Raw genomic sequence first — 72089 nt, forward strand, 5'->3', positions numbered from 1 at the left:
TGATTTCTCTCTCCAGTTATGATAAAATTTTGACTCCATTAAGTGAGGGCAAGGTGAGAAAAAAAAAAGAGCTGTCTCTTTCTTGTTCACTCCTTCCCTGGGGAATAAGCAGCATTCGGGCTCCAAAGCTGTGTTTTCCTTTGGGTTTTGCCTTTTAATAGGGGTTGCAGAAAGTGGTTATAGACATTTGAGGGGAAATAAAGCCTGTGGTTTATTAACAGGGCTGGTTTTAATCAGCAGCGATTTGACGAGGGTAACATTAGAGCTACAACACTGATAACTGATACTATGATTTTCTATGCTTTTAACCCCAAACTGAAGTCTTGTGGATTCACAGACAGAAATGCATTTGTTTCCCTGACCAGGCTGTGGGGAGTGTTTTGTGAGGACAGCAGGAGAGAAGGGCCCAAGAGACTGGGGGCTGGGGCAGCTGCCTCAGGGCATCTGATTCTCAGTCGGCATTCCAGCTTCTAAGAAGTGAGCCTTGCAGACTTGAAGCCTTCTCAGTAAGGCCGCTGGAAGTGACAGGAATGGGGGAAGGCAGGTCCCAGCTCCCCATGTGATGGGTAAGTATCCTGAACCCCTCTTGGCAGACCTGAGGTGATATCTCAGGTCATGGGACCCTCCGTTTCCCAGAGGCAATAAGTAATGTTGTTCCTTCCCTCTAATAAGAAAGTTGAAGAAGTCTAGGCCCGCTTCCAGGCAGAAGGCTGCTCTTTAGGGTAACCCAATCCTGTCCTACCCAGAACAAAATCTCCTGGATCTCTCCCACCCAGTCCATTAGCTAGCATGACCTCTGCCAAAAGCATTGCCAACATCCCAGCAAGCTTACAGTTTGACCTTAAAAACTAAGGTCAAACTCCTGCATTAGTCAGCAACTATAGTTTGCCATATTTGCAGCCAGTTGAAGTAACCGGGATTTCGGGAACATTCTCCACTGGAGTAAGGCACTTTTTTTTCAGTTTTGTTTTTTTTTTTTAAAGGGGAAAATGGAGACCCAGCATCTCTTTTTTTCCGACTGACTGCTTAGTAGACAAACAAGATGATGCACAAGACCCCTCAAGGCATCTGGGGGTGAGGGCGATGAGTGGACAGACTCATCCCCACCAGTCATCCCAAATTTTCTGCCACATTCTGCGTTCCTATGTTTTAATGGACACAAGCTACTCTTCCCAGGAGAGAGAGGGCTTTGGTTGTGTACAGATTCTTTCTTGTTCTCATGGCCAGAGGGGCACTGGGGAGTCCCCAGGCTCTCCCCTGTGTTCCTGGTGAAAGGGGTCACGTCACCAGGAGATGGCTGCCCGAGGTGACGGTGGCCTGCGAGGAATCTGTGAGTCTCTCCCCTGCAGGTGAGGGTTAGCTTTGCTCCTCCCACGTGCCCTTTCACCTCTGACCACACTGCCCTCCTGTTCCTCTGCAGTGGGCATCTCCTGGAGAAGCTGCCCAGCTCACAGCACCAACTCCTTCTTGGGACCCCTCCTCCTGACTCAGGGGGGTGCTCGAGGAAGCTATGTCTTACCACCCTTGGCTGAGAAGTGGACACACAGCTCTGGAGCCATAGAGTCTCTCTTCAGAACATTAAATCACTGGAGAATTGCAGAGACTAGGATTTGTTAGAGTTAAATCTCTTTAATGGCAATGTTCTACAGTGGTGGTCACTGAACATTTTTTGTTTTTTTTTTTCGTTTTGCGTGGGTTAAAAAAAAGTGGGACACGCATTCCCAGTATATATATATATGTTTTTACATTATACATATCTACTATTATTATTACCTAATATCTAAAAGCACACTACATAGTTTGGGTTTTTTTAAATGAAAAGTAAATATGACCCCAGTAGCAACAAACATGCCTAATGCCTGGATCTCAGTTTCTAATACCATTCTCCAATAAAAAGAAGCAGGACTCCTTGGATAAATGGTTGATTCTAGGACTGGTGTGGAAAATATAGAAGATTAGCCTGGGGCATCGTGTAATGACAGAAAGTAAGAAGGCACTCAACCAAGACAAAACAAAATAGCATAATAATAGGGGTCTGTCAAAGGAACACAGGAGCCAACTATAAGAGCTCCTAATGGCCAGAGCGATAAAAGCATAAGCAACAAAACAAACAAAATACTATAAAATAAATATCCATGTGTCCATACTGATATAAATAAATGATTGGATAAATAAGTAAATAAGGAAAAAGAGCAAATATCAGGTACAGAATCATTCTAAATAATTTATGTATCTCATAAACTGCATACTACCATTGTTGTTAGAATGTTATTCTTGTTGCTGATGTTATTATAATCTTTGTATCCTTTGTTAACCCAGTGGTCAAAAACCTATTACTTAAATAAAAAACTATTTTAACTAAGGTGAATATTACCTTTAATAAATTAGTATGTTCCCCTCTTATCCTGTTAGCACATGTGCATTTCAACAGGACCTTTCTGGAGAAACACCTATGGAACTTAGAAGACGTGAGACTGAACGTTTATGGTATGAAGCCGGGGTAGTCACTTTAGTTAGGGGCAGGCTTCATTTCTGACTCTAGTCCCCTCCTGTGGTGGAGACCTAATCTACTTTTGCCTGAGACTTTCTTTGCGTTTATTCTTAATACATGGAGACTGAGGTAGAGGACTTCAATGCCTATGGAATCCTATGGATTCCTTCTTTTAAATAATGTTTCTGTTAACCTTTTCTGTGTAACAAAACACCCCCAAACTTAGTGTTTTAAAACAGCAATGAATTACTATTTTTCAAGATACTATAGTTGACAAGGCAGTTCCTCTGCTGATTTTCCATAGGGCCACTCAGCTATATTCGTTTGAAGGGTCAGCTGGACTAGACTTCAATCACTCACATGACTAGCAGGTGATGCTGGTCCTTGGCCTGGGTACCTGGGTTCTCTTCCCTATGGTCACTCATCCTCCAGGAGGCTAAAGTTGCTTCCTTACGTGGCAGCCTCAAGGTAGCTCAAGACGGCAAGAACAGAAGTTTCAAGCTCTCTTTAAGGCTAGGGTTCCAGAATTCATGCATCATTTTAACAACATTCTATCAGTCAAAGCAGGTCACAAGGCCCGACCATGATGAAAAGATAGGGAAACAGATGCTACCTCTTAATGGGAGGAGCTGCAAAGACTTTGTGCCCTATGAAATCTGCCACAGACAGCTATGTAGCATCTCCATGATTCAGACCCCAGTGACTGAGATTACCACCCAGACCTTTGCAGAAACCCTCTATTTGTAGTACTCTCAAAGGGCCAGAGGAAGGAGGTACCAATAGTATGATATTCTTGAAGATTTCTTTCTTTGCCCAGAGGTAGAAGATTTTGAGCTGTCTCATTTGTGAGGAAGAACCCTACCTTGGCTAACCAGCATGCATTTCAGGGTACTTCCCACACTGCCAAACTGGTTCTTGAAGGTGGTGGTAATTTCCAAAAGGTTGAATTTTTAAGCCTAAGAGTATGAAATGACCTGAAGAGCATCACCATAAAACTGTATTTCTAAAATGCTCAGTTTGCCTGAGAGGAATTCAGAGTGGGAGAGAAAAGATCCTACCATCTGTATAAATTTGTAAGGTTCGCCAAAGATAGTCTTTTCTGTACCCTGACAGTTTGTAAAAAGAATTAGTAAGATGCAGTGAATTCCCTGGACCTGCCCCTCCACTCAAACATGAGGAACATTTTGAATAGTATCCCTTTGCACTGTGGGGGAAGGGGAAATGTGTAGTGAATCCATGCAACACCTCATTCAACCCTCACAACCACATTCAGAGGGAAGAATTAACTGAGGAAATGGTTTCTGAGAGGTTAAGAAATCGCCCAATGTCTCACAGCTAGTAAGAACTGAAAGTGGAATTTAAATATTCAGTTTTATCTGTACGATGCTAAGACCTACCTACCACCACGGCCATATCTCTCAGGAGTATGTACACAAAAGACTTGTCAGATCATGCCTGGATAAAGGGATACAAGAAACCAAGGAGTTGGAAGAAAAAAATCCCAGAGGGTTAAGTTTTGAAGGGGATATTTGAAATGGCCTAGAAGCACAATGTTATTCCATCCTTATCAAAGAAAGACTATTAAAGTAAAGGGGTAAAGAGAAAGAGTAGGAGAGAGAGGGGGAGATGAGGAAGGGGAGGAGGAGGAGAAGGGAAAAGAGAGAAGAGGAAAGAAGGAAGAGGAAAGGCAGAAGAGGTGGCCTCCAACAAGGTCTTGGTTACAAAGGGGCATTTTCCTTTAGCCAAAGGGAAGTTCAAGGCACTCTCTGGTATGTTGCCCAGGCCGTTTTGGGCTTTCCAACCAAGCATGTGATATGACCAAGATAGTTAAGGTGAGCCTGGGAAAAGTCATTAGTTAAATTCCATTCATTTCAACCTAGCATCGTGTAGGGAAATCTTCTGTCTTCTTAACTCTTAAGACTCTTTTGTAAGGTAGTGTCATTTTCTACCACATAAACATAAATCTCTGGGGACAAGCTATTGAGATACTAACTTTTGCCTTGTTTGCACATACAATTTTCTGCTTTGCTTCACTCTGACTGGGCATGTTGAAGACCCATGCCCACACCGCATAGCCGGGGAGGGAGCAGGGCTGTGGAAGGAGCGGGTAAGGGTCTTATTGTCCAGCCTGGAATTGGACCCCACATCTATCTCTCCTATGCTGGTGACTGCCTCACAATGAAAGTGGGTCCGCGCCTGACAGCAGGCTGAGAAGCAGAAGAGGTGAGAGAAGCCAGTAGATTATAGACTAAAGGCAGAATAACTAGAGATTCTTCTCTACTGTGATGGAGGAGGGAAGGGGGCCCACAAATACTGACATCAGATGTTCTGCTAATCACGTAGGTAGGAACCTGTAACCAGAATTTTCTGCTCTGGAAGAATAAGAATGTGGTACGTCCCTTGCACTCATGAGTTGTGGGGAAAATTTATAGTCATTACACATATATTTATATATACACTATTTTCTGGTAATGTCTAGCTATTTCATGTTCTTCAGTCTTACTTCTCCTGCTGAGTTCTTGGAGAGGCTGAGATAGCTTCTTACACTCACATATCCCTTGGTTCTAGGTTGACAGTCATAGCCTTAGAGGACCTGGGCTGCTTTTGAGGCTTGTAGCATATTGAAAGCTCATTGAAGATTTTTAAATGATTCTCAAATTTCCTAAGCATTTTAACAAGAGGATCCAACCTAATAACACAGCTGAGGGACACCGTGCTAGTCCCAGCAGCTGGCACAGGGGTCCTGACCCTGCCCTAAATTTGGGACAGCAGGTGTCTTGTTGCTCATCTGGGGAGCAGCGAGCCTATGCCCCCACAGACACCGGCTACCCTGCCTCTGTGACATTCACGATCACGTGGAAAGATTTGTCATCTTTGCCTTTAGAAGAACACTGGTCTGTTAGAAATGTTCTCAATCTTTTCTTTCATTGTAGCTCTATCTGATGGTCATAACCCTAGTTAACAAACTGCCACCAACTGTCTTGCAGTTTAGGATTTCGAGTAGAACTTCTTTTTCAATGTCAGGGTTCTATGCCCTAGATGATGTTTAGAGTTGGATTGATGCATCCTTGGGGTTTCAGCAAGACAGACTGGACTCTGCTGCTCATGTCATTTACATGCAGGGAAGATGAATGATCAGATGGGAGTGGGCAGATCAGGGCTTCCCTGGCCCTCAGAGGTCATATTTCCACAGAGGATTCAAGAAGTCATAGCTGCCAAACTGAGCCACTCAGGGGAGTACGGTATTTTTCTCATTTCCCAGTATGACTCTGTGTGTGTGTATGTGTGTGCATGTGTGCATGTGTGAATGTATAGGGGGGCTCACACACCATTCCTCCACCCATTCTGAAAGTATTTGATAAGTGGAGATAAAGAATTTTGATGACAAAGAGGTTGTTAACAAGTTCACATAGGATGAATGTCTCTTTGGCATAGCTGATGCTGTAGGATTTGAAAACTGGGCTTCTCTATTTGGGAAATAAAGAAGTAGGTTGATTTATTTATAGGCTGTGTCCTGAGAGAAATTATCATTGTGTTTTCTAAGCAATAAGCAGCATATTTTTATTGTGAAAGATTTGGAAGAACCAAAAAGGCAAAGACAAAATTTAAATTACCAATAATTCTGCTATTACTTGTGTGTAAGAGTAAAATAAATACTGCATGTATATACTAGGCATGGTATATAATGTGATGCAATGTATAACATAAAAATTATATATGTTATTATGCATTATATTCTATTTTCCCTACAAATTGGGAAAATTACACATACTGTGTTGCAACTTAAATGGTATGTAATTTCAGATTCTCTTAAATGTAAATAATACAAGTAAGAATTTTATGATAGAAGAATAACTGAATGAACAATTGCATTAACGAACAAATGCACAAACAGGTTCATTTTCCAGTTGGCAATGGAAGACTTACAACCATTCTGAAGGTTTCAAACTAGAGGAAATCTGAGAGATTTAGAATAACCTTGTCACAATGAAATGATACTGCATTCCATCCTAACTTCATTCCCAAAATACACACACACGTGCGTATTTAGTACTAGCTCTAGTTTATCTCACTGTGAACTTGCCTAGAACAACAAGTTTTATCCTATAGACTCAACTCTCAAAAATACAGAGAAAAATCCTCTCTCCCCGCTATCCCTCTGTTTCACACACACATCCCACACACCACCACCATCACCTTTTCTGAAGCATAAATAAATAAGTCATGTGGGAAGCCCTTATGTGATTCCAGAGATTTCAACACTGCTTATGTTGAGCTATTATGAGGTGTTATCTTTCTTTTTTTTTTTTTCTCCTTTTGGCATCATCTTCTTTCTCTTCAGAGATAAACTATGATTTAACACATACAGCTTCAAATAAAAACCTGCCCAGTTTTTCTGAGGTCAACTGCGTCTGACTCAACAAATGGTAAATTGCTTTGAGATTGGTTGTTCTTTACTGCCTTCCAAACATTGCAGAAAGATGAAAACGGGAAAACAAACATTACAGCAAAAAATATGGGATAAGAGTAAATCAAATCTCATTTCCCTCCCTTCCAACTTTGTTTTGAGAACAGGCTTCTGGTGTCAGACTGTCCTCACTTGAATCCTGACTTTGGCCACACTTAACAGTGTGACCATGGATCTTTACCTTGACCTCTCGAAGTTCTAGTTTCCTCATTAGTATAATGGAGATAATAGTAGTACTATTTTATAAAATTCTTGTGAGGTTTAAACTAGGGAGTATACGTATATCATGTATATGTATATCACCTGATTCAGGGGATACAGGGACTTTTAAATACAAAGTGCTAAATACTAAGCAACTGTAATTTTATTACCATTATTAGTCTTTTCTTAATACTATTAATAATATTATTGGGCTAGTATTAATTTGAAACCAAAGAATTGTAGAAGGAGCCACAGAGTTCACCATAAATTTCCTCCTCAAATACTGATTTAATTTTATTTTGGATCATTAAAATGAATATAAACATGGATAACATCTATGAACATCTATGAGGGGTTAATGGGAAGTATTCAGACAATTTCCTGCTTATATAAGGAATCTAATATGATAAAAACAAATGAATCCCCAGGGAGACCTTCCTAAAATTTCTAACTACAACTTGTCATGATCCATAATGCTATGTTGTCTCTTGTTTCAGTACAGTATCTAGATTATAAATTAATGGCCTTGATTGGCAAATTACCCCATGTAGTCAATATCTCTTCATGAGAGTGACTGTAAGAGGAACCTAACTCTGTTAAAGATTCAGTTACAAAGGAGCATGTCAAAGCCAATGAGGTATGATGCTGTCATGGGATTGGGGTTTAGCACCATGAAACTGACCATCCATGAGTCATTTTTTGGCTCAAACGCAGGGAGCCTCCAGGGAACACTAAGACGATTTGTGAGTATTCTGGCGGCCATCTCGGTGCCGTGTGTTCTGCCCAAACTGCACAAACGATGAGACCAGGGCAAGGGAGCCCAGGATGGATAATATTTCCTGGCTTCATTCTTTCTGGTATGTACAGAGCATCAGAACTTGGGAGAATGCTGTGTTGATCAGTATTTGGTGTTGAATGAGGTGGGGATGAGAAGACATATAATTTTTCCCTTCCCGTTTCTATGAAGATGTCTGGCTGGGCCCAGAGCTTACCAGCAGTTCACTGGAGAGGTGCAGGACTGGGAGTGGGAGGGAAGTAGGAGTTTTCCCAGGCCTCCTAATAGTTGATGGGGGCAAGTCTCTGAGGTGTGTCCATCCCCAGCACACACTTCATGGTTCCTCATGAAGGTCTTTGACATCCCCTTGTGCTAAAGTACTATAGGATTTCTCTACAGACTAAGCTGAAATTGAACCAAATGTGAGAGCATATTTTCTTTGCTCATTTTTCTCCTTCCTATATATGCCTGTTTTCATCTTGGACATCTTGGTCTGCTCTCTCCAGCCTGCCAGAAAAAGCAGTCTTTATCAAAGGGCCACACTTTATAAAAGTACCTTTGTGTCAGTGTGACTGTTCTCACAGTGGGCACCACAGAATCCCCTGGGTACTCTTCCCTGTATAACACATTTGTGTTAACCTCGAATGGGATGACTTCACTGCTGGAATGGGAAGACTCTTTCTTCATCAGCATACATAAATTTCTTCAGTTCAGTTCAGTCGCTCAGTTGTGTCCAACTCTTTGTGACCCCATGAACCACAGCACGCCAGGCCTCCCTGTCCATCACCAACTCCCTGAGTCCACCCCAACCCATGTCCATTGTGTCGGTGATGTCATCCAACCATCTCATCCTCTGTCATCCCCTTCTCCTCCTGCCCTCAATCTTTCACAGCATCAGGGCCTTTTCAAAGGAGTCAGCTCTCTGCATCAGGTGGCCAAAGTATTGGTGTTTCCAACATCAGTCCCTCCAATGAACACCCTGATTTCCTTTAGGACTTATTTCTTTTAGGATGGACTGGTTGGATCTCCTTGCAGTTCAAGGGACTCTCAAGAGTCTTCTCCAACACCACAGTTCAAAAGCATCAATTCTTCAGCACTCAGCTTTCTTTATAGTCCAACTCTCACATCCATACATGACCACTGGAAAAACTATAGCCTTGAACAGATGGACCCTTGTTGGCAAAGTAATGTCTCTGCTTTTTAATGTGCTATCTAGGTTGGTCATAACTTTCTTTCCAAGAAGCAAGCCTCTTTTAATTTCATGGCTGCAATCACCATCTGCAGTGATTTTGGAGCCCAGAAAAATAGTCAGCCACTGTTTCCACTGTTTCCCCATCTATTTGCCATGAAGTGATGGGACCAGATGCCATAATCTTAGTTTTCTGAATGTTGAGTTTTAAGCCAACTTTTTCACTCTCCTCTTTCACTTTCATCAAGAGGTTCTTTATTTCTTCTTCACTTTCTGCCATCAGGGTGGTGTCATCTGCATATCTGAGGTTATTGATATTTCTCCCAGCAATCTTGATTCCAGCTTGCACTTCCTCCAGTCCAGCATTTCTCATGATGTACTCTGCATATAAGTTAAATAAGCAGGGTGACAACATACAGCCTTGACATACTCCTATTCCTATATGGAACAAGTCTGTTGTTCCATGTCCAGTTCTGTTACTTCCTGACCTGCATACAAATTTCTCAAGAGGCAGGTCAGGTGGTCTGGTATTCCCATCTTGAAGAACTTTCCACAGTCTATTGTGATCCACACAGTCAAAGGCTTTGGTATAGTCAATAAAGCAGAAATAGATGTTTTTCTGGAACTCTCTTGCTTTTTCAATGATCCAGTGGATGTTGGCAATTTGATCTCTGGTTCCTCTGCCTTTTCTAAAAGCAGTTTGAACATCTGGAAGTTCACGGTTCACGTATTGCTGAAGCCTGGCTTGGAGAATTTTGAGCATTACTTTACCAGCGCGTGAGATGAGTGCAATTGTGCGTTAGTTTGAGCGTTCTTTGGCATTACCTTTCTTTATATATTTATTAGTACTCTTGCAAAAAACTGTATTCATTGTCAACCAAAAAGTGTTGCTGTTCTTAACTAAGTTGTTTCTGACTCTTAGTGACCCCATGGACTGCAGCATGCCAGGTTTCCCTGTCCTTCAGTATCTCCTGGAGTTTTCTCAATTTCATGTCCATTGGGTCAGTGATGCTCTCTAACTATCTGATCCCCTGCTGCATCCTTCTCCTTCAATCTTTCCCAGCATCAGGGTCTTTTATCATGAGTTGGCTCTTAGAATCAGGTGAAGCTTCTCCTGCTTCACTGACTACACTAAAGCCTTTGACTGTATGGATCACAACAAACTGGAAATTCTTAAAGAAATGGGAACACCAGACTACCTAATCTGTCTCCTGAGAAATTTGTGTGAGGGTCAAGAAGCAACAGTTAGAACCTGATGTGGAACAATGGACTGGTTCCATTATACTGCCGAAACCTAGCTTAAAGGATTTTGAGGATCTTGCTATCATGTGAAATGAAGCTTCAACTTCAGCAACAGCCCTTCCATTGAATATCCACATTGGTTTCTTTTAGAATTTACTGGTTTGATCTCCTTTCAGTCCAAGGGACTCTCAAGCGTCTTCTCTAGCACAACAATTTGAAAGCATCAATTCTTTGACACTCAGACTTCTTTACGATCCAACTCTCACATTTGTACATGACTACCGGAAAAACCACAACTTTGACTCTATGGACCTTTGTCAGCAAAGTGATGTCTTTGCTTTTTAATACAGTTAGGTTTGTCACAGCTTTTCTTCCAAGGAACAAGCATCTTTTAATATCATGGCTGCAGTCACCGTCTGCGGCAATTTTGGAGCCCAAGAAAATAAATTTTTTCACTGCTTCCCTGCTATTTGCCATGAAGTAATGGGGCCGGATGTCATGAATCTTAGTCTTTTGAATGTTGAATTTCAAGCCAGCTTTTTCACTCTCCTCTTTCACCCTCATCAAGAGACTCTTTAGTTCCTCTTAACTTTCTGCTGTTAGATCAGTATCATCTACATCTCTGAGGCTGTTGGCATTTCTCCTAGCAATCTTTTTATTTTTTGAGAATGGTATTTTATTTTGCAAATATTCCAAAGACTACAAGCTCATCTCCTGGCAATCCTAATTTCAGCTTGTGATTGATCTAGACCAGAATTTCACATGCTGTATTTTGCATGTAAGTGCAATAAGCAGGATGATAGTATATACAGCCTTGTTGTACTCCTTTGCCAATTTTGGAACCAGTCCATTGTTCCATGTCAGGTTCTAACTATTGCCTCTTGACCCTTATACAAGTTTCTCAGGAGATACGTAAGGTAGCTTGGTATTCTCATTTCTTTAAGAATTTTCCACAGTTTGTTGTGATCCACACAGTCAAAGGCTTTAGTGTAGTCAATGAAGCAGAAATAGATGTTTTTCTGGAATTCCCTTGCTGTCTCCATGATCCAACAAGTGTTGGCAATTTGCTCTCTGATTCCTTAAGTGACTTCTGGATTGAAGGGGCTTCCCTAGTGGCTCAGATGGTAAAGAATCTGCCTGCAATTCAGGAGACCTGGGTTCAATCTCTGGGTCAGGAAGATCTTCTGGAGATGGGAATGACTACCCACTCCAGTATTCTTGCTTAGAGAATTCCATGGACAGAAGAGGCCTTTGGGCTACAGTCTATGGGGTTGCAAAGAGTCAGGCATGACTGAGCAACTAACACGCAGTTACACTTTTAAGACAAATGGACAATTAGTCAGGTAGATATCCAGAGATTGGCCTGAAATCCAATGATTTCCACCATGACTTTCCAGTGTGCCTTCACATACTAGGCACTTAATTTCTCTTGATCTCAGTTTCTAGAAGGAGTTGATCTGTGAGTCAGTTGTATCTTTAAGCTCAAATTTTAATTTTAGATTGTTTGATATGATATGTATATATTACATATATCAAGAAGTGTGAATATCTATCAGTATCTATCTGTAGATAGACATTCTTGATTGTCTTAAGGATTCAAGAGATGTAGATTTATTTATTTATTTATTTTTTAGAGATGTAGATTTAAAGCCCTTCAAACACAATGCCTGGTGCATAGAAGTCACCCAGTAAGGAGTGGGTTGCTAAGCCCGTCTCCAGAGGTTCTTCCCAACCCAGGGATCGAACTCAGGATTCCCACATTGCAGGCGGATTCTTTACAGACTGAGCCACCAGGGGAGCCCTAAATATGTGCTGAGTCATTACTATTTCTACCCACACAGGCACAAATATGCTTAAGCTACCTCTGACCTGTAAACCCTCAGTTGAACTCAAAACTAATAGCTAAAGGGGTGTAGCTACGTCTGCTGTCCATGCATGGTTGCTACCTTCACTGCTGGACACCTTGCAGCCCTCCCCTCGAGCTCCACGGAAGTGCTGGGGTCTCGGGACTGGAGGGCTGCCCACTCCTATACACTCAACACAGGAGGGTGAGGGTCCTCCTGCCCCTGGGCCACCCCTGGGAGTGGGTGGTTTTCCAGCAATCTGCCTTGCTTTGTGGGATGAATTTTCCATGGGACAGTATGTTACATGGTACTTGGTTTCTTGGAGCAGTCCACAAAAGAATCTTCTATGAGTCAGGGATGAAACACATGGCCTTTAAATTAGGTAATTTGGGAGAGTTTAATGAGGACATTGTTTACAAAGATGTGGGCAGGTTGTAGAGAAATCACAGCGGATTCTGCAATAATCTGGAGAATAGTTACAGGGAAACTTAGGTGCCTAGTCCTGAAGAGATAATGGGAGAAGCAGTTGTCATGACTTGGCGACAGAGAGATTTGTAGGGAGGCTACCAGCCATGCTCCTTTGTTACAGACACAGTGGACTTGTGCTAAGTGGGGAGGGAGCCAGGGGTGTCAACATCTCCCCTCCCCATTGGGTGACCCCATCTGGAAGCCAAAGAATAAAGGGGGCCAGTCCGAGGCAGTACAGACAATTCAGATCAGCCTTTTGCAGAGAGCAGTGTAGGAAAGAGCAGAGTGGTGATCCCCAATCCTAAAAGGTCTCCAGAACCCAACCCCTATTATTTCTAAAGGGTACTGGGTTCCAAATCTGAACAACACACCTGACTACCTTTTAGAACACTGCCTGTGTGTAACGTGTAGTGTCTGTTTCTCATATATATACATGTTTTGTGAATAAATATGTATCTAAGTGTCCACACATAAATTAATATAATTAAGGATAACTATTTAATTTTTAGAGCAAAAGAGAGAGTTGCTATTGAGAATTATACTGGTACACAGATAAACTGGCACAATTCTGGGCAAAACGGGGCTTATGACACCCTAACTAAAATGCAGCGAGTTGGGCTCTCTAAGTCTCAAATGAATCATAATCTCATTACTTCAATCACTTGAATATATTGCATACATGTTACGCATTTGTGGCAGGCACTGCTCTCAGATAGAAGGTATACGTGTGAAGTATAATTTGAAAAAAACATCGGTTAAAAGGAGGGAGGCCCCCTGTTTTGAATGCTAATTATCCCGGCTATGCTCTATGTTCCACATTTCCCCATGAACACAACTATTCCTTTGTGTTGGGGTATTATCTCCCATATAAATGTAAATCCCCAAAGAAAGATTTGATGTTAGGCTCCTATGACTGTTGATAACCTACTGGCAACAAGTTTTTCCAGTTTTAACCATCCTGAAGAAGATTTCCTATGTGAAGAGGATACATAGAGAAAGCTTTCTGATGATGGGAGGTGGCTGAAATATTTGGGGTTGTTGGGCTGGCTTCTCGTGACAGAAACCATCTTCTGGGCAAGGTGTCCCAACTCTACACTGCCTCTCCCCTTATTTGGTGCCTGATGTGGGCCAGCCTCACTTCTATCTTAATTAGATTTATGATAACAAATTCTTCTCTTAAGGACAGCTGAAGGTGTGTTTATTGGATCATCTGCTAATTCCCCAAAGTGTGGGAGGTACCCCACTGTGATATTCAAGATGATATCAAGTCCAGTTCAGGTGTGTTATTAAACAACACCGAATCCCACACAAAAAGAGCTTTTCCTGTAGCTGACACTGTTGCTTGGTTGGAGAACTCCAACTTTTTTAAGGAATTGCTGATTAGAGAAGATGGCCCTATGTCCAGCTCAGGGATAAATCCAGATTGTTCTAAAATATGATAATTCTAATACTTTTATATTGGCTTTACAAGAGGGCATGAGACTGTTCTAGCCAATGAGACATGAGAGGGAGTGCCCCAAGGGCTTCTGAAAAGGCTTCATGACTTCTTGAAACTGTTTCTTTTTTTAAAAAATTAATTTATTAATTATTTTACGTTACAATATTGTATTGCTTTTGCCATACATTGACTTGAATCTGCCATGGGTGTTCATGTGTTCCGCATCCTGAACCCCCCTCCCACCTCCCTCCCCATCCCATCCCTCTGGGTCATCCCAGTGCGACATCCCTGAGCACCCTGTCTCATGCATCGAACCTGGACTGGCGATTCGTTTCACATATGATAATTTACATGTTTTAATGCCATTCTCCTGTGTTGTCCCACCCTCGCCCCCTCCCACAGAGTCCAAAAGACTGTTCTATACATCTGTGTCTCTTTTGTTGTTGAAACTCCTTCTTTTTTGGTTGAGTAGAGATGATGCTTTTGTTACACCCAAATTATCCCCTGATGCAGCCTCTGATGCATGAGGCTACTTTTACATCTTTTTCATGTGCTATTACATGTCCTTTTACATGTACTGTGTAGTGTACTGAGACCTATTTTTACATCCGCTGATGGCATGCTTTTTGACTCTTTTCCCAGACTCCTCTCTGTTAGTGTTTCTTTATCTCTCTCCGTTCATTAATCTTTTCCTAATCACAAACTTTTTTTACTCGGTCTACAAACATAAGCAAGTCCATATCATCATAAGGTAGACCCCGATCCTGCCTTCTCCTCAAGCTGCTCTGCTTAGTCTTGCCCATTCTCTCACTGGAATTGGCTGGATTCTGGGTTTTCTCCCCATTCTCGTTGGTTCCTCTGCTCTCTGCGTTCTGACATCTGCATTTGTGCCCCCACTGAAACTGGTCTTATGTAGTTTGATGAACTACCCCCTAATCCATAGTCAATCACTTTTATTCAAGACCCCATTATTATCTTCCAAGCTACTGCAGCCTACTCTGGGCTTGGTACCATCCTAGGACTGCGTCAGAGCAAGGAACGAAACAGATCAAGATCTCGGCCTTTGGGGTGCCTCCATTTTGAGATAACAAGTGAATAAGCTGCATAACAATTAGAAAATGGTAAGTGCTAGTAAAAATGAAATAGGAGAGCAGGAAGAGAATGGAGGGACAAAGATTGGATGGGCAAGATATATTTTGTAGAGATAACACTGAGCAAAATTTGAAGGAAGCTGGGGATCAGTAGTTACAATTCTGCTGAAATATAATCTTATTTGGGTGATACCAAAGGTCGTTATATTGCAGGTAGAAAGAAGAGCTGCACAATGGCCTCAAGGCAGAGAACATGGTGGAAGCCAAATGGCTGATGTGGAGAGAGTGAGTAAAAGGGCAGGAGGTAGAAGGGGAGTCAGAAAGGAGATGGACATCATGCCACCCTGGGCAGGTCCCATCTATAACATCCAAGTGACCTCAGGGACATCATTTGTTTGTTGATTAAATAATCCTTTTAAACGTAAAAAGGTAAAACAACAATAGGACAATACTGTAGCTATCTGTTAAATGTTAGTTCCACTGCAGTAAGTCTAGTTATATTTTATAATAAATTCTAAACAGGAAAGATTATCTCATCTACTATGTATTCATTGAGTGTAGCAAGCTATATACAGATGATTTATAACCTTCTGATTGTGATGATGCCTTGAGAAAGGGAAGAATGAAAACATCTTTAGTCCTGACATGAAAAACAAGCTAAATGAAATGATAATGTGAAAAGCATATACAACACCATTTAACAAGGTCCTGTTCAGTGGAAATACCATGCTAAGCACAGATAAGATTTTAAATTTTCTAGTAGTGACATTTACAAATACTAAAGAAGGTGAAAGTTTATATAAAATAGATAAACAACAAGGACCTACTGTTTCCCTACAGGGAACTATATTTAATTTCTTGAAATAATCTATTATGGAAAATAATCTGAAAAAGCATATATATATACACATACATACATACACACATATATTTATATATCTGAACCACTTTGCTGTGTACCTGAAACTAAACACAGCATTGAATAAAATAAATAAAATAAATCAATAAAAATTTTAAAAAATAACAAAAAAGTGAAATAAACTTGAATAACATTTTACTTAACTTTGTATATCCAAAATATTACTTACCATGTGATCAATACAAAAATTATTAATATGGTATTTTGCATTTTTAAACATGGTCTTCAGAATCTGGTGTGTGTTTTATACTTACAGCACATCTCATTCAACCTATCACACTGTGAGTGTTGAACAGTCCTGAGTGACTGGTAGCCACCGTATTTGACAATGCAAGTTTAGTATACTTTAAATACTTAACAAATGTCTAGCATTCTTATTAGAAATAAAAGGAATTGGGAAGTATGCTTAGCCCTGGTTTTGAGGGAGGAGGAAATGGAAACTTTGGAGACTTGTATCCAATAAAGGCTTAATGATCTTGTCTGCTAGTTTTCCTCCCATGCTGTCTCGTCTAGGATGTCAGGGTTCTCAGCTCAAGTGACAGAGATGGCTCCACACAGGAAAGACCTGAGGCCAGCCTGTGGGTGACTCAAGGGCCCAGGAATGTGAGTCCCCATCTCCCAGGGCCCGTCTGTCACCAGCATCCCCGCTCTCCCTGCCCTCATGTCTACCACACTGTGGATCAGTTCATCCAGGTCTCTGCTTGGCTTGGTTCACACCCAGAATTGCTACCCAAGGGGTTTCTCCATGAAGGTGTCTGGTTTCAAATAACATTTCAGCTCCTTTGAGAGTGCTGTCATGGCAAGTGTGACTCTATTTGCGCCAGTATTGGTAACAGCGGAAGGCAGGAGCTCAGAGTAGGCCCCAACTCTTAGCTATGTTTTTCCACTAAGGATTTAATTAAACCACTGCTGTGTCAATATTCTTAGCATGCTGCCAGCCTCTTTCCTGGGATGGAAACAGGCTAGTCTCCCCATAGAGTCAGAGGGTAACGGGCTCCTGGGAGGGAAACCAGCTTTGTGAGACCACATGGAATTTTTCCAAGGCAGAGGAATGTGATGCGGGGCTCTAGTTGCTACATGGTTTTGGCATTGTGGTGTGATGGCCCTAGGCTCCATCTGCAGCTGCACCTCAGACCAGGAATTAGGGCCTCAAGCCCTGCTTCAAAGGCCTCCATCAGAATGACCTCCCTTCCTTTTCCTTCTCTACCAGCTTCTCTCTTCCTCTCGGGAAATAAAAAAGTAAAATGGACAAGCGGGGGTTGCCACCCTAGCTCCCCAGAACCTCAGTTCTTAGCCCTTCTTCTGTTCATCACAACTTGAGTGTTTCATCTGTCATTTTCCAGCCTCTATGCGGCTCCAAGAAGGTGATACTACTATCCTCGTGGTGAATGTTTCAGTCAGTTGGAGGAATTGAGAGATTAAGTAATCTCCTCAAGGCTGCTAAATCTCAGACTTGGGATTTGACTTGACTATCCTGCTTTTCAAAATAATAGTAATAACAGTAAAATAATAGCAGCAATATGTAGTAACCACCCAAGAAAAGGGAGCCATTATGATTACACAAATTAGATAAATGCATAATTGGTGTGTTGGCACCCCTGTTTCCCTGCTGCTGGCCAGAAATGCTATCATTATAAAGACTTGATTCACATTTTAATGAGTAAGGGCAGATTCCCGTGGAAGCACTGTCTCGTTCAGGTGCTATTAGTTCTTGAGTGATGCAGAGCCAAGTCCTGAGGAAAGGAGAGAGGGTAGGAGCTTGAGTTAGCGGAAAAATGGTGGAAGGAAAAGAGGCACGGGTTGCCGAGTTGGAAGAGGCCAAAGGTGGATTTCCTCCCTTGAATTTTGTATACGTTCCATTGCAGCAGATTGTGGGCTGCCTACTGAACAGTCCACTCGCCCCTCCGCATTTCCCAGACTCCCTTGCCATTAGATTGGGTCACGTGAATTGTTCTATTTCTAGACAATTGTTCTATTGTTTTAGACAATAGGGTATTGTCTGTTTCTCCCTGACCAAGAGGCTGTGTGTTTCCTCCAACGCTCCTTCTTCTACCTTGGCAATCTTAGAGATCACAATGTCCAGAGGGCTACAGGGTGGAGGATGGTACCCAAATCCCCTCAGACTTTGATGTGATCAAGAAAGAAGACTTTATTGTATCATGCTACTGAGACTCAAGGGCTTATCTGTTACTGCATCATAGCCTAGCCTAGCCTGACAGATACACCTGATTATCAAACCTCTCCACAGTCAGCAGTTTTCAGTGGCCTAACTAAGAGTCAGCTTCTGCCTCTCAGAAAGCAGCAAAATGCTGTTTTAGTCAGGTCTGCTATTCAGAACCCTTCCTCACTCTGAAAGGCAACCGACCTCAAAGGCTTTTCCCAGCAGCACTAAGGTGTTGCCAACATTCCATTGCTTGAGGCCAGTGACACCTGCAGATGAACACGTGCCCATCTCAGGATTCTCTGGGCACTTATGTTTTCATAGTTTTATTTCTATCTCATTAAGAGATGCTCCATGTCCTGCTGAATTCTCCTTCCCTTTCCATGTCTCAACTTTGGGGCATCCCCAGTGCTCCATCATAGGATCCCTTTCTCTCTGGGGCTCTAGGTAATCTCCTCGGTCCCACGTTTCAAATACCATCTGTATGCCGATGTTTCTAACATTTACATTGCTATTCCTGATCTGGAACCCAGAAGATTCATTTATCCAGATGCTTCACTAACACTCCTGCTCTTAAAGTCACTGAATATAGCCTGCCCACAAGGAATCGTGGACTTGATCACCCTCTCCCTTGGCCATATCTCCATAAATGACACTACTTTCTTATCCAACTAAGTAGATTCAATCTGGAACTCCTGTGATTCCCATCTTTACCTTAGCTTCTACATCCAATCCATCACCGAGTTCTTTCAAATCTAGCTCTGAACTATAGATCCTGAGTTGGTCCATGTCTTTCCATCTTCACAGCTGCTGACCTAATCCCAGAGGCCATTTATTTCACCTGGACTGAGCCTCTTGTTTGATGCACCTGCTTCCAACCACTATTTCCTCTCTTTCTCCCTTACATAGCAGCATAGGATATTATACAACATACATCAGATCCTATTTCATGCTGCTTAGGATGTGTGTGCTTAGTAGCTCAGTCATGTCTGACTATTTGTGACCCCATGGACTGTAGTCCGCCAGGCTCCTCTGTCAATGGGGATTCTCTGGGCAAGAACACCAGAGTGGGTTGCCATGCCCTCCTCCAGGGGATCTTCCCAACTCAGGGATCAAACCCAGATCTCCAGCATTGCAGGCAGATTATTTACTGTCTGAGCCACCAGGGAATCCCAAGAATATTGGAGTGGGTAGCTATCCCTTCTCCAGGGGAACTTCCCGACCCAGGAATCGAACCAGGGTCTCCTGCATTGCAGGTGGATTCTTTATCAGCTGAGCTACCAGGGAAGCTCCCCTGCTTAGGATATCTAGTGGCTTTTCATGACACTTTGAGAAATAATATGAATAAATAAAAATATGTTTTAAATATATTGTGCATGCTCAGTCACTCTATCATGTCAGACTCTTTGTGACCCTATGGACTATGGAATGTCAGTCTCCTCTGTCCTGGGGATTTTCTTAGCAAGAATACTGGAGGATGTTGCCATTTTCTTCTCCAGGATATCTTCCTAACCCATGGATCAAACCCAGGTCTCCTGCTTTGCAGGAGGATTCTTCACCACTGAGCCAGTAGGGAAACCCCTCAAAATAAAAAAAATATATATTTATATTTAAGTCATATTAATGTTAACATAACTAACTTTGGCCAATTAGCAATGTGGTGCAAGTAGAGGCTTGAGAAGTGCTCACATCTGGAGGTTTGCTCTCTTGGAGTCCCACAATCAGTACAACACAAAAGAACCTGGGTTAGTTGGCTGTTCAGCTAATAGGAGGAGATCATCCAAGCCAGTGCAAATCAGAACTGCACAGCTGACCCATGGAATTGTGAGGAAAATTGTAAAGGTTAATACTTCAAGTCACTAAATTTTGAGGCATCCTGTTACACAGCAAGTACAAACCGATAAAATAACTACATGTACAACTCCCTTACAAATTTTATTAGTAACAACCCTTATTTGTTTCCTGACTATAGCTTCCCAAACTATACAACCTGCAGGAGAGAGTAACTAAGGACCTACAAGAACTGACAATGTCCTCTACAATAAATTTTCTAGGACATTCATTTCCTGGAAGCACTTCATAAAGGAATGCCACTAAGAGAGGTTCCCTTCCATTGCCTCTAGGTGACCCAAGGCTCAGAGGGTCCATCTTCTATTTTCTCAAAACTCAACATAAGAAATATCCACCTTTATTAGTTGAAGTCCTGATGTTGTGTTTGAGTCTCTCTGGTTGGACAGAGAATATTCTGGCTCTCCGAATCTTTACTCAGTTATTTTCTCACCTCAAAAGCACACTTGAATTTAACCTCAAGGTTGACAAATATCCATCACTAGTCCTTCTTATCACTTACTGTTTTCTTTGCAATGATCCGAGGGTTCTACCCACAGGAAGATCATGCCCAGCATTTTGTCTGCAGAAACATGGGGGAGGTGATGTGGATGTTGTCCTAGCTGACCTCTTTAATGAAAGTCCTGAATTCACCCAACATTCCTCTGATTGCAGGGTTGGGAAAATGCCTTTTGGTAAAATCATAGAGTGGCAAACATTAAGAGACTTTGGGTCCATATAAACCCATCTCTTTACTCAAGGACACAGACTTCTTGGTGACAGAGCTAGGGCTAAAATACTTAAAGCCATTTCCTCTCCTGACTGCACGTTAACTACTTAACACGGGCATTCTGGAAGCTTCTAGGGTGCAGTCCTGGTCCTCTTCTCACACTGTGCTCTCATACTCAGTGAACTCATTCATTCCCACATGTATAAATACCACTTTGTGCTTCTGACTTCCAAATATATATTTGCAAACTCCAGGCTTATATATCTAATTGCCTGCTCACCATCCCTCCTTGGATGTTTTGCAGATATATCCAACCTGACATATTCAAGACAAAACTTTTAACATCTAACTGGTCTACCCCTCTCTACCTACATTTCACTGCCCTTACTCAGGTCACTATTATCATTTATGTAGATGATTCCAACAGCTCCTGTAGATGATTCCAACAGTTCCTGAGTCATTTTCTTTCTTCTTTACTTCTCTTCCAACCCATTCTTCCAGAGAATGCAACGGCAACCCACTCCAGTACTCTTGCCTGGAAAATCCCATGGATGGAGGAGCCTGGTAGGCTGCAGTCCACAGGGTCGTGAAGAGTCAGACACGACTGAGCGACTTCACTTTCACTTTTCACTTTCCTGCATTGGAGAAGGAAATAGCAATCCACTCCAGTGTTCTTGCCTGGAGAATCCCAGGGATGGGGGAGCCTGGTGGGCTGCCGTCTGTGGGGTCGCACAGAGTCGGACACGACTGAAGCGACTTAGCAGCAGCAGCAGCAGCAACCCATTCTCCACACAATATTCAGAATAATCTTCTGACTGTGTGAGCCAGATCAAATCATAATTACTGGTTTTGACCCCTTCCAATTGCACATGGAGCAAGATCCCAAATCCTTACTGTGGCTGGAAAGCCCTCAGGACCTGGCCCTACTGACCTCTCATTGCGCCTCATCTCACTTTTCCTCATGATGTCTCACGTCCAGCCACACAGTGCTTCTTTCAGTTTCTGAAATGTGCACACATTTCCCTGCCTCTGGGTTTCTGGCCATGTAAGCTTTCTGCTTGGAAGCATCTTCACTCTCCTCCTCACACTCTGGGAGGTGGTGATGGTGGTTTAGTCGCTAAGTTGTGTCTGACTCTTTGTAACCCCATGGACTACAGCCTTCCAGGCTCCTCTCTTCATGGGATTTCTCAGGCAAGAATATTGGAGTGGGTTGGCATTTCCTTCTCCGGGGATCTTCCTGACCCAGGGATTGAACCCAGGTCTCCTGCATTGCAGGTGGGTTCTTTACTGCTGAGCCATCAGGGAAGCCCCCTCGTACTCTAGGCATCTAATTAAATATAACATCCTGTGATGGGTCTTTTGATGACTTGCTCTTCTCTCAGTTAGCCATTTATTTGTTCTTTTCATAGTACTTATTGCAATCTGTCATTCTTTTATTAATATGTCCTTTTGCTCAAACCCATTTATTGTCACTACTCTATAAGTATTCCAAGACTGACAAATCTGCTTTGCTTCCCATAGTGTGCTTGTTAAATAAAAATCTGAAATCGAGTATCCCCCACACTTTATTAGTGTAGGTTGGATTGTCATACCTCCTCAGTTCAGTTCAGTCACTCACTCGTGTCTGACTCTTTGAGACCCCATGGACCGCAGCACCCCAGGCTTCCCTGTCCATCACTAATTCCTGGAGCTTGCTCAAACACATGTCCATCGAGTCGGTTATACCTCCTCAGCCAGAAGTTTATCTTCTCTGATTAGATATTTATAAGCAAAATTATTCTTTTTCTTTTTACTCAGAATTCTACTTTCTTTTCATTTAAATATAGGAATTTAAGGGCTTTTTTGGCAGGAGCTATGCTGTTGGCTTATTTTACTTAAGAGAGCATGCAGATGCTTAGTATACTGTAATGGCCCAAAACATATTTCCACATCTTTAAAACATAGCCATCTGTTCTCAAAACCTCTTCTACCCTCTTGGCTTTGGGTAATCTCAATTCAAGCAGATAAGTTAGAATCATTGTTTCCAACATTCTCAGTCTTATGGTCGTTAATGAATGACCTCAACACTTTATTCTCATAGCTGTGATCTGTATAAATAAATCAGAATAGAACTTTGCTGCAAGAACAAGAAAGGTCTGAAGAATCCACTAAGAGTCCATTTGCTGGTCAGCAATAAGTGACGTAGGTCACGTGGTTTGTCCACAGTCCAAGGGTGATAACAGAGAGGTGGCAATGGAGGTTTGTTGCAGAAGAGTCTGACTCTTTACTGACTCGATTGTCTGCTGCTTAAATTCCACTTTGGACCTTGCTTCCTTCATTATATATATTTCTGTTTATCCATCTGGAGTAGATGTGAGCCAGAGAAATCCAAATACATGAGCTGGTCAAATGGACATTATTTTCAAAAAAACAAACAAATCCCTGATTTTCTAAAAGCAGAGTTCTCCAGTGCATTCCTGATAACAGGAACACAGCTTGAACATTCCTTGAAGAATTTCCTGGGCATGTGACTACTGGTGAAACTGAGAGGAAGGGAAGAATTGGAGAGCAGTGTCTGCAAAGGAGATGACTGGTGCATTGCCACGAGAGAGTTTTTCCAAAACGACAGGGACAATCCATCCCAAATTCACCGTGTAAGACTTCCTTGAAATTTTCAGATTTGCAGGGTATATGCACGTCTGTTTCATCTGTTCCAATTCATAAAGTTCCACACGCCTGTGTCTATGAAGCTGTTCTCATATGAAGGGTGCCTACAGCCAGGCATTATCAGGTACTTATTAAATACTTTTCACTGACACATCTTTAAAAGTAGGAAAACACTTTTTGAAAGCCCAAATAAGTGTTTTCTTAGCTCAGAAAATACATGACCTACATCTGGCCCTGTCTTCTGCCTTGCACAAGAAACTCAACCACATTTTCCATATTTTAATACAAAATGCAGTTACAAACGCAAGTTGCCACTGGCAGAGGAAAACAAAATAATTGTCCCACAACCTGACAGCAACTTGGCCTTTACTGAAGTTGGCCCAGGTTCAGCGTCTACTCGGCTGCCGCACACCTGCAGCCTGGGTCCCTGCTCCTCCCTCAGTTCCCAGGCAAGTTCCCTGGACTGGAGGCACTGGGAACAAGTGCACATTTCCAGGCCAGCCTCGCCCAGCCCTGCCCCAAAGCCAGGTCTTCTTCCTCTGCTTTGTCACCCAGTTGGAAGCTTCTGGGGGACAGCCCATCTTCCATCCACAGGGAGACATGGTCTGGGGCCCAGAGGACGAGGCTCCTGGTTTCAATCTGTCTCCCAGAGCAGGATTTACAGAGCCCAGTTTGGAGATGATTTGGAGCCGGTGATCAGCGAGGTGTCTTTAGGCTAGTGGAGCCAACTGTCTTGGCTTAGTCAGTGAGCCTGGATAAATGCCATCCTGGGTTTCCTTTTGTTCACTTCAAGGGAACTGTATCAGAGTGCAGGATGGGCCCCAGCAGGAGAGCTGACATGGCCGAGACAGTTCCTCAGCAGATGCTCGGCCGGACCTCAGCTGTTCTCCCCAGTGACATCTGTGTGACATGGAGATATTTATTCAGGTGATGCAGCCTGAGTGGGCCTCAGGCCAGACCCCCTTCCCCAAGGACCGCCTTCTAGCCCTGAAAGGCAATAGTCTCCAGACTGCCTGAATTCTGTGTCCTCTCAACTTGAAAAATCTGACCAACTTCTGTCAATTACCTTCTGAGGGCTTGGCAGCTCAAGTGACATCCCTCAGAAATATTGGAGGCCAGCTACACGCTACATGGTGCGGGGGGTGGGGTGGGGTGGTGGGGGGCTTGAAAAGCTGATTTGAAGTTCCCCAGCATGGCTGAGTCTTCTTACCTTTGTGGTCTGTGTCCTGGCTGGAGCAGAGTTTGCCTGTGATCCTGTTTTGGTCTCGGGTTAGGGTGGCTAGTATCTGGAGGGCTAACACCCACATATGTGTGCCACTGAATTTGTCAACTCACTCACAGGATTTTGTAGGTCTTGACTTTTGTAGGACAAGACTTTTGAGGTCTTGAATGTCCAGTTTTGTTTTGGCTGCACCACGCAGCATGTGAGATCTTCCCTGACTAGTGACGGAACCTGCTCCCCCTGCAGTGGAAGTGAGGCGTCTTAACCTCTAGACCACCAGGGAAGTCCTGAATGTCCGATTTTTGAAGTTCCTAGTATTTAAGAAAAGGAAGAAATGCCAAATAGGTCTTAAAAAATTGTATGATATATTTTAGGTGTTCAATCTACATGGTATCAGAATTTTATGCTATCCCTCGTAGGAAATGACAACAGAGACCACATTGGGGACGTTGTGAATGTGAAGATCAGGCCCAGCAGTCGCTCCATCATCAGCATCCCCCTGCAGACTGCAGTATCCTGTGCTGTAGGCAGTGACTTCTGCTCTGGACTCTTTTAGAGCACTTTGATATCACCCAACTGAGAGGTATGTCGGTGGCCTTAAGGATCAAAGAGGCCTCTTAGCTGGGAATTTGGGCTTTACTCTTAGAGGCTGATGACTTCTCTGGTAAGTTTTTAGCTCATGGGGACTGCCATTTCCTTTTTCTTTGTTTTTGAACTTCGTATTTGCTAGGGAAGCAGGGATGCCCATGGCAGCTCCCTGTCAGGTATTCTATTACCACGTTCTGCTACCTGCCACTGCAGGTTCTCTCAAGAAGGAAGAAAAAGCATCTTCTCCTTGAGGACCACCCCTCATTAGGGCAATGCATTTACCACGGTGGTGGGCCTGGAATTCAGGAGGGTGAGTCTTTGGAAAGGATGATGGTGCTCACTACACATTCCCTCTACTCTCCGTAAGTGCGTGAGTTCCAGCCCCTGTGTAGTTAATTAAGCAAATCATGTGACAAGTTCTGACCAATGGGCAGTGGGTGAGTGTGGTTTGTGTAACTTCTGGGCTCAAGTATAGAAGAGTTAGAACATGGCCCTTCTCAGCTGTATCTTCATAGGAACCAGAGTGGTGGTTAGAGTGAAAACCCACTCTCTGCCACAGACCTGAATATATAGCAGAGTGAGAAATAAACTCTGATGTGCAAAGCCATTGAGATTTCAGAGCTTGCTTATTACCACTGCATAGCTTAACCTGTCCTAACCAATGTAACATATATTTGAAGTAAATTTTTTTAGACAGTTGAATCTTAAAATATTTAAAATTCTCTTCTGTATGCATATTACTGTATATGTAAAAAATATATACAATGAAAAGGTTTTGACTCATGAAATTCTTCCTGCAACAAACAGAATGAAAGACAAATTAGCTCTTTTAAAAATTTTTTTGCTCTATTAAGTACATGATGCTAAGGTTGTTACCTAATGTGGGCAGTGGGATTAGCAGTCTGTAAATCAGATTTTCTCTGCAGAAAATAAAGCCTCAAACATTCCATGGTCCAAGGAAGCTTAGAAGAGTGGGAAAAGGTCTGGAATAAGAATTTGGAAATTGAGAGGCCATGGAATATTTAGAATCACTCTCTGAATAGAGGCTTAATTCATACTCCAGTATCCTTCCTCACTTATTCAGTCCCACCTTGGGCCTTGCCCCCTTCTGAGCAGCTATGGCAATGGCTATCGAGTTGCTATCTTCACCTTTACCTTAGTTATACTCTGTCTCATGTTGTTTATCCATTCGTTCCAAAAAATATTTGCTGAGCTTGGGATGGGGTCCTGTGGTGGAACTCGAGGATCTAAGCCAGTCCTTAAAGACCTCATTGTCTAGGGAGAAGTTCACTTGCAGCCTGATTGGGGTTCAGAGTTGTTAGGGTTGCTCCCTCCTTGTGGGGAAAATTTTCACTCCCCATTTATCTTCCACAGGTCCCAGCATAATATGTGGGGGCTATTTTCATAGATAGTTCACTTGTGTTTCTGCTGGACACACTTGTCAGCAAGGGTGTCTCTCTTGATCTTTATAGAAATCCATTCCCAAAGTAAAACAGTTCTCCTGGTTTTAGTTCAGGTCCATTTTGCCATCCTGGTTGACTTCAGTCCACTTCGGGTTGCTTTGCACTATGTAATTCTGGCAAACTCATCTCCATTTTCCATCCCTAAAACTTGTTCAAGGACATCCAGGGTTTTTAAGTTGATAGCAAGCAACTGTGTAAACCTGTACAGGGGTTAAGGTTGTGCAGGGATAAAGGTTGTTGGGTGGAAAACACCCAGTCAGAATCTGACCTGCTCAGGAACATGTTCTCTAAAGTGTCTTTAACACGAAATGCAGCATTTCATGGGAAGACCATCCCAAACATCACCCCGCTTTTTACCATCACTGACATTCAACTTGAAATGTGCTCTTTCCATGTACAAGTCAAAGCAAGACTTTTCCAAGTGTCAGCATCACAAGCTCCAGCTAGCTCTTGGCAGTGAACTGGGTTTCCTTTTGCCCTTGGCAGAGTATTAGTAACCAAGGCATAGCCAGCTGAGCACAGTACACCAGTGGACAACCCCCTTCCCCACCCAGGTGTGAAAGAGCACCTGGATCCCAGCCTGCCTGGTCCTCTAAAGACCCCTGCCCCTATCCCCACGGTTCACTGTATGCAGTCAGGATGATATAGCTATATTCCAAAAAAACAACACAAACAAAAATAACGTTTGTAGGGCAAAGGGCTAGCATGTTCTCCCTGCAGATAGATGAGCTGAAAGGGCTGCAGGCAAACAACCAGTGCTTCTCAGCAAGCTGTACCAATATGATTCAAAAGAGAGAGCCCAAGCAGAGAAGGGCAGCCCATAAACTGATGATGCCAGGCCCCGTCAAGGAAGTCTTTGCAAACTCAATGGTAATCGATGCCACCCAAGGGCACCAGATGTGCCAATAAAAACCTCTTGCACCTTTGGTTGAATGTGGCTCGAGACGAGTCTTGGGTAAGAGCATCTGTTTCCAGGCCCTCCAGACTGGCCAATACAAAAGTGACTCTTTTGATATTGATAAACGATGTGACACATGATTCCCCCCATAGAAATTGTGCAAATCCTTAATTATGAGGGCACTTTCTCAGGGGCACATTAGAATATTATGCTCAATTGAGTTGCTATCTTCACCTTTGCCAAGGCTTTTGTAACACTGCACAGTAAGCTGCCCTTAGAAGTTTTTGCTTTTGTTTGTAAATCATCAGTTCAATTTGTATTAAGGATTCCAGGAATTAAAAAGAAAAAAAAAAAGTCCAGAAAAAATTACATAGAGTGAAATTCCTAAAGTAGGGTTTTTTTTTTTTTTTTTAATCCCCCTTTCGGTGAATGGGTCACAAGCTTGCAATTCTAAACAATCTCACAATTAATTCTTGAGCTATGCAGTCCAATTAGAACAAATGAGTCCTTTCTGGTTTAATTAGAGATGAGTATGCGCCTGTGAGCTTATTTGTATAAAATAAGTGCTCATTAAACAAGGTTTGGATCAGGTTCAGCTTGTTAGAAACGCCATGAAAAGGGAGCTTTTTCTCACTGTCTCTGGCCTCTTTAACCCCTTAAATGCCCAGAATGAACTCAAATGTGAAAAATATAAAGAGTATCTTTGCAGAAAGCTGGTGAACTTGAAAGAGGTGATGCATTTGTTGGAATTGTTGGTAAACAAGGCCATCCTCTCATCTCAGCATCTTTCTGTCTTTCCGCAGGCCACCAGAGGACAGAAATCCAACTTGGGGGGAGGGGGGACAGATGAAGGCCACTTGAATTGTAGAAAGAACAGGCTTCTATATGATGTGTGTCACTTCAAGTCTCCCTACTAAGGGCCTGAGCCAGGGGCCAGCAGCAGCCACAGCAGTAGCATGGCCTGGGAGCTTGCCAGAGTGCAGTATCTGCAGTATCTGGCCCCCCATCCCAGGCCTGTGAGATTCTGCCTTTTATCAAAACCCCCAGGTGATTTGTATGAGCACTGCAATTTGAGGAGCACTGCTCTAAAGGCACTGAATGATGGAGATTTTACTTTAAAAGATGAAGGGCCCTTGGGAACCCCTGAGAAGGTCACTTCACTTGAAGAGTCTATGGTGGGGGTGAATTGCCACTTTAACCACACCCCAATCTCCCTCCCCACCAAACCCTCTGCTGAAAGCTCAAATGAATCCCCTCCTACTCATCCTCTAATAAGCTTCCAGGACTAAAAGGACCCAGGTCAGGGGGCCACCCCTTCACCATAACTGTGCCTTGGACGTCTTACTCAGCTCTTGAGAATGTAACCAAATCCTGCTGGCTTTCTGGCTACATGGAGAAATGAATTCTGCCCTCAAGGGGCTCCCCCTCTCATGGGATGTTGCTGGAGGCAGAGGGATGAGTGAGAAAAGTCAGGGACTCCCCGGCCCACACCAGTGACAGATTGATCAGAAGACCAACCTTGGAAAGGCCTCCCGTCTCCGGGGAGGAGGCAGCCTCCGTCTGTGTGGGAAGGCGCCATCATGTAGCATCCTGACATGGGCCAAGAATCAGCTTCCAAGGCTGTCAGTGCATTAAAGAGAACTTAACCTGCCAAGAGGGTTAAGTGCCACCTTAATTTATTATTCTGCTCAGCAAGAGTTTGTCCATTTTTTTTTTCTCATTTATTTTCTCAAAAAGTTAAGTCTGGGTATAACGAAATGTCAGCTTCAAGACAGTCACTAAGCAGCCTGAGACTCTCTATGTTCTTCAGCACCGGCACTTTTTTTTAAGAGCCTGGTGGAGAGAAGATGTTAGGCTCCTGCTTCACCGCGTGGTGCCTGGAGCAAGGTAGAGCAGGTAGTAGAAGACTGAACACTTCGGTCCTTCCATTCCAGACTCTGGGACTAATGGTTGTTAACTCGGGGACATTGAAGGAGACCAGACCAGGAGATAAATGTCATCAATGAGCCCCATAGCTGGCCCTGGTCTAACTTGGTACCCTGGTGATGGACATAACCCTGCAACCTTCGCAACAGTGTCTTGACACTGGGGCAGGCCCACAACTTTGGCTACTCTTTCCTGACCCTCAGCTCCAGCATGTGAGATGCCCTGTTTCACCCATTCCTGCTCCCTCTTAGCTTTGGTTGCTAAAATAAGAAACTGGAAAAAGAGCAGGAAGGGGAATGGGGAAGCAAGCATTGCTCCCTCTCTGTAGGCATGATTTTTTTTAAGACCTGGTAATGGTGTCATTCATCAGCTCATCTAATGGGGATGGGGTGTTGTAAGGTGACATGGGAGAGGTGGGCTGGGGTTAGACTAAACCTGGAAGGGTCAAGAAGAGGCAGCTGGGATCAGGAGACCATGAGCACCATTTTGAAAAGTTCATTTGAAGTTCTGATATAAGTGTTTAAATGTAAGTTTTCTATTTAAAAAAAAAATCACATAAGCAAAATATGCTCAGTTTAAAAATAAGAAAATAAAAATTTAAATGATCAAATATCACTCATTAATCCACCACCCTTAACACTTTAGTATATTATGCCCTACATTTTATATATACAGAGAGATTTATAGATTTAGATATAGGTATAAAGTGGTATCAGTGCACATACTCATTTGTATTGCTTTTTAGTTAACCCTACATCATGAACATCTACGATCTCATTGTAAGTGCATGGTTTTGTATTGGTGCATATGTTACAATTACTGCTTCTGTTGGATATCTAAATATTTTCTATTTTCTATCTACCTATCATCTGTTGATGTTTTTCTATCTTGCTGGCATGCATGCTAAGTCGCTTCAGTCATGTCTGACTCTGTGCGACCCCATAGACAGCAGCCCACCAGGCTCCTCTGTCCACAGGATTCTCTAGGCAAGAATAGCATTAAAACCATATTCTAAGAGTTAAACCTTTGTATGTATCCTCTATTATTTTCTCAGAATAAACACCCAAATACATAATTAATAGGTTAAAGAGAATCTGTGTTTTAGGAATTTTGAATCATATTGCTAAATCGTCTTTCAGAATGCTTGTACTGATTTAGACTCGCTTGTGAACAACACCTTTCTCACTCTAGCTAGAGGTTTGGGGGAAAATAATCTCAGTGGTTTGGGGTCAATAACTGGAGTCAACTTTTATGATAGTTTCACCCAGAACCCTCCTGGGGCTGTCTGTCAGTGAGAGATAAACAATCTGAGCCCTTAGGAATTCAGATGATGGCATCTGGAAGGTCTTGTTCTTATGGCTGGTCTTTCTAACTACTTGGGAGAGCAAAGTAAAGAGTGGAAACCTGGAGTTCTAAAGGGGGACTGGTGTGAGTCTTCAGTTGTCTGTGATGTCTGGGTAATAATAGCTTGGGGCCCCTTGAGTCAGGAGAAACTACTACAGGTTCCAAGACTGCCAGAGAACCACAGTTACAGGTAGCAAGACAACGTATAAAAGAATGCTGCATTCGAGAATGAAATCAACTGAGGGAGGAAGACCAATAAGATGGATCAACCAGAGTAGAAGAAGCAATGGAATGCTTAACTTTAAAGAAAAAAAAATAAACTTTCAGGGAAATTTATTCAGAGTGCCCTCTTCAAAAAATTTTCACTACAATGTTTTGCTAATTAAAATATTTAACGGAAGAGTTGATAAAGATAATAGTCACTACTGATTACTACATTAAATATTTCATTAAGGAAAAATGAAAAAGGAAGGAAGAAGGATGGAAAGAAGGAAGAAAGAAAAAGCAATGAGTGAAACTACAAGGGTCTTGGAGAATTAAGACCTTAAATGCAATATTGAGGAATTCCAGTAGAAAAAAGAGATAGAGAAGTTATAAACAAGTAATATAAGAAATTATTTTGAGCTAAAGAGAACTTCAATTTTGAAAAGAAAGGGTTCAGCAAGTGTCATGCAGGATTGATAGTCCTATTGTTGATAATGATAATAATAAGACAGACCAGACCAGAGCTGGTCAACAGAACTTCCTGAAATGATAGAATGTTCCGTGCTTTTCAAAACGGTAGCCATAGAGTCACATGGGGCTACTGCATGTGTGAAATGTCATTAGTGTGACTGAGAAACTGACTTTTAAATGTTATTTAATTTTAATTAACATTTACATTTAAGTACTTATATCACATAAGACAGCTCAGATCTAGACATTTACTGCTGAAACTTCTGAAAAGTAAGCATCAGTGTAAATGTTTATATACTTCTAGACAAACATAAATGCTTACCTTCAAAGTATGGAGAATCAGATTCTGGACTTCTACAGATACTGTAGATTCTACAGTACAGGTACAGATTCTACAGATACTGGACTTCTACAATACTACAAGTTAAAAGAAAATATAAGCATATTTATAAATTATAAATAAATTTATAAATAAAGTCATTTATAAATCGCTTATAAACGATTAAAAGAAAATGTGATTAAAAAATCCTCTATTCTTCCAGGATGTCTTCTTATATAAGGACAAAAATAGAGATTATATATGTAACTATTTAGAAAATGCAACACGTTTATCTGAAAAAAGACTCAAGAAAATGCTCTGAAATATATACAAATGAAAACAGAGCAAAGATTTACATGTAAGAAAGATACCATTGTCAGAAATTTTGGTGCATGAATGAATCTTGTAGAAAGGATGTGACTAGAAATCATGATTTAAATATTACGTAAAATTTCTTCAACCACAAAAAATTAGGAAAATCAATAATAATCTGACAATTGTAAAACTGTATTTATCTCTGTGTATGGAGAATAGACTGTCTTCCTTTATAACTCATGGAGTAGGAACAAAGATCAACCTTGTCTTTGATTAGAATGAAGACCTAGGAAGTTTCAAATAAGGGAGCTTTTGTAAGGATCCTTTATCCTCAAACCCTCAAACCTAGAAGAGCTCTAACAAAAAAGATGTTACTTCAAATTTTTATTGGTTAAAATTTTGGAAACATTCATCTAAATATTGTAACTTGCCATATGAAAGAGTAAAGATTGGAATTAGAAACTGTACAAAAGATTAAAATGAAAACTTAATGAATACAACCAAAACTATTCTGTGAGGTATATTTTAATACATAGACTTTATATACTAAGAAAATTAACTAGATAAAGAACAATGTAATAAATTAAAGGAGTTAGGAGAAAAGCATTAATAAAACTTGAAATTAATGAAATAAAAAACTAGTTTTTAAAAGATAAAATACATAAAATCATAGAATGGAATGAAAAACATGTAGAAACCAAAAATTCAACATGAAGAATAGAAAGCAAAGTATAATGAGAGATACTAAAAAAAAAAAAAAAAAAAACTATGAGTGTATACTTTATGCAACTGTTATAATACATTTGAAAAACACTGGAAATGGATGATTTTCTAACAAAATATAAACACCAAAGTAGACAAAGTGATAGAAAAATAAACATACCAAAAGTCTACCAAAAATCACAGCTAACATTCATTTTATATTCAAAGAATAGACAATCTCTATGTTATTGAAATTTTCTGGTATATAGAAAGGACGGAAGTTTCCCCAGTTCATTTCAAACTATCATAACCTTGAGTGCATGCATGCAAAGTCGCTTCAGTTGTGTTTGACTCCTCGTGACCTCATGGCCTGCAGCCCATCAGGCTCCTCTTCTGTAGGATTTTCCCTGCAAGAATACTGGAGTGGGTTGACATTTCCGTCTCCAGGGGATCTTCCTCACCCAAGGATCAACCTGCATCTCCTGCAGGTACTGCGTTACAGGTGGACTCTTTATTGCTGGACCACCAGGGAAGCCCATTAACCTTAATATCAACATTTGAGAAAGACAACACTGAAACAAAAACTACAGAGCAATCAACAAATGAATAAGATGACAAACTTTGAATAAAAAAACTATCAGGGAAAGTTCAGGAAAATGCTTAAAAATGAATATTATAGCATCACACAGTAGGGTTTATAATTGAAAAAATGGTTCACCATCAAGAAATTTAGAAACATAATTCTTAATTCAAGAGGAAAAAACACATAATAATAATAATAGATTTCAAAGAAGCATGTGATGAAGTTTAAAGAATGTTTTTCATCTTCTTTTGACTCAGCTTAGACAGAAGTAAATTAAGTAAATATTCTAAAAACTACAAACATGAAGGGGTAAAATGTTTTCAGCAGTTTGAGGATAAGAGAGTGTGCCTATATTACTGATATTTTTCAACATCTTTCAAAGGTTCTAGAAAGTTAAATCGGCAGAATATACTTTAGAATTAAAAGCTCCCCAAATAACCTTTGCTTGCAGAAAACACTAATTATTCTTAAAACAATTGGAAGATTATTTTAAAAACATTTAGAATTCACGAGACTTTTATAAAGTGTATATGTTGAATATATATATAAATATACAGAATCAATGAACAGTCCTTTTGTTCTGACATAGTAAGAATTAGAAAAGGGAAAATTGAAAATTCTATTTATAATACATACAAACAGTATAAAATAATCAGGACTAAATTTAATAAGAACAAAAAAATGCCATAAACTTTACTGACGGACTTTAAACAAGGTAGAAATAAATAGGGAGACACATCATGTTCTTGGAGGAAATATTTCACATCTCAAGTCTGGACCCTCATGAAATCACTGGGTACATGAAAGTCATTTTCCACCAGAATTCCTCTTATTTTTCTACAGAGCATTACAAATTATGCCTCTTTATTTGAAATATATATATGGAAGTACAAATGTGTAAGATTTCCTAGTAAAAATTTGAAAAAGAAAAATACTGAGGAATGCCAGAGAGGGCTTGCTGAACCAGATACTATAAAACTTCTGAAATCAAAATAGTAAATTAGGGCAGGGGAACACCATGTGAGCCCCCTTGCTTCTGGCAGGGCAAACTTCAGTGACAGTAGAAAGACAAAGAGCTTTTCAAATTGGTAACTGTGGTACTTGTTGGGATCTGACCTTTCTCTCTGCAAACCTAAAATGTGTTTTATTTGAAATTATAATGGCAGAAAATAAACATAATCCTATTCTGGATTATCCAACAGCCACTGATAATTAAGTACAGCCACAAAATCTCCCTGTGTTATTTGCATTTGTCACTGTACTGGTAAGTAACTGATGATAAGTAACACTTAACAGTCCTGTACTAACTAGAGGTGGATTTACAACGTATTTGTGCTGAATATCAATACTATTGTGGCTCCGTGACAACAAAAGTGGAGATCAGTGCAAACAACAAGAGAGCATAAGATCCTCACATAACAAATACTCTCAGCATTCCCAACTCAAGAGGACCTGCCCTTTAGGACTGAGTACCTTGTTCACTTCTGATCAGTGACTCTGTTATGGCAACACATTTTTAATTTGTGCTAATTTGAAGTGTGCTGGTTTTGTGGTTTTATTTCCATTTAATTTGTAAAGCAGATTTAGTTTGATAGTTGTAAGGCTATAGAAATAAGGAGTTTATACCTAGTATATGTTTGAATTTTGTAAAAAAAAGTAACAGCTAAGCAAAATTGGATAGCACTAGCATAAGAATAGGAGAACAGATTGGTGGAAGGATCAGAAGCTCTGAAAACAGCTCAGAAATAAAGATGTTTGTAAAGAAAATATGGGATTAAATAACATTTTATTTCAGTGAGATAAGAATGATTAATAAATAATGGATACAGACATAATTAACAATCCTTATGAATAAAAAAAAGACCTTTGCCTCATCCTATTTGCAAAACTGCACTTAAAAACAAAGCTTTTTAGGTGGAGCTCTTCTTGTCAGCACTGTTGACATTTGAGGTTTGATAGTTTTCTGTTGGGGGGCATTGTAGGATGTTTGGCATCATCTTTGCCCTCTACCCACTAGAGGCCAATAACCTTCTCTCCCCAGTTGTGACAAACAAAAATGTGTCCAGATATCATCATGGGGGTGGGGGAAGAAATTGTCCCAACTTGAGAACCACTGGTTCAGATATGCTAAAGCCTTAAATATATATGTACATATACATACATATATATATATGTTTCATCATCAGAAATGTACTAGGCATATTCATGAAAGAAAGTCCTATGACAATATTTTTAGAGGTAAAGTACAGAAAAATGATCTGAATAATCTGATATCTACCTATATGGCACTGATTGATTAAAACCATCATGCTTCCATGCAGTGGAGCATTATGCAACTACTACAAAGGTTATCTCACTGAGAGGGGCATCTGTGATATAATCTTAAGTACCAAAAGAGGTTTACAGAATTCTTTTAAAGGGAGAACAAAGGCCTTATGTATGTGTATGGGTGGGTGTGTATAAATGTAGATTTTGTGTGTTTGTCTAAGTGTTAACATTGTGGGGAGAATGCAAACGAAACTTCTAAGCCTGGCCACCTTAAGGAGCAGAGGAAAGACCCTGCAGCTGGATTAGGGTGACCATGGGAAACTCTGGCTTTACTTTTATATTCATCTACTGTAACAAGCGCATAATGACTTTGTAATTCGAAAACAAAAGCCAGTAGAGCCTAAGTAGTTCAAAGACTTGAATCTAGGGGTAGTTCAGTTCAGTGGCTCAGTCGTGTCTGACTCTTTGCGACCGCATGAATCGCAGCATGCCACGCCTCCCTGTCCATCACAAACTCCCAGAGTTTACTCAAACTCATGCCCATTGAGATGGTGATGCCATCCAGCCATCTCATCCTCTGTCATCCCCTTCTCTTCCTGCCCCCAATCCCTCCCAGCATTAGAGTCTTTTCCAATGAGTCAACTCTTCGCATGAGGTGGCCAAAGTATTGGAGTTTCAGCTTCAGCGCCAGTCCTTCCAATGAACACCCTGGACTGATCTCCTTTAGGATGGACTGGTGCAGGGGGATGCATTTATGACTCAGTGTGCTACATGCTGTAACATAACGATAGATACATTTGGGGAGGGCTATAGAAAGCCATGAAATTAAAAGACTCTTGCGCCTTGGAAGAAAAGCTATGACAAACCGAGACAGCATATTGAAAAGGAGAGACATCACTTTGCCGACAAAGGTCTGTCTAGTCAAAACTATGACCTTTCCAGTAGTCATGTAAAGATGTGAGAGTTGGACCAGAAAATACTTAGGAGTATATCTACCTAAAGAAACAAAGGACCTACACATAGAAAACTATAAAACACTGATGAAAGAAATCAAAGAGGACACAAACAGATGGAGAAACATACCGTGTTCATGGATTGGAAGAATCAATATTGTCAAAATGGCTATTCTACCCAAAGCAATCTATAGATTCAATGCAATCCCTATCAAGCTACCAACGGTATTTTTCACAGAACTAGACCAAAGAATTTCACAATTTGTATGGAAATACAAAAAACCTCGAATAGCCAAAGTAATCTTGAGAAAGAAGAATGGAACTGGAGGAATCAACCTGCCTGACTTCAGACTCTACTACAAAGCCACAGTCATCAAGACAGTATGGTACTGGCACAAAGACAGAAATATAGATCAATGGAACAGAATAGAAAGCCCAGAGATAAATCCCCGAACCTATGGACACCTTATCTTTGACAAAGGAGGCAAGGATATACAATGGAAAAAAGACAACCTCTTTAACAAGTGGTGCTGGGAAAACTGGTCAACCACTTGTAAAAGAATGAAACTAGAACACTTTCTAACACCATACACAAAAATAAACTCAAAATGGATTAAAGATCTAAATGTAAGACCAGAAACTATAAAACTCCTAGAGGAGAACATAGGCAAAACACTCTCCGACATAAATCACAGCAAGATCCTCTATGACCCACCTCCCAGAATATTGGAAATAAAAGCAAAACTAAACAAATGGGACCTAATGAAACTTAAAAGCTTTTGCACTACAAAGGAAACTATAAGTAAGGTGAAAAGACAGCCCTCAGATTGGGAGAAAATAATAGCAAATGAAGAAACAGACAAAGGATTAATCTCAAAAATATACAAGCAACTCCTGCAGCTCAATTCCAGAAAAATAAATGACCCAATCAAAAAATGGGCCAAAGAACTAAACAGACATTTCTCCAAAGAAGACATACAGATGGCTAACAAACACATGAAAAGATGCTCAACATCACTCATTATCAGAGAAATGCAAATCAAAACCACAATGAGGTACCATTACACGCCAGTCAGGATGGCTGCTATCCAAAAGTCTACAAGCAATAAATGCTGGAGAGGGTGTGGAGAAAAGGGAACCCTCTTACACTGTTGGTGGGAATGCAAACTAGTACAGCCACTATGGAAAACAGTGTGGAGATTCCTTAAAAAACTGGAAATAGAACTGCCATATGACCCAGCAATCCCACTTCTGGGCATACACACTGAGGAAACCAGATCTGAAAGAGACACGTGCCCCCCAATGTTCATTGCAGCACTGTTTATAATAGCCAGGACATGGAAGCAACCTAGATGCCCATCAGCAGATGAATGGATAAGGAAGCTGTGGTACATATACACCATGGAATATTACTCAGCCGTTAAAAAGAATTCATTTGAACCAGTTCTAATGAGATGGATGAAACTGGAGCCCATTATACAGAGTGAAGTAAGCCAGAAAGATAAAGAACATTACAGCATACTAACACATATATATGGAATTTAGAAAGATGGTAACGATAACCCTATATGCAAAACAGAAAAAGAGACACAGAAATACAGAACAGACTTTTGAACTCTGTGGGAGAAGGTGAGGGTGGGATGTTTCAAAAGAACAGCATGTATACTATCTATGGTGAAACAGATCACCAGCCCAGGTGGGATGCATGAGACAAGTGCTCGGGCCTGGTACACTGGGAAGACCCAGAGGAATCGGGTGGAGAGGGAGGTGGGAGGGGGGATCGGGATGGGGAATACGTGTAAATCTATGGCTGATTCATATCAATGTATGACAAAACCCACTGAAATGTTGTGAAGTAATTAGCCTCCAACTAATAAAAAAATTAAAAAAAAAAAAAAAAAAAAGAATGCTTTCAAACTGTGGTACTGGAGAAGACTCTTGAGAGTCCCTTGGACTGCAAGGAGATCAAACCTGTCAATCCTAAAGGAAATCAACCCTGAATATTCACTGAAAGAACTGATGCTGAGCTGAAGCTCCAATACTTTGGCCACCTGATGCAAAGAGCCAACTCACTGAAAAAGACCCTGATGCTGGGAAAGATTGAAGCCAAAAGGAGAAGAGGGCAGCAGAGGACGAGGTGGTTGGATAGCATCACCAACTCAATGGACTTGAGTCTGAGCAAACTCTGGGAGATAGTGAAGGACAGGGAAGCCTGGTGTGCTGCAGTCCATGGGGTTGCAAAGAGTTGGACACAACTTAGCGATTGAACAACATAGAAAGCAGTGGGGTGATGTATGGGTTTTTGGTTAGGGACCACAGTGGGTTGAAGCGTGGTCACCAAAAAGATTTGTATGTCCAAATCTCTGGAAAGTGACCTTGTTTAGAAAAAGGGTCTTTGCAGATATAATTAAGGATGTTAAGAGGGCATTACCCAGGATGACCCAAGTGAGCCCTACATTCGGTGGCATGTATCCTTATAAGAACGAGGTAGAGGAGATTTGAGCCACACAGAGAAGGTGATCCAAAGAGGGAGGCATAATGGTTTGAAAGAGCCACAAGCCAAGGAGTGTCTGGAGCCACCACAAGTTACAAGAGGTAAGAATCAGATTCTCCTCAAAGCCTTATTAGGTAGCCCAGCCCAGCCCACACCTTGGTCTCAGACTTCTGGCTTCCAGAACTGTGAGAAAATAATTTCTATTGTTTAAGCCATCCTGGGTGTGGTAAGGCAGCCACGGGAAACCATGAGGGGGATAATTCATTTTTTCTGGGATGGTTGAGGGAGGCTTCATTAGGATGGTAACCCTTGTCTTGCATCTTAAAGGAAAGTGGAAAAGGGAAGGAGGCTGCTGGGGTGGGGGGACGGGCAGCAGCCCGCACAAAGGCTGGAGAGCTAAGGGTCAGGGCCGGGTGAGCGTGGCTGGGGCTCCTGGTGTATTTAGCAGTGAGGGTGGAGTAAAAGGTGAAGCATCGTGTTTTTCCCATGATCTTTTTAGCTGGAGAAACACATTGGAAAACACTTTAGAGATATTTTCTAAGAACAACAAGCAAATTCATGTCTGAGTTGGAGCTCTCATAAAGTCAACCTTCAGAAACAAAGTCACAAGTGCAGAGATTACTGCCCCATGAGTCTCCAGTGAGAGAGAATGTGAGCAGTGCCTCCTTGGATTCAAAATGCAGCAGCTTGTTGAATCTTGAGGCCTCCATTTGCAGCCAGTTTGCTCACATTCCTAGCAGACGGCTTGCTTTGGCATCCATGTAATCTCTGCCAGAATGGGAAGCCCCCAAGCTAGGTAGAAAACAAAGTATTTTTATCATTTGACATGATGAAGCGTGTGGCTCTTGAGTAAGAAGAACTAGCACGGCCATGGGCATGTTCTGTCTTATCGCATCCCCGCCAGCTCCAGAGGAAACAAGTCTCCACCAGCCAACATGCCCAACAGAGTCTTCTCGTGGCCTGGGAGGGGACAGGAGCCATGCCCTTTCTTCGAGGGCCACATGTGGCTTGACTTTCCACCACGCGTATCCTGTTGTGGGTTCAGTAGAGTTTCTGCTGGAGGTGACTCTGCATCCCTCTGCCCCCCTTAGAAATACCCTAGTGGGGAGCTTCTGGTGGTACATCTTGAGACCAAGAAGGAATGAGCTTAGAGCCAGAAACACTTGCAGATGTATGGTTGGAACATTTGTTTCACAGAACTGCTGCTATAAATAGGATGTGGATAAGCAAAAAGGCAACAACTTGCATGGGTGGCCTTGTCTTCGTGGCAGAGATATTTCCCAGAAGCACGCACTGCTGGGGCTGACTCTGGATTCAATGAAGCTGCCAAGTCATCACTGTGACATGGATCACAGCTGCCCTCGTGCCAAGCTTTTTCCCTCATTGTTCAGAGTCCATCTGTAATCAACTCCAGAAATTTCCATGAGAGGCAGGGGGCCCTCATCCATTGGTGGTGTGCCACACTTACCCGTGAAATCTTGTCTTCTCTGTTGATGGCAGAGGGTGTGTGTGTTGTATCGGTTTGTGCATGAGTGTGTGTGTGTGTGTGTGCATGTGTGTGCTCCAAAAGTCTCAACTGATGCAAATTTCTAAAAATTCAGGGCCCCACTTGAGAGTGCGTGCTTTAGGAGTTCCCACTCATCCCCCAAGCTGAGGAAAGATTGAAAACATGGAAAACTCAAAATGTGAGCAGACAGGATGGGAAGGAGACTGCAGATTGGAGGTGTAGCTGGTAGGTGACCAGGAGCACAGTGGAAATAGCAGTGGGTGAGGAGGAGCAGTGGGGATTACTGAAGGCGAGGCTCAACTTTGGACTCCTGTCTCCTGCTCTCAGCTTGTGTGAACCAACCAGAGATGGAGAGGAGACAGTAAGAAGCCAGCCTGACTATTCAGCCCTAGCAGCCTTTGAAAGAGGAGACAGAATGAGTCAGAAAACACTTCTCTGTGACAGATCACGAGCTCAGCAGAGCAGTCTTGGAGACTTTGTCTGGAAGCTGGTTGTAATAAAACTTTCATATGGTTGGGAAGAAATCAGGAACCTTATTTTCTGTGCTTCCCAAAACTTAGTCTCCCATTCCAATTTCGAAATAAATGACGGCACTGGGTGAGGTGCTTTGACATCAGTTATCTCATTCGAGGCTCACAAATCTGAGGTTCAGCTCACAAAAGAGGAAATGAAGCCTCAGAAAGCTGAAGAGGCTCATTCAAGATCACAGAGGAGGATCACAGACCTTGGTCTTTGGTGACACGTCTGGGCAGTCACAGGAGTCCTGGTCCTGCTCCTCCGGGGACAGTTGGAGATATTCTTAATGGCAACGAAGTTTCTCTTCTCTTGTGACACAAACATGAGTGCTTATTTCACCCGGGAACTGTCAACAGTCACTAAAACACACTCTGTCATTTGCTCCTCACATTACTATGAGCTAGATATCACTACCCCCCGGACAGGAGCGACTGAGGAGACTTCTCCAAGGCTACATAGCAAGGTCATGCCAAGCTAGGGTTCACACACAGACCTGTCTGATCCCAAAGGCCATGCGCTGGCTTGCTGCACTGTGCTGCCTCTCTAGTAGAAAGAAGGCCCCACTGACCGCTATCTCTGCCCAGGAGAGGAGGTGCACCTCGGCCCCAAGATCCACTCCTCATTACTCGTGGGCGCCCCAGGCCTCCCACCAATTAAGCCCTTAGAACATCCCCCTGGCCCTGGGTGACATAATAAAGGTGACTGTGACGGCCAAGTGCATGCACTAAACATAAGTCCCTTGTTTTAATTTATCTTCCAACTGCTCTTTGCGCAAGACTGAGGTCCTACTGGTAATTAAGGATGACCTGGCTTAATTTAACCTGGCTGAATGAGAGCAGGGCTCAGAGCAAAGTGGCAAAGTGGCAGCACAGCAGAGCTGATGTCAGCTTTTAATTTGACATGGTAATGAGGGCACCGATTAAAGATAATAGGGGTAGGGCTGACCTGGGAAAGGCAGAGCGCAACACTCCTCTGAAGCCTTCCTTTTATGTAATTTTCTTGCCAAGTAGCTAAATAGATTCTTCATCCCCCTTTTTCTCAGCTGACACGTCACTGGAGCTACAACTAACTGGTCACATGCCCTGAGCTTGATCGCGGTCTACTCAGAACACAAGGATTGTGTACCACCAACTACAAAGATTCACATCCAGCTCTGCCACTTTCTATCTGCGTGACCTAAGACAAGTTACTTCAACTCCCAGTACCTCAGTTACTGCATGTATAGAATGGCCATGATGATACCAGTACCCACCTCATAAGGCTGTTGTGAGCATTAAAGTGATAAAAATATTGGGCTGAGGACAGAGCTGAGTACATATGTGAATTTGTTATTATTATCTTGAAAACTTTAACTATATTTGCACAATTTTTCCCACTTTGTTTCTTTGCTGTTTGGAAATTTTCTGGGGAGAATATCTTTTAAACGTTTAATTGGAGGATCATTTTTTATGATATTGTGTTGATTTCTGCCATATAAGAATGAGAATCAGCTATATGTATACACATGCCCCTTCCTTCTTTAGCCTCCTTTCCACCTACCCCACAGTGTCTCTCATAGAGCAAGTGTTCATTAAATAGCCCTTCTCATCACAAAAGTGAAATGGTAATTATATGATGATATGGAGCTGTTACCTAAGGATACTGGTGGTAATTATTTTGCAACATGGAAGTGTATCGAATCAACACCTTAACTTTATACAATGCTATGTCTGAATTATATCTCAATAAAGGTAAGAGAAAATCATAATAAATGTCTCTTAATACTTTTTTTTCTCCTTTTCTCTCTCTTTGTCCCTTTCTCTTCATAAACAGCGACTCCATTTCTAATGTCAAACACTAGACAAAGTGAATATGGCGAAGACCCATTAGCATGTTACAACAGTGAGTTAGGAAGGAAGATGGTGGTGGTTATGTTTGTGTGTTCAGGCCATCCCAAAGCTGAGAGGTTCCCTTTCACATTCTCAGTATTTAAAATGATTTTTTTCTATAACATTTAAAAAATTCTTTTCAATTTCAGTTATTCCTTCATAAATTTTTCAGTTTATTGTGAGTTCTTCTGAAATCCTTTAAAAGCCATTTATTTATTCACCAAAAATTCTAGGAGTTATAAAATTCTTTGACTAACTTCTCCAATAGTAATTTGTTTATTTGTTACAAATTTTAATTATGTAATTTATAGAAATTGGTATTGGATGATATAGTTCTTGTCGCTTTTGGAGATATCTGCAAAATAACATTTATCTGATTTTTAGTTCTTTTCAGAGCAATTTAAGTAATCATTAAGGAACATCATAGGATTTATGCTTCTTATGAACATATTTGAAAAGAAAAAGTGAAAGTGTTAGTCACTCAGTTGTGTCCAACTCTTTGTAACCCCGTGGACTGTAGCCTGCTAGGCTTCTCTGTCCATGGAATTTTCCAAGCAAGAATACTGGAGTGGGTTGCTGTTTCCTTCTCCAAGAGATCTTCCCAACCCAGAGGTCGAACCTGGGTCTTGCACACTGCAGGTAGATTCTTTACCATCTGAGACACCAGGAAAGCTCTTATGAACATATTTGCTGTTCAGAAAAGTATATTTTACAATTTCCCTGTAAGATTAAGACACCATTCACAATAAATAGAAACCTATGATGGAGAATATGGTATTTCATTAGAATTAAAAATATTAAAATTTGTCTACTGTTAGGAAAACAAGAAAAGGCTTTGTTGAAAAGTGAAAGGGAAGTCACTCAGTCATGTCTGACTCTTTGCGACCCCATGGACTGTAGCCTACGAGGTTCCTCCATCCATGGAATTTTCCAGGCAAGAATACTGGAGTGGGTTGCCATTTCCTTCTCCAGGGGATCTTCCCGACTCAGGGATTGAACCTGGGTCTCCTGCATTGCAAACAGGTGCTTTTACCGTCTGAGTTGAAAGGATGGGGATAAAAAGAACAAATTGGGCACAATAAAAATGATATTCAGAGATATATGAAAAAACTACTAAAGGGAAGAAGGCTGTCCTCACAGGTAAAGAATGGAAGCTTGATTAATTCATGAATGCCTCCAGAAGTGGGCTGTTATTATGTTCAAGAATATAGTTGTAAATATAGTTGCAAGATTAAAAATGAATTTAGAAATTCAGCAAATTGGTCATTTGATGACAAGCTTCTTAGGATTCACTCTACTTTGTCTTCTAAATTCTGCTGTGAAAGAATTCTCCTCTTGCCTGTCTGTTATTTGTGAGGCATTTAAGCAGACACAATGAAGTTGCTCAGTCGTGTCCGACTCCTTGCAACCCCATGGGCCTACCACGCTCCTCCATCCATGGGGTTTTCCAGGCAAGAGTACTGGAGTGGGTTGCCATTTGTTGAGAGAGGTGTACAGTGACCTCTGTAATAAACTGATAGGAAGGGAGATCAGAGGATCATTCCAGTAAATATCTACAGTGAAGTATAAAATATGGACCAGTCATGAGCGTACAGGAAAATGTAATCTACCTGCAGACCAGCACATAAAACATTATCCACCTTTCAGAAAAGTTTCTTGTTCTTCATCCCAGGTACTATGCTTACCCACAGTAACAACTGTCCTGACTTTTGACATCACAGGCCAGCTCTGTCTTTATATGTATGTTTTGAACTGCATATGAATGAAAGGGTTCATATGAACTATATAGTGTCAGCTTCTTTTGCTCAGCATAGTGTTCGTGAGACTTGCTGAATGTGGTTATAATTCTTTTTTTTTTTCTTGTTGTATAATACTCATCAGTAGGAACATTCTACTATTGCATCTGTTTTATTGTTGACCAACATTTGGATTTTTTTTTTTTTTTTTTGGTTCTTACAAAGAGGGTTGGGCTTCCCCAGTGGCTCAGCGGTAAAGAACCCTCCTGTAATGCAGGAGCCGCAGGAGACGAGGGTTCAATCCCTGGGTTGGGAAAATCCCCTGGAGAAGGGCATGGCAACCCACTTCAGTATTCCTGCCTGGAGAATTCTGTGGACAGAAGAGCCTGTTGGGTTACAGTCCACAGGGTCACAATGAGTTGGCTATGACTGTAGCAACTTAGCATGCATGCACGCACAAAGAAGGTTACTATGTACATTCTAGTACTGTATGTGTGTTTTGGTGATGATGTGTGTATATCTGTTTAAAAGATTTGGAAGATTTCTGCAAAGTTTAATTGACTGGCATTTTATTTGACCAACTTGTGGGCTATATCTGGGGATGGACTTGCTGGGTTACAATGTATGCATATGTTCAGCTTTAGTTGATATTGCCAAGCAATTTTCCAGAGTTGTTGTATCAGTTTACATTCCCATCAGCAGTTTGAATTCCTAGTTACTCTCCATCCTTCCTAGTTGTTGGTGTTATCATTTATCCAGCACATTTTCATGTGCTTATTTACCATTTTGACATTTTCTTTTGTATTGTGCCTACTCAATTCTTTAGCACATTAAAAAAATTGGTTAGTTTGTCTTCCCTCTTGATTTATAGGCTTTATACAAATTTTTATTCTGGTCATGTATGTATTAAAAGCATATTCTCCCACTCTGTGGCTCACCTTTTACCTGTCTTAACAGTATCTTGATGAACATGTGCTACTGATTTTTTTTTTACTTGTGAAAATATGTAATTTTATTGTTTTGTGGAAGTGTTGGGGTTAATTTCAAACAGTGCCCTATTTAGGAAAAAACAATATAAGTCACTTAAAATTACTCTTTGTTTCCTAATTTTTTATATCTTTTTATTGTTCTCTTAGGATATATGGGATTTCCCTTAGTACTTCTGTGTGTGTGTGTGTGTGTGTGTGTGTGTGTGTGTGTGTCCGATGCAGATCAATGCATGTGTAGCGTAGGCCAGTTTGTCCATCTTTTCTTTAATGCTCAGTACTTTTTGTGTCCCTGGGTTAGAATATTTTTAATGTTGCTACCAGTGCCCAAATTCTGCAGTTCAGTGACTCTCCTGTAGCTCTTCATTCTGCTCAGGCTCTGCTAGTTGAGTCAAGAACACAGTCAATCTGCACAGTTGTAGGTTATGTGCCAGGACAGAGGGGAACTGAAGGGTGATAAAAACAGATCCGGCCACCATGCAGCTCAGCATCAAGGAGCTAGGAATAGCATATCAGGTACAATGTGACTCTTAGAACCAGATGATGGAGGAGATTTGCAGCAGCCAGTATTCCATGCTCCTTGAGTCAGCCTGCCTCTCTCTCTCTTCCTCTTATACCATGCTATCTTCTCAATACCTTCTTCTCTCTGCCCAGTAACTTCTTCTTACTGCCTTTGCTCTGTGAATCTCTGTTTTAAAAGGTAGGGTATTAATTAAAAAAAAAAAAAAAGGTATGGAAGGTCAACAGACCAGGAGATGAGTACCACTGAAAAGATAATTTGTTTACTTACAGAGCCCAAGAGAAGGGAGCAGACCATGTCATGAAGGGCTACCAGGGGAAGCACCAGGTTAGTCAGGAGGTCGTGGGAGAAGGAAGAGATGTGGATGAGAATCTTTATTGTGGTTTCCATGAGAAGGAAAGGGTGAGACTAGGATTGGCTGGTTTGAATAATTTCAGCAGGCTGTGGGGCACAGGGGCTTTGTCTGATACCTGGCTGTGGGGTTGTAGGACAGGCAAATAGTGACCCAGAAAGTGAGAGCCCCATAAAAGAGATAGTTTCAATGTGGTTTTATATTTGAAAACTGTGCTTGTGGGCAAATTATTTTCTATCTCTAGGCTAACCAGAGGGGCAGTCCCTTCAAAATCAGCAAGACTCTGGATGTCAAAGCATTAGAATGCAGAAGTAAAGACATAGTTACTACAGTCTCTGGACTCCCTATCCCCCACCCCCCCCCCCCCAAGAACTGTCAGTTCCCTAAAATGACTTACTCTCAAGAGACTCCCCATGGGAGGCTGAATCGTCCAGTGAAGGCTGTTTGCTTCTGAGGTGAGCTCCCTGACTGCACCCTACCCCAGGCGGACTGGTCAGCCTCAGGGTTCGAGCCTCACTGGGATTTGTTGGCAGGGCCAGACTGGTGCCCTCAGGTGGTCAGCTCTGCCTGAAGAAGACATTTGCCACTGGGTCCATCTGTCCGCGTGATTCCCCTGCCCTCGTTTTGGGCTTTCCTCTGCCTCATCCCCCAGCCTTCCCAAGTCCCCTTCTAAGCCTCCAGCCATGTGTCCATGTTTCCTCCTTGAATTGCCGGAGTAACTTTTTCTCTTCTTTCATGGAATTTTTCACTTTCTGCCATTTGATATATGTTGTTTTCTGTCTACATCACCTTTAAAAACACACAAATGCAGAGGACAGGCTGAGTGAGTGTGTCTTATTCAGTCTTCAGTTACTGTTTCCTTCTCTGCACCCCTGGGGTCTAGCGCAACGCCTGGATGGAGCATCAGTGTTTGATAAGTATTTATCAAATGTCAGAAACCTAATATTTTATGGTAAGTCCCCACAGAAACCAAGACCCCGGCCCTAAACCAAGCATTCTTGGGTGAATCATTTACTTGGGCAGTGATCCCCAGAAGAACTGGTGGGTGTAGGGGAGGAGAGAAGGAAGATTGGGGAGCTGCCAGGACAGTGTGGGCTAGAGAGCTGTTTACCCCTGAGGGCAACTGGTGCTCATTCCTCTTGGTTCTCTTTGCGGGACACTTCTCGGAGCTGCTCCATCTGGATTATGTGTCCGTATGTCACTGGATGTGGGCTGCCCTGGGCCAGTAAATCCCCTGACACACAGCAGAGTGTGTTCATGTAGCCAGAGCAGACCTTCTACAGGGTCCTCAGTGGCTACGGTCAGAAACCAAGCCAATGGGTTGAGGGGGGCACTGATGCATCCATGATCCTTAAGTGGTAAAGGTTAAATAGCCACTGATCCTAAAGTCTAGGTACCTATAACTAATGGGATTCCCTGGTGGCTCAGATAGTAAAGAATCTGCCTGCAATGTGGGAGACCTGGGTTTGATCCCTCAGTTGGGAAGATCCCCTGAAGAAGGGCATGGCAGCCCACTCCAGTATTTCTGCCTGAAGAATTCCATGGACAGAGGAGCCTGGCAGGCCACAGTCCATGGGATCACAGAGTCGGACACGGCTGAGAGACTAACTCTTTTCTTTCTTTCTATAACTATTGACCAAAGGACAGAGAAAAAAGGGACAAGTCTACAGACATTTCCTGCAGGGAGCAGCCAGCTGACTTTGGGGGTAGGTGGCTGATGTCCTCATGGGCCTCCCGCATTTTCTCACTCTGCCTGGCTCCCACAGCTGGTAACAGCTGGGCTACATCCCCTGCTAAGCTGTCCAGAAACTGTGGCATGGCCAAGGCATGCTTTGCTGAGGCGGGCAGAGTTCCTTCCAGCTGCCCTGGTCTCCTGTGGGCGCTCCCTCACTCCAAGTAGAAGCATTCCTCTGAGTACAAGCACTCATCCTCTCTCCATTCACACAACTGGAGGCCACTTCGCCCCTGTGCTTAGCATGTTGGTGACCATTTCCTCCCTAGGAGCCATTTGTGAGTCCTGGCCCCAGGCTAGCTCAGCCTTTTCTTATTTTGCTCTGAGGTCTCCCATTGCACAGAGGTGGGGGTCGCTGGGAGCCACTGGGCACCTGGGCCTGGTGAAGTGGAGAATGGTAAATTTAACCAAGGCTAACAGGACTCACAAGCATGTGGACCCCAGCCCCATTTAGGAAACTCACCTCAGAAAAGCAGATGAGAACCGGGTGGAAATGGATGAAATGTGGAAACTGTGACTCTCTGGAGTTTGGCTTGGATGCAAATGTCATCACTTTCCTCCACGCACATGAGCACTGCAGCAAAGTTCCCTGTTCCAGACGTTCTCGAATTGGCCAATTTATATTTTTGGACACACTTCCGGAGTAATCTGTCAATTAACATGAACCAGATTCCCTTTCTTTTTTTTTCTGTTAGCAGAATCCTACAAAAATGTTTCCCAAACCCATCAGTTCCCCTGAGCATTCTCGTAATCATAAGCAGGCGGCCCCATGTGTCGGCCGACTGCCATTTTCCTGACATTCCACTGGGCCCATACTTTGTGGAGTCCCCCAGGAAGGAGCTTTTCTCACACTCTGGCCATAAGCCTAGGCTGGGAAGGCCAGGTACAACTGTAGAATTGACAAGGGTATTTTTTTTAAATGAAGCACATTGATTCCATGTTACGTTTTTAATACTGTAACGTGATTAAAGGAAAGAAGAGAAGGGCAAACAAAACAGGTCCTGCAGGTTGGAAACTGGAATGATGTGGCGAGAACTGTGGCCTAAGAGATCATCCCCAAGTGCTAACATATAGCACCGTGACCTTGAACAAGTCCCTCAGCCCTGTTGACTCCAGTTTCCTCCTCTTCTGGAATTCTGGACCATATTCCAGCTCTAAAATTCTTAAGAACACATAAAATTTCAAAATCCACAGACACGGATATCCTCATACTCTTTGGATATGAAAAACAGTGCCTTATGTGATAAGTAGATATTTGTTAGTGGTTTCTGCTGGTGCTAAGTCACTTCAGTTGTGTCCGACTCTGTGCGACCCAGTAGACGACAGCCCACCAGGCTCCTCTGTCACTGGGATTCTTCAGGCAAGAACACTGGAGTGGGTTGCCATGTCCTTCTCCAATGCACGCATGCATGCTAAGTCACTTCAGTCGTGTCTGACTCTGTGTGACCCCATGGACAGCAGCCCACCAGGCTCCTCTGTCCACGGGATTCTCCAGGCAAGAATACTGGAGTGGGTTGCCATTTCCATCTCCCATTTGTTAGTGGACTGAAGACTAAATAAATAGTTCACATGAAGTTGCTGAGCAAGGAAGGTGTGACACTGGACCATGACATCATTTCTCAAAGTTAAGAATTGTATATATTTATGAGACTTTTTAAGAAGTGTATTAGCAAGACATTGAAGCAGAAAGTGCTTTTCCCTTGAATCAACATTTAAAGATTTTCTCCCCATTCTTTCAGGTTTCAAAATAACAACTTCAGTTTATTACAAACCTCAGTGCGTGTGTCAATATCATGAATTGACACACCAACCTGTGGGAATGGCATTCTTACATCTTTCTAGTGATGAAGGAGCTGGGGAGGTTAAAAACCTTACCAAGGTCACACAGCTGGTAGGTAGCAGGGCTGGGATCTGAAATCAGAACCTGTTTCTATCTACGTATCACTAGCACCATCTTGGTGATGTGATGAGATGCTCTGAAAACAATGCCTGGACTCTCAAAATTCACTTGGTTTTTCTCCAACATACTTGAGCCCATGAAAAGGGCTTTTGGAAAAGCTAACCTATCTTATCTTCAGAAGAATTCTAGAGAGCCATGCTACATGACAAACCTAGACAGCATATTAAAAAACAGAGGCATAACTTTGCCAACAGAAGTCCATGTAGTCAAAGCTATGGTTTTTCCAGGAGTCATGTATGGATGTGAGAGTTGGATTATAAAGAAAACTGAGCACTGAAGAGCTGATGCTTTTGAACTTGTCTACAAGACTCTTGAGAGTCCCTTGGACAGCAATGAGATCAAACCAGTCAATCCTAAAAGAAATCAACCCTGAATATTCATTTTAAGGACTGATGCTGAAGCTGAAGCTCCAACACTTTGGACACCTGATGCACAGAGCTGACTCTTTGGAAAAGACCCTGATGCTGGGAAAGGTTGAGGGCAGGAGGAGAAGGGGATGACAGAGGATGAGATGGTTGGATGGCATCATTGACTCAGTGGACATGAGTTTGAGCAAACTCTGGGAGATAATGAAGTACATTGAAGCCCCGCATGCTGCAGTCTGTGAGGTCAGAAAGTGTTGGATACGACTGAGTGACTGAACAACAAGGCTGTCTGACTAATGGATGAACTCAGCACAATATCCCCAGCAAAAAGGAAGGCTCTAGGTTGTTGGCATGCTGGGACACCTGTTAGAGATAATAGGGGCCAGCTTGTCTAAACAACTGAGATTGTTTCTTTCCCGAAGGGGTCATTTCATCAGGAATCTTTCACTGTAAGATCTAAGCTTTTAGCTTCCCCAAATTCCATAAATTGCTACATTGTTTTGCCTTCTATCTTTTGCTTTTTCCAATATTTTAAGGTTTTCTTTTCCCCCCAAGGTTTTCCAAGATACTAAAACAGGTTTTGCAACGTTACCCAATCAGCAGAGTTTCTCACCGAACTCAAGTTTTAATGGTTTCATCTGAAGCTAGAAACAGAATTAAACTCCAAAATGACCACCAGAAACCAAATTTCTATTTTCAGTCCCTCCTGAGGCAAGGGAAGATTGATGCAGTTTGCCCAGTCTCAAGTCTGTCCCATATGGCCAGCCTGAAACTGGGTCCTGAGTCAGTCTTCTTGTTTTAATTTGTTTATTTGTGATGGGGACTTGCTGCTTCTAGGAGGAGCCCATTAAAAAAAAAATCTCAGAAGACATCAAAAAGTTCTGATGAAACATCTTGATGATTTAAGTGCAAATATGTCAGAGACATATGGTTCCTATTATTCCTGAAATAACACATGGGTTTAAAATTCAAGGGGAAAAGTGTTTGGTAAAACACATTGAGGACTTGGCTAAACGTTTTTTAAAGACCAGTTCTGAGGCCTGAACGCGAAAACACTCAGAAGGGGCAAATCCAAGTGCTCAACTCCTCTCTGGTTTGTTTCTTTTCTTGATCAAGGGTGACAATTGTGTCACCATCAGAGCACCGATTTATCTGCCACCACAAGGAATTTATCTGACCTGTTATGTTTTGGTAAACACATCTAGGTACCAATCCTATCCACATGGTTTACCAGCAATATTAGTTTTAGTCAAAAGGAAAATAATATATATCACGGGATTGTTGTGACCATTCATACTTGTACATGTCAACTACCTGGCACACAGTAGATGCTTAACAAGAGGGAGCATTTAAGATGATCATTATTTGCTATACCTGTAAGTCTGCTTTTTTGTTAAATTCACTAGCTTGCTATATTTTTTAGATTCCCCATATGAGCAAGATCACACCATGTTTATCTTTCTCTGTCTGACTTATTTCACTTAGCATAATCCTCTCTAACCAGGGGGTTACCAGTGGGGGGATGGGGCAAAATAGAAGTAGGGGAATAGGAGGTACAAACTTCTGGGTGTGAGACAGGCTCCAGGATGTATTATACAACATGGGGAAGATAGCCAATACTTTGTAGCAAATGGAAAGTAACCTTTAAAAGGGTATAAAAATTAAAAAAAAATGAAATAATACACATAAAATAGAGTATGTAACAGAGTGATACAGCTTAAATAATAATAATAATAACAGTGAAACATATGCCCATGTACCCACAACCAGCTTAATAAAAAGAGCAATACTAATACTTTGAAAAAAAAATCATTATTCACTTCAAAAGTGGTGATGGGAGGATGGGTGAGGAATCTATAGTTGAAATTGTTTTGAGGGTGTGAAGAATATGTGGAATCACATATGTTCCTCTAGCCATATCCCCAGCCAGAGACACAGTTAGTAGAGGAATACAGTAAATGACCAACTGCTGCTACACATGAAGAAATAAGAGTGAGCCCCAGACTGGGAGGCCAAGATGAAGTCAGTCTCCAATAACCAACTCACTAGGGCATGTGATCCTTCAGGCACATATTTATGTGACTTTTTAGTTTAGATTATTCATTTTAGGTCATACCTAGTGGTTTTCCCTACTTTTTTTCAATTAAAGTCTGAATTTGGCAATAAGGAGTTCATGATCTGAACCATAGTCAGCTCCCGGTCTTGGGAGTGATCAAGACCATCCCCAAGAAAAAGAAATGTAAAAAGGCAAAATGGTTGTCTGAGGAAGCCTTACAAAGAGCTGAGAAAAGAAGAGAAGTGAAAGCAAAGGAGAAAAGGAAAGATATGCCCATTTGAATGGGTAGTTCCAAGAATAGCAAGGAGAGATAAGAAAGCCTTCCTCAGTGATCGGTGCAAAGAAATAGAAGAAAACAATAGAATGGGAAAGACTAGAGATCTCTTCAAGAAAATTAGAGATACCAAGGGAACATTTCATGCAAAGATAGGCGCAATAAAGGACAGAAGTGGTATGGACCTAACAGAAGCAAAAAATATTAAGAATGCACAGAAGAACTATACAAAAAAGATCTTCATGGCCCAGGTAACCAAGATCGTGTGTTTGCTCACCTAGAGCCAGCCTTCTTGGAATGTGAAGTCAAGTGGGCCTTAGGAAGCATCACTACAAACAAAACTAGTGGAGGAGATGGAACTCCAGTTGAGCTAATTCAAATCCTAAAAGATGATGCTGTGAAAGTGCTGCACTCAATATGCCAGCAAATTTGGAAAACTCAGCAGTGGCCACAGGATTGGAAAAGTCAGTTTTCATTCCAATCTCAAAGAAAGGCAATGCCAAAGAATGTTCAAACTATTGCACAATTGCACTCATCTCACATGCAAGCAGAGTAACGCTCAAAATTTTCCAAGCCAGACTTAAACAGTATGTGAACTATGAACTTCCAGTTGTTCAAGCTGGATTTAGAAAAGGCAGAGGAACCAGAGATCAAATTGCCAACATGCATTGGATCATCGGAAAAGCAAGAGAGCTCCAATCATCTACTTCTGGTTTATTGACTATGCCAAAGCCTTTGACTGTGTGGATCACAACAAACTGTGGAAAATTCTTCAAGAGATGGGAATACAAGACCACCTGGCCTACCTCCTGAGAAATCTTTATTCACGTCAAGAAGCAACAGTTAGAACTGGACATGGAATAACAGACTGGTTGCAAATCGGGAAAGGAGTTCATCAGGGTTGTATATTGTCACTCTGCTTATTTAACTTATATGCAGAGTACTTCATGGGAAATGCCAGGCTGGATGAAGCACAAGATTGTGGAATGAAGATTGCTGGGAGAAATATTAATAACCTTAGATATGCAGATGACACCACACTTATGGCAGAAAGCAAAGAAGAACTAAAGAGCCTCTTGATGAAAGTGAAAGAGGAGAGTGAAAAAGTTGGCTTAAGACTCAACATTCAGAAAATTAAGATCATAGCATCTGGTCCCATCACTTCATGGCAAATAGATGGGGAAACAATGGAAACAGTGAGAGACTTTGTTTTTTGGGACTCCAAAATCACAGCTGCCGTGAAATTAAAAGACTCTTGCTCCATGAAAGAAAAGCTATGACTAACCTAAACAACATATTAAAAAGCAGATACATTACTTTACCAACAAAGGTCTGTCTAGTCAAAGCCTTGGTTTTTTCACTAGTCATGTATGGATATGAGAGCTGGACTATAAAGAAAGCTGAGTGTCGAAGAAATGATGCTTTTGAACTGTGGTGTTGGAGAAAACTCTTGAGAGTCCCTTAGACTTCAAGGAGATCCAACCAGTCAATCCTAAAGGAAATCAGTGCTGAATATTGAAAGGACTGATGCTGAAGCTGAAACTCCAATACTTTGGCCACCTCATGGCAAGAACTGACTCATTGGAAAAGACCCTGATGCTGGAAAAGATTGAAGGTGGGAGGAGAAGGGCTGACAGAGGATGAGATGGCTGGATGGCATCACCAGCTCGACAGACATGAGCTTGAGTAAACTCTGGGAGTTGGTGATGGACAGGAAAGCCTGGCATGCTGCAGTCCATGGGGTAGCAAAGAGTCAGATACGACTGAGTGACTGAACTGAACAGATTGATTTTAACTGATTTTTGGATTCTACTTTTTAATTAATGAATTTTTAATGACTTTATTGGGTTATGATTGACTTACAGGAAACTGAGTATATTTGAATTCTATCATTTGGTAAGGTTTATATTGTGAAACCATCACCAAAATCAATGTAGTGAACATATCCATTACTCCTCAAAGTTTTCTCCTGCCCCTTTGTAATTCCCTCCAGCTCTCCCCTTCACCCCACATCCCCAGGCAACCACTGAAATATTTTCTGTCACTGTAGATAAGCTTGCATTTTCTAAAATTTTATGTGAATCAAATCATAAAATATTCACTTTGTTAATATTGCTTTTTTCACTTAGCTTTGCATTTTGAGATGCATTTTATTATGTGACTCAATAGCTCACTTCTTTTTATTGTTGAACAGCATTTCACTACTTTGATGACCATTGTGATCGTTTCTAGTGCTTGGGGTGGTGTTTTTTTTTTTTAAATGATTACAGATAAAGTTGGAATGAACATTTGTGCATAAATCTTTGTGTTTTCCTTTCTCATGGTAAGTACCTTGACGTGGAATGGCTGGATATTTTGTTACGTGTATGCTTAATGTTTCTAAAGACCTACAAATGATTTTCTAAAGTGGTTGTACCATTTCGCCTTCCCAGATGCACTGTGTTAGTTAGTGTGCTTTTTAAAAGTATTTATTTGTGTATTTGTCTGCCTCAAGCCTTAGCTGTGGCATGTGGGATCTTTATTGTACCATGCAAAATATTTTCTTATGGCCCACGATCCTTCCAGTTGTGATGTGCAGGCTTAGCTGCCCCATGGCATGTGAGATATTAGTTCCCTGGTCAGGGATTGAACCTAAGTCCCCTTCATTGCAAGGTGGATTCCTAACCACTGAACCATCAGGAAAGTCCCTAGTTAGTGTTCTTTTTGCTACCCATTTTAGCCAAGGTTGGAATGGTCAATTGTTTTAATTTTAGATATTTAAATAGATTTGCGGTGGTTTCTCACTGTGATTTTAATTTGCATTTCTGTAGTGACAAATGGTGTTGGCCATCTTTTTGTGCACTTACTTACAATTTGTATGTCTTCTTTGGTGAAATACGGCTCAAAATTATCACTTATTTTTAAAAACTTAGGTTCTTTATTATTGAGTGGCTTTATTAATATTCTGTGTGAAATTCTTTTATCAGACATGAGATTTGCATATATTTCCTTCCAATCTGTGGCTTGTTTCATTTTCTTAATAATGTCTTTCAAAGAGTAAAAGTTCTTCATTTTGATTAAGTTCAACATATCAGCTTTTTCTTTTATAGATTGTACTTTCAGTGTTGGCTAAGTAGTCTTTTCCTAATTTGACACCATAAAGATTTTCTCTTGCTTTTATTTCTAGAATTTTTATAGTTTTAAGTTTTACATTTAGGTCCATATCTATTTTGAGTAATATTTCATATGATGTGAGATTGGGTATCAGGTTCTTTTGTTGCTGGTGTTGTTGCATATGGCTATCTAACTGTTCCGGTATCATTTGTTAGAAAGACTATCCTTTCTCAGGAACGAAACTGAGACGTGGATGAACCTAGAGAGTGTCATGTAGAGTGAAGTAAGTCAGAAAGAGAGAAACAAATATTGTATTTTAATGAGTAAATGTAGAATCTAGAAAAATGGCATAGATGATCCTTTATGCAAAGAAGAACTAGAGGCATAGACATAGAGAACAAATGTTGGATATCAAGGGAGAAGGGGGGTGGGAGCAATTGGGACTTTGGAATTGACACATGTACACTATTGATACTAAGTATAAAATAGAAAGCTCTGTGACCTGAGTAGGAAGGAAGGCGGTCCAAAAGGCAGGGGGTATGTGTATTCCTGTGGCTGACTCATTCTGCTGGACGCTAGAAACTAACACACTGCAAAGCAGCTATAAATCCTATAAAAAGTTAATTTTAAAAAATACTATCCTTTCTCAACTGAGTTGCCTTTGGCAGATATATTTCTGCACTCTCCATTTTGTTCCATTAATGCATTTTTCTATTTTTAAATTAATACTACATTTGTCTTAATCACCATGGTCTGATAATAAATCTTGAAGTCAGACAGTATGAATACTCCAAATTTCTTTTTCTTCCCCAAAATTGTTTTGGTTCTTTGAGGGGACCATATGAATTTTAGACCCAGCCTGTCAAATTTGTATAAAAAGACTAGTAGGATACTGATTGGGATCAATTTGGGGAGAACTAATATTTTAAAAGTATTGCGTCTTCTGACCCATGAACAGGTATATCTCTCCATTTGCTAAGGGCTTCTTTAATTTCTCTCAGCAATATTTTGTGGTTTTCAGTCTACATTTCTTTCATGTCTTTTGTTCGACTTATCTCTAAGTATTTCATATTTTTTGTTATTAGAAATGCTATTAAAATTTTTTTTCCATTTATTTTTATTAGTTGGAGGCTAATTACTTTACAATATTGTAGTGGTTTTTGCCATACATTGACATGAATCAGCCATGGATTTACATGTATTCCCAATCCCGATCCCCCCTCCTACTTCCCTCCCCACCCCATCCCTCTGGGTCTTCCCAGTGCACCAGCCCCGAACACTTGTCTCATGCATCCAACCTGGGCTGGTGATCTGTTTCACCCTTGATAATATACATGTTTCGATACTGTTCTCTCAAAACATCCCACCTCGCCTTCTCCCACAGAGTCCAAAAGTCTGTTCTGTATTTCTGTGTCTCTTTTTCTGTTTTGCTTATAGGGTTATCGTTACCATCTTTCTAAATTCCATATATATATGCGTTAGTATACTGTATTAAAAATTTTAATTCCAATGTTCATTGTTAGTATTTAGAAATACAATTGATTTTTATATATTGTTATTATAATCTTGATAAACATTAATTTTAGCAGTTTTTTTAGATTCTATAAAATTTTTTAGATATGATCATTTATGTCATCTCTGCATAAAGATAGTTTTACTTATTTCTTTCCAGTCTGGACATCTTTTTCCACTTTCTAGCCTTGTTGCATTGACTGGAACCTTCATGAAAATATCAAATAGAAGTAGCAAGATAGGATGTTGTTGCACTGTTCGTGGCCTTAGGGGGAAAGCATAGGGTCTTTTGCCATTAAGTATGATGTTAGCTGTAGGTCTCTATAGATGTCTTTGTTTTATGCTACACTAAGTTGCTTCAGCGTGTCCAACTCTTTTTGACCCCATAGACTGTAGCCCGCCAGGCTCCTCTGTCAATGGGATTCTCCAGGCAAGAATACTGGAGTGGGTTGCCATGCCCTCTTCCAGGGGATCTTTCTGACTCAGGGATTGAGCCTGTGGCTCCTGCATTGGCAGGCGGGTTCTTTACCTCTGGTGCTGCCTGGGAAGCCAGACAGTACATGTTTTTAATCAAATTAAGCCGTTCCTTTGTATTTCAAGTTTGTTGTGAGTTTTTATCAGAATTTGATGATGGATTTTGACAAATATTTTTTCTGCCTTGAGATGATTGTATTGTGTGTATTGATTGATTTTCTAATGTTAAACCAATCTTGCATTCCTATTTCTGTCATGATGCATTATCCCTTTTTAATATATATTATTGAATTCAATTTGCTAAAATTTGAGAATATTTGCATCTGTATTCATGAGGGATATTTGTAATTTTATTTCCTTGTAATATATTTATTAGACTTGGGTAATTTTTTGATGCCAACTTCATAGTATGAGTTGTGAAGTAGGACCTTCTCTTCAGGTTTGTCTTACACTGGTATCCTTTCTTTTTAAAATGTTTGGTAGAATTGACTGATAAAGTCGCTTGGGCCTGAAATATTTGTTGGAAAATTTTAACTACAAATTCAATGTTTAAAATAGACATATGGCCTTCTAGTTGGTTATCTATTTTATCCTGAACTAGCGTTGGTAGTTGTGTTTTTTCAAGAATTTGTCCATTTCACATAAATTCTTGAGTTTATCAGCATAGAGTTGCTCACAAGTGCCAGTGTGTGCACGTTCAGTCATGTCTGACTCTTTGTGACCCCGTGGACTGTAGCTCGCCAGGCTCCTCTGTCCATGGGATTCTCCAGGCAAGAATACTGGAATAGGTTACCATGCCCTTCTCCAGGAGATCTTCCTGACGCAAGGATTGAATCCGAGTTTCCTGTGTCTCCTGCATTGCAGGCAGATTCTTTACTGTTCCTGCCACTATTATTGTAGTATCTGTAGAATTCATAGTGATACCACTTCCCTCATTCTTGATATTGGTAATTTGTGTCTTTTCTCACATTTTTCCTACTCAGATTGGTTAGAGACTTATCAATTTTATTGATCTTTTAAAAAAATCAGGTTTCAATTTTATTGATTTTCTTGATTGTTTTACTGTTTTCTATTTCATTGATTTGAAATTTGTCTTTTATTATTTCTTTTCTTCTCCTTATTTTGGGTTTAATATGCTCTTATTGCTCTAGGGAGTTAAGGTGGAAAATAAGGTTATTTACTTGAGAACTTTCTTTTTCTTTAAAAAATGAATTTTAGTGGCATATATTTCCCTCTATGCATGTACTGCTTTAGCTGTTTCCTTCAAATCTGCTATGTTGCATTTTCATTTCATTCAGTTAAAACATATTGCAATTTCTATTTTAATTTTGTCTTTGATCCATGAGTTATTTCCAGGCTAGTTATAAGGTAAAATGTAAAGGCAATGGAAGGAGAGGGAATATAATTGCAAAAAAAGGAAATATTCTTTACTGAGTCCCTTTTAGGCTCAAAACATGGGGCTAAGTACTTTTACAACATTGACTCCATCACTGCAAAAACTTTATTTCTAAGATATGGAAAACTGTTGGTAAAGAAATTTATTAATGAGCTCAGGTTACATAAGAAGTGCAAGATTTTGAATTTGACTCCATGTCTGCCCGTCTCCAAAACTCACAGTATCTTATCTCCTTCCCACACTTGGGGTGAGAGGTAGCAAATCAAAATAATAGGAGATCATGTAAATCAAGCATTTTGGGCTCTTAATTTTTCCTGGAGTGAGCTTTGATACTGATTCCTAAGTGACACATAGACTCTGACATTTTTTGTGGATTTCTAAAGCTCAAAGTCAAAGCTGATGAAACTTATAAGTGTCTTAGACTTCATGTAAGTCCCTGTGGTTGAACACAGCACCAAAAGTAAAATTCTACCTCCCATCCACTGACTTAAGAGAACTGGTAGAGAATAGTATTCCCCATCTGGAGGTCCACTTTGTGTGATGGTGGTGATAGTGAGGCAGAGATGCAAAGGTAGGAAGACAGATGGTGTTGCTTTTAACCAAGGCTCTGACATTTCTGCTGTCTTTTTACTGAGAAGCTGATCAAATCTTTCCAGTCCCTTTATTTTTTGGCCTCACTGATGTAAATATTCCCTATAAGTGTTATTTAGATATGGGATAAAATGAAAGTGCCATATTGATTTAGTTCAGACAGAATAGAGGTGTAGAGGAGTTTATCAGGGAAAACAAACACATCTGGGATCAGGTATTCCTCATGGAGAAGACAAAACATCTGCAATGACAGGATCAAAGGATGAGAGACTGTCGTTAAATAACATAGACCAGAGAGTCTATCAAAGAACCTTGAATAACTGGCAACTACCCACAACATGCTTTCTTTCCCGACCTGGAGACTTTACGTGTTGATTGCATTTAAGTGCCCCTCATATCAGCGCCCTGTAACCTGCTTTGTCTGCAGTCTGCTTGTTGTGTTTGCCCTTGGACATTCAGCTCTGATTAGGAAGGGGAGACTGCAAACTGCCCAGCCAAGCCCTGTAAATATTTGTACAGTGTTTATGACAGATGTTTTCCTGTTATGGAGGAATTTGATCTTCATTAAAAATCTGGAACTTTTTAATGCAATGCCAAAACATCAGAAACAACAGCGGGGATTGCTGGTGACTTTCACATATTTAAAGATGCAAACTCTTACTTAAAGAAATGAGCAATTATCACAACTATTATATTATTTGGTGGGAAAGTGGTCATAGCGTAGAAAATAAACACAATTCTTCTTTCTTTGCTCTAATCACCATCTTATTCCATCCAGCATTCTGTGAGATGGGTCACTTAATGTTCTCACTTCATAAATTAAAAATGTGGCTTTTCTTACATCCAGTGACTTGTTCTTCCTGATGTTTGGAATGCCAATTAAAACCACATAAAAATAACCCTCAGAATCTAGCTAATGTTATTTCTCATAACCATTTTTCATCAATAAGATGGTATAAATGTATAACACAGGAAAAACTGCATAAAGATATCAAGAAAAAATGCAATACAATGAAAAGGTCAAGTCACTTTAATTTCCCAGAGGTGCGTTCATTTATTTTTTTTGTTGTTTGATCACCAAATTGTGTCCAACTCTTTGTGACCCATGGACTGCAGTACACCAGACTTCTCTGTCTCTCACCATCTCCCCGAGTTTGCCCAAGTTCATGTCCATTGAACTGGTGATGCCATCCAACCATCTCATCCTCTGTTAGCCTCTTTTCCTCTTGCCCTCAATCTTTTCCAGCATCAGGGTCCTTTCCAATGAGTCAGGTGTATGCATCAGGTGGTCAAAGTATTGGAGCTTCAGCATCAGACCTTCCAAAGAATATTCAGGATTGACTTCCTTTAAGATTGACTGATCTGATCTTCTTGCTTTCCAAGGGACTCTCAAGAGTCTTCAGCACCACAGTTCAAAACCATCAATTCTTCAGTGCTCTGCATTCTTTAATGTCCAGGTTTCACATCCATACATGACCACTGGAAAGACTATAGCCTTGACTGTAAGGACATTTTTTGGAAAAGGAATGTCTTTGCTTTTTAACACACTGTCTAGGTTTGTCATAGCTTTCCTGCCAAGAAGCAATCATCTTCTAATTTTGTGGCTGCAGTCACCATCCACAGTGATTTTAGAACCCAAAAAGAGGAAATCTGTCATTGCTTCCACCTTTTCCCCTTCCATTTGCCATAAAGTGATGGGGCTGGATGCCGTGATCTTAGTTTTTTTAAAATTGAGTTTTAAGAAGGCTTTTTCACTCTCCACCTTTACCCTCATCAAGAGACTTTTTAGTTCCTCTTCACTTTCTTTTTTTTTTTTTTTTAATTTTTTTATTAGTTGGAGGCTAATTACTTCACAACATTTCAGTGGGTTTTGTCATACATTGATATGAATCAGCCATAGATTTACACTTATTCCCCATCCCGATCCCCCCTCCCACCTCCCTCTCCACCCGATTCCTCTGGGTCTTCCCAGTCCTCTTCACTTTCTGTCATTAGAGTGGTATCATCTGCATATCTGAGGTCATTGATATTTTTCCTGGCAATCTTTTCTTTTTTAAAGAATTTGTAAGTTTTTAATTTTTTAATTGAAGAATAATTGCTTTACAGAATTTTGTTTTCTGCCAAACCTCAACATGAATCAGCCATAGGTATACATCTGACCTCTCCCTCTTAAACCTCCCTCCCATCTGCCTCCCCATCCCACTCCCCTAGGCTGATACAGAGCCCCTCTTTGAGTTTCCTGAGACATACAGTAAATTCCCGTTGGCTATCTATTTTGCATATGGTGATGTAAGCGTCTCTGTTACTGTCTCCACACATCTCACCCTCTCCTCCCCTCTCTCTGTGTCCATAAGTCATCTTGATTCCAGCTTGTAACTCATTCAGCCTGGTATTTCACATGATGTGCTCTGCATATAAGTTAAATAAACAGGATGACAATAAACAGTCGTGTTGTACTCCTTTCTCAAACCTGAACCAGTCAGTTGTTCCATACAGGGTTCCAACTCTTGCTTCTTGACTCACGTACAGGTTTTTCAGGAGACAGGTAAGATGGTCTAGTAGTCCCATCTCTAAGAGTTTTCCACAGGCATATGCATTTAGACTCACCCATTTAGCTGCAATGTTGCCTCCTTAGATTTGTTGGAGTTTGGAGTCACTGTGACTTCTATTTGCCAGGAAAAAAAAATACATATAGCTCTTCAGAGTATATGGAATCTGGAAGAGGCAAACTGTAGAAAACGCATGCACATGTAGAAAACGCATAGATGTCATGTGTGTTGTAGACTCAGGAAAAGACAGCCAGAATGCTGTGACCAACACCAGCTTAGGTACATTCATTACCCCTATTTATCATAAGTCAGGTCTGGAGTTTCGGGTCTCAGTTCTGTACTTGAGATTATCAGCATTCTGAGAAGGGACTCCAATCATAGTAGAGAATGCATAAGAACAATATGCACGAGAATGTTAAAATATCACAATGCTAATTGATTACTTTACATTTAAAAAAATTATGGCATATAACTAGAAGCATTCAAAGTCCTAATGGTCAATGTAATCTTTGATTGATAAAGTGGGGAGGTAAGGAATATTAAAATTCAATAAGGAATAACACTTGGTACCTGACATCTGTCTGCGGAGTTGGTTTATAAATCTGTAGTTCAGGCTTCCCCTTATATTTGTACAGTGCCTGGACTAGCGCTACTGAATTTTGTCCTGAGTCTTCCCATTTTTTGTTTTTCCAGAAAACAGGGCTCTTTGTGATTGTCATCTTCTTTATAACATTAATGTTTCATTCAGATTACAGATAAATCTGCCTGACATGGTGTTCATTCTCTCAAGGGGCTCTGAACATCCTTGTTGTGATCCATTGTGTGTGAATGGGGCAGCTTTTAATCTCAGGGGATGATGTTATTTCCTCACTTCCAATTTCTTGGAAACTGGGGACCATGACAACCCCCAACAGTTGGCAAAGATAGCAGTATAACCAGTTTACAGAGATACTTTGTATTCTTCGGCAAAACATACCTGCATGCCACTTCTTTAGTAAAAATAACAATTGACTAATATTCCTCGTCAGTACAAGTTCTGAAGAGTCATGCAAGGGACAGGTGTGTGCAGAAGAAACTGTCACACACCTGCTCAAGGGATCATGGACTCTGTTCACTATAGCAGAGTTTGTTACAACAGAAATTGAAAACGACTTAAATATCCACCGAAAGAAGAATGGACAGAACAGTCATCATATATTCAGACAAAGAAAACCAATCATTAAAATAAGTTATTTAGTATTCATGTATCAATATAGATATATCTAGAAAGTTAATCAGGGAGAAAAGGAAGTCACAGAAGGAAATGTATGGTATGAGATCATTTCTATATTTTTAAAACTCTCAGAACAATACTGTAATTAGTTTATGGAAACATACACATGTGATTTTAAAAAAATGTTTAAGTGTACCCAACAATTTCTCAGCCTTGTGTCTTATTCTGGGAAACTAGGGAAGGGAATAGGAATGGGGTGGGCTAAGAAGAGCAATTAAGCTCTATCTGTAGTTTCATTTCTTCAAAAAAGCTGATGAAATATACAAAATATGAATCGTTGCATAAATCTAGGTGGCAAGTGCATTGGTTATTGTTATACTCATCCATATATTTTCTCTGTTTTAAATATTCTGTAATAAAATTTTAAAAAGAAAAAGGTATTTACGTGGTATGGAAAAACTGATCACAGAAAAATATGTACTGTCTGATACAATTTATGGAAAACATGAACTTAGAAATGTGTGTTCATATTAAGTACATATTATATATATATTATACACACATAATGTGTGTGTATAATATATATACAATATAGTTATAAATGTGTGGAATAAAGTCTAAATGATGAATCACCAAGCTGTTACTTGTAGTTATCTACTGGCAAGAGAGAAATGGGTATAGTTGTGGGTAAAGGGGTACTTTTACTTTAAAAAAAAAACTCTATATACTTCTCAAATTTTTAAAAATGTACATGATGCATGTGTTGATATAGTACATAATTTAAAAATTAAAATGCAAATCCACCTTCCTTCTACAGAAATGAGGAACAACAACAACAGCAATGCATACATCTTCCAAGGTCCTCAGAATCTCTCTAGTGAATTTTCGTAATTTAAATAAAACCAGATCTTTATAGGTCAGGGAGACCTACTAAAACTCCTAAGACCACCAAATAAAGGTCAAGGTAACATTGTTTCAATGGCTATTCCTAAGGATGGGAGAAGGTTGAAAAAACTGTGGATCCAATTAGGGGTAGACCAACCAGGGAACAGGCAACACTGGGGGAGAGAGATAGTAGTTCAGAACCAAGTAGTGTCTCTGAGGCCACTTGGACCCCATGACTGAGTATAATGTTCTAACACAATCGCACAAGTTGGCAAAAGCCTTGAAGCTTGCAGAACTACATTCTTACAAGGTGGGATGCCCTCTGACTTCACTTCCCTCCTTAATCCCCTAGTCCCTTGGGTTGATTATCTTACCAGCCTATCTGGTGGGACCCCAACCTCTGTTCTTGGGCTCCTGGCCCCAGGGCAGAGGGCTGGTGGAGGACTGCACAGCCGTAGGCCATAGTGTCCCCACTCTAGACTCAGTTGGGGCCCCAGCACTGCTCAGGACATCCTCATATTATTCATGTCTTAGGGCTGTCCCACCTCTGTAGTGGTTATTTCAAACTTTCTGTAACCCTTCAAAGTCTTACCGTCAACAGATACTCCCAATTCCTTTTTCACAAAGAATAAAAAAAATACTCAGCAAACAGTCCTCAATTCATCTATACTGTGTCCATGGTGCCTCCCATCTCTCCTTGAGGCTCTGAGCCACCCTCCTATCACCTTAGCAACCCCACACCATCAGCTCTCTCTCCTCTCACCCGTGTCTTCAACATTACCCTCACTATTCCCAGCAGCACTGAAACACACTCACATCTCTCATCTTTGACTAAGGATCCTCCTTTAACCTCATTCACCTCCACCTGGAACTTCTTCTTCACCTTCAAGCACACTGGGTTCTCTCTCCCAGGTTACCTGCTCCTGCTTGGTCTTAATGCTGCCCCTCCGTCTCATTGCTTGTACTAGTCAGAAGCCAAGGGCATCGCTTTCCTCTCTGATTCTTCTCACCCTACCCCTCTTCAGATCCCCTTGTCCCTTCAAGGGATATCTGTCCTTGGTGGTACTTTGTCATTTCTGAAGCTGCAGGGCAGGTTCTAAATTTATTACCAAGGTTAATGGCAGTGCCCAGAGCCAGTTCAGTCACGATTGCTGAGAACTGTGGGTGGTTCCTCACTAGCTGCCTCAGAAACAAGCTCATCTGGAAAGAGATGACTTAATTTTCTACTGAAGAGTTATCCTGGTTTCATAAAAAGAAAGCTGAATTCTACCTTCAAACGTGTGCTTGATCATTTTTCTTGTGAAATGATAACCCTGGTGTTTTTGTTCGAAGGGACTTTGAGTGGCTCCAGGATCCATAGCACCTGACCCTCAAATGTCAGCCTGGATGGAAGGCTTCTCTGAGGGAACAATGTATCTTGCTCACCACAGCATCAGTTTGCTGTTTACAGGCCTAGCTCCTCTGTCAGATTGCCAGAGGGACCATTTCTTCTTGCCATTGTCTTGCTATGCTTTGGCGATGGTTCCAGACCGTGGGATAATGGGGGAACAGTTTATTCCAATTTGTGGGATTATGAGAGTTGTGACTAGACAAATCTGGATTCAGAAACCATCCCCATTTCTGACAAATTGTATAACTTGGGCCAGGAACTAATGTCCCTAAGTCTCAGCTTTCTCATCTGTAAATTGAGAGAGAAATAATTTCTACTTTAGAGATTGGTTTAAGGGTGCTTGATCTGTGGTAAATGACTGAAAACTAATAACTATTATTAACTATTATTCCATTATGATTAGTTGGTACACACGAGGGTTAGGGCCAGTGTATAACTTTGTGATATTATGTTTAGTTTCCTTGAATGAGGAAAACAACGTTTCTTCTGAGGTTTCAGTTGGGTTACTCCGTAATTGCCCTATAAGCTGAGATCCTATTATACATCAACTTAATCTGTGTTATCTGATCATGTACCAAAGCTTTAGCATAACCAATCTCTATACCTTCCAACTGCAAACCACTCTTTGGAAGAAGAAAAAAAAAGTGTTCTTGCTGACAGTTCTATGGCTATGTAACAGGAACCCTTGGTTCAGCTCTAGTGGGAGGTGGAGGAGGGTGGCTGGGTGTTTAAAGGACCTCAGGATGAACAGAAATATCATCTGGAGAACAAATTTTCTGTCCTCCCACTGAGTTTCTTGCCTTTCTTTTTCTTTTCTTTCCTTTCTGTTTTTGGTGTGTGAGAGAGAATAAAAGGAATAAAGGAGAAAAGACAGGAAAAAATGTGGATTCTCTTTGAAGGTCCCCAGAAGCAAATCCTCTAATTTCTGGGTTGGGATTGGATCACATTCCACTCATCAGTGGGCTGGTGGTGCTGTCTGGGTAACAACTGCTCACACGGGCAGGGTGAGGGGCAGGGGCAGGGGCTGTGAAAAATAAACAGCATTCTGCTGCTGTCGTCTGGCCCCTGCCTCTACATGCTAAGAAATTGGCTCCCAGACTGTTTAATTTTGCAGATTCAGAAAATTTTTAAAATAAATTGAGGACAAAGTCTGGAAAGTTTCAAGTTAAAAAAAAACTTTAAAGATTAAAAATTAAAAGTTTAAGACAACTGCTATCAACTCTCACCACTGTTTAACAAACAAAAAAAAAATTTTTAATGCCAAAAAATTATGTAAAAATATATTCTTGAGATAAAAGAAAGTCTTTTGCAGAAAATGGAAATTGTAGTTTCAAGCTTGCAGTTCTTTTTCTCCTCCTTTTCTCTCCATCCATCCATCCAGTTATTTAGTTATTGTATGTCTACCTAAATATTTATATAAAGCTATGCTGCTTTCCTATTTCTCTGTGTATATTTCATTATGAACTAGCTTCAGTCCTCAGAACAGGAGTTTAAAACCTTGGAGGCTAACTACTACAAGATTTAGTTTAAAGATGAATATTCTGAAACACCAAATTTAAATGGCTAGACTATTTTGGTTGTACAGCTAGTGGCAGATCAGGGCTAGGGTCAGGCCTCAGATTCCTGGTCTTAAAACCAGATGCACTGCCTGTCTCATCACTAAGTCATCAGCAAAGGGCAGGCAGCATTCAAATACCTGTTGCAATAGGGCTCTTATCCACCCAGAAACTCAGAGTGACCATTTCAGACACGCTCTTCTGTTACTTCTCCAATCTTGTCTTCACCGATCATAGTCCTCTTCCTCGCTGGCCTCCCCTGACATTGGCTCTGCTGGTTAAGGGTGCCCCTGCATTGTAGTGCCCGCTCCCAGGGTGGCGGAGACAGATTGCTTGCTACTCCCTCTCCCCCAGCCCTTGGAGATACCACATCTTTACAATTCTGAAATGATCCCTCTGTCCTGTAATTCCTCCCTGGCCCCAGAGATCTCATTTAGTCCTTCATCATTTCCTCCTTAGAGCTGTTGCAGTTGTCTCCTCATTGGTCCTCCTAGCTCCAGATGTTGTTTTACTATCTATTTTTCAAAACAAAATATCAAAAACAAACAGCAACAAGAAAACAACAACAGCAGCAGTAAATGGTGATGATTCCTGGCTGCTTCCACTAGAAAATTCTCTCCCTGTTCTCCTCTCTGAGCACCATGTCTGAGCCTCACCCAGTTACTGGCCATTCTAGACCATGTGCTTCTGAGCCTTGGCTCTGCCATTCCTTTGGCCTGGAATGCCCTTCCTTGCCTTTTCTGCTTTCAAAGTTCCCATTCTCCCTTAATGCTCACTTCGAATGTCACTGTAATGACACTTCTTTTTTTTTTTTCCTAGAAGAATTAACTTCTCTCTCCTCTATGTGCCTATAACTCATAGCACACCACTATCCTTGAGTGAATATCAGGAATTATCATGGCCAGTTGTGTGTTCCTCCTCCACAACAAACTATAAGCTCATTGAAGTAATGTTTGAGGCTCTCTCCATCACTATATCTCTCTAGCATCTAGCTCTGACCTGGTCCAAATGGGCATAAAATGGGGTGAGGGAATGAGTGAAGAGGTTTAACTACATCTCTTTTAGGAAGTATGGAAACAGGATCTATAGGCTGGATTTAATGTCTAGATATTTAAGAATTGAGTAGGAAGAGATCTGAAGTGAGAAACTTAGTTGGGGATGTGGAGGAAGGTTCCCAGGTTAGAGCTTTCCTTTTGGCAGTTGAAATATGGAAACTTTCCACTCTGAGAATGAAGCACCTTCTTGTCAGTGGAGCCAAAACAGTCACCCAGGTTTATTGGAGGTTGAAAGACGCTGAGACAATCCACCTTAATCCTACATCTGTTTGTAGGATTTTATTTTAAATTAAAACCAATAATTAGCAATGAACAGACTGGATTTTTATATCAAAAGGACTTTGCTTTTATATCAAGCAAATGTTAAAGAATAACAAAGTGTGAGGTATTCTGATGCTATCTAACAGAGGTAACTGTGCACACTTCAGAGAGACCCAGCAGACTTTGCAGTTTCAGGAGGCCAGGTGGGAAAGTGGGTCCACCTCTGTAAATTACTATCTTGTAATCAAAGCCAAACACTCCAGTAGGAAGTAGTAGAACACCTGAACTCTGCTATCTGGTGTCTAAGTGTGGTCAGGTCATTTGAATTCCATTAGCTTCAATGCTTTCTGTAAAATGGGAATAATGACAGCATATCCCTCGCAGGGTTATTTTGATAATAAGGTAACATGGGACTCCCAGGTGGCTCAGTGGTAAAGAATCTTACTACCAAAGCTAGAGGTGCTGGAGAAACGGACTCTTTGCGACCCCATGGACTATAGCCCACCTGTTATTTACCTGGGGCCAAACTATGGTGGGGACTTCCCTGGTGGCTCAGAGGGTAAAGCGTCTGCCTAAAGTGCGGGAGACCTGTATTCGATCCCTGGGTCGGGAAGATCCGATCCCCTGGAGAAGGAAGTGGCAACCCCCTCCAGTACTCTTGCCTGAAAAATCCCATAGACGGAGGAGCCTGGTGGGCTACAGTCCATGGGCGTGGGGGTAGCTCCTCTCAGCTGCCGCCTCTAACCTCGGATGTGGGGTGCCAAAGAATGCTTAAACTACTGCACAATCGCACTCATCTCACATGCTAGTAAAATAATGCTCAAAGTTCTCCAAGCCAGGCTTCAGCAATATGTGAATCATGAACTTCCAGATAGTCAAGCTGGTTTTAGAAAAGGCAGAGGAACCAGAGATCAAATTGCCAACATCCCTGGATCATCGACAAAGCAAGAGAGTTCCAGAAAAACACCTATTTCTGCTTTATTGACTATGCCAAAGCCTTTGACTGTGTGGATCACAATAAACTGGAAAATTCTGAAAGAGATGGAATACCAGACCACCTGATCTGCCTCTTGAGAAACCTGTATGCAGGTCAGGAAGCAACAGTTAGAACTGGACATGGAACAACAGACTGGTTCCAAATAGTCAAGGCTGTATATTGTCACCCTGCTTATTTAACTTATATGCAGAGTACATCATGAGAAACACTGGGCTGGATGAAGCACAAGCTGGAATCAAGATTGTCAGGAGAAATATCAATAACCTCAGATATGCAGGTGACACCACCCTTATGGCAAAAAGTGAAGAACTAAAGAGCCTCTTGATGAAAGTGAAAGAGGAGAGTGAAGAAGTTGGCTTAAAACTCAACATTCAGAAAATTAAGATCATAGCATCTGGTTCCATCAATTTATGGAAACTAGATGGGGAAACAGTGGAAACAGTGAGAGCCTTTATTTTTTTGGACTTCAAAATCACTACATATGCTGACTGCAGCCATGAAATTAAAAGATGCTTGCTCCGTGGAAGAAAAGCTATGACCAACCTAGACAGGATATTAAAAAGCAGAGACATTACTTTGTCAACAAAGGTCTGTTTAGTCAAAGCCTTGGTTTTTTTCAGTAGTCATGTATGGATGTGAGAGCTGGACTGTGAAGAAAGCTGGATGCCGAAGAATTGATGCTTTTGAACTGTGGTGTTGAAGACTCTTGAGAGTCTCTTGCACTGCAAGGAGATCCAACCAGTCCATCCTAAAGGAACTCAGTCCTGACTATTCATTGGAAAGACTGATGCTGAAGCTGAAACTCCATATACTTTGGCTACCTGATGCGAAGAACTGACTCATTAGAAAAGAGCCTGATGCTGGGAAAGATTGAAGGTGGTAGGAGAAGGGGACGACTGAGGATGAGATCACTGGATGGCATCACCAACTTATTGGATGTGAGTTTGAGTAAACTCTAGGAGTTGATGATGGACAAGGAAGCCTGGCATGCTGCAGTCCATGGGGTCACAAAGAGTCGGACACGACTGAGTGACTGAAATGAACTGAACTGAACTGAACTGATAGGACAGTGAATCCTCAATAAATATTACATTAATTGTTTTTTAAGAGAAGATAAGACATCTTCGATGAAAGTCACAGGGAAACATCTGAAGGTCATAAGTGACCTTGAGTTGAACTAAGCAGCAATGTTAGTAGAAAGGTCATGTAACTCTCCAGTCTTGGTCAAGTAAAATGCTCCCTCATAAGACAGGATTCTCTGATGCCAACCAGATAGGATTACCTATCTGCCAACCAGGTAGAAAGGATCCAGCAGAGGGGTTAGAGGCTATAGAAGATGGCCAAGGTGTGGACAGCCTGGATCCCTGAGTCCCTTTGTGGAAGGCTGCCTGCTGAACTGTTATGAGTGGGAGAACCAAACTTCCATCATAGTAAGCCATGGAGATATGGGGTGGTTGGTTTTAGCACCTAGGCTACCCTGACCAAGGCAGTCCTGAGAATGTCACTGCTCTGAGGCTCTGCAGGTGGTGCTAGTAGTGAAGAACCCATCTGCCACTGCAGGGGACTAAGAGACATGGGTTTGATACCTGGGTCTGGTTGATCCCCTGGAAAAGGACGTGTGAATCCACTCCAGTATTCTTGCCTAGGAAATCCCGTGGACAGAGGAGCCTGGTCGGCTACAGTCTATAGTGTTGCAAAACTATAGTTCAGTCATGACTGAAGTGACTTAGCATGAAGCTTTGCACTTATCAGGGTCTAAACAGAGAAATCATTTCCTGTTTTGATATTTGTGTCAAAAAGGCAAGAAGAAGCGGGGGAAAAAACGAGAGAAACTTAATCAATACATAAGGAAAAAAAGGTCTCAGACTTGTCTCTGTTGTTATTCAGTCACGCCCAACTATTTGTGACCCCACGGACTGCAGCACATCAGGCTTCCTAGTCCCTCACTATCTCCCAGAGTTTCCCCAAGTTCATGTGCATTGAGTTGGTGATGCCATTCAACCAT

The 72089-nt window shown here is 41.3% G+C and overlaps 2 long non-coding RNA genes across 2 annotated transcripts in view; both read left to right on the plus strand.

Annotated features, from left to right (window-relative positions):
* Positions 1-1640, plus strand: part of LOC122431938 — a 1713-nt gene extending 73 nt beyond the window's left edge. The window contains exons 1-3 of the long non-coding RNA XR_006266669.1: positions 1-53; positions 366-566; positions 1421-1640. The exon at positions 1-53 is cut by the window's left edge and continues 73 nt beyond it. This is a non-coding gene — a long non-coding RNA (uncharacterized LOC122431938). The remainder of the gene's footprint in view (positions 54-365; positions 567-1420) is intronic.
* Positions 1641-7916: 6276 nt separating this feature from the next.
* LOC122431937 lies at positions 7917-42801 on the plus strand. Its single transcript, XR_006266668.1, has 3 exons — positions 7917-8017; positions 25132-25295; positions 42306-42801. It is a non-coding gene; the product is annotated as an uncharacterized LOC122431937 (long non-coding RNA).
* Positions 42802-72089: the final 29288 nt, after the last annotated feature.

The sequence above is a fragment of the Cervus canadensis genome, chromosome 30 (genome assembly GCF_019320065.1).
Source record: "Cervus canadensis isolate Bull #8, Minnesota chromosome 30, ASM1932006v1, whole genome shotgun sequence".
Classification (NCBI taxonomy): domain Eukaryota; kingdom Metazoa; phylum Chordata; class Mammalia; order Artiodactyla; family Cervidae; genus Cervus; species Cervus canadensis.